A 72,089-nucleotide genomic window follows, 5' to 3' on the forward strand; every position below is an offset into this window, starting at 1 on the left:
GTATTGAACTGTGACAGAGGAGTTGTCAAAATATGAATAAAACCAATGATTAATCATCTTTGAGGTTTAAAAAATGACCAAGTTTAGTCCGTTTCCCTCACTGTTTTCACTTTACTTTTCAGTCCTTCATGGAGAATTATGGCTATGTTCCTATCTAGTTCAGAGGTGCCACCCAGAAGAGAAATATGAAGCAATTTAGGATACCTGAGAACAATTATTGCTTTAGATTTATGGATCCCTTGTTCACATGTATCACAAAAGTCTTTTCTGCCATCAAAATAAGCTGTGGTGGGCCCTCATCAAATGTGACAGGGTGTTTTTTTACACAAACACTGTATTTGGTAAATGTCACCCAAACAAATCTGCGTCCTGGTTTGAAGCTTGGGGATGAAAACTGAAAATCTATCAGGGGGAAAAAAATGACACATTCTAGGCTGATTGGTGTCAATCCATCAGCCTCCAGAAAGCACTGGGATGATTGAATGTTTCTAGAGAAACCTTATCATAATAGAATCAGAGTCATTGGTTTTCTTCAGGTTACAGAGGGGCAGTTACCATGCAGCTGTTCAAGGAGCAAAGCTTCTAAGATGGATGTTTTATTTTCTCACATCATCTTCCCTGACATTCTAGCTCCTAGACCCTTCAGGTCTAGGCCCTGCAGAGAACTTGACCCAGGGAACCTAGGGAACCTACTCAACTCTGGAAACCTTATGTTGGGGTCCCACCATCATCCCACCATATCACTCACCCAACCTAGCCTGACAAACATGCCTCCTAAACAATCCACCTGGACCTGGCCATTTTACCATCCATCCAGCCTACCATGTTTGAACATCCTACCCCAAACTTCCTGGTTCTAGTACTAGAATCAAATCAGTAAGTCTTACTGGTGGTACTAGTAAGTACCACCAGAAAAGTACTCTCTAAAGACTCCATTCATTTTTTAATTGTTGCTTAGCTGGATCTGACCCTTTGTGATGCTCATGGACTTTGCTATGAGATTTTCTTGGCAAAGATAATTCAATAGTAGGTTAAGGAAAAGAGGTTAAATGACCTACCCAGAATTACACAGCTATTGGTGCAGCTAGGTGGCACAGTAGATAGAGCACTAGTCCTGGAGTCAGGACTACCTGAGTTCAAATCCGGTCTCAGACACTTAATAATTACCTAGCTGTGTGGCCTTGGACAAGCTACTCAACCTCATTGCCTTGCAAAAACAAACAAAAAAAATTACACAGCTATTAAGTGTCTGATGTCGGATTTGAACTCAAATCTTTGACTTCAGGTCCAGGACTCTGTCCACTTCCTTAATATTCCACTTTGGCATCTTGCCATCAAACCAATCAAGGTTGACCATGCTCCCCAACCCTTTTCAGTTCTCCTGCTGTAACTCAATCAGCACCTCCACCATCCCTAGAAAGGGTCTTTCAAGCAGCTCACCTCCACATGTTTCCTGTGAATGATGAAAAAAAACCTTCCTGGGCTACCAGTCTCCTTCAGGTGTTGATATAAATAGAAGGTACAAGTTGCTTGAAAGCATAGATAGTCTTACTTTGTGTATGTTTCCCCAGAGCTCAGCATGAATATTAATTATTTAATACATCCTCTTTTCACTTAATTTTTCTTGCTGCAGTTGTTTAGGTGACTAAGGTGTTAAGTAGCCTCTGTAACCTAGCATTTCAGCAATTATTCCACCGCATCTATGTAGCCTTTGCTTGGTTAACTTTGTCCAGGCAGCTAAATTATACTGTGACTTTAGGGAGACATTTTGCAAATGTTTTTTCTCCTTTCTGTTTTAAATTATTCTTTTGTAGTGAAATCCTGTCCATTGCTATTATTGCAAGTACCCCCAAGAGGTAATGAATGCAAATGTGTATTTATTACTAGAGTATACTCTAAAGTTTTTGTTCTTTTTAAATAACCCATAGAGGGCACTTCAATAGATTTCATTCTAATCCTGTTTTGTGTATTGTGAGGTTCTCCCTACCCCTAGCCCAGAGCAGTAGATTTCCTGCAGTTTGCAATGAAAAGTGCCTTGTACTATCTGCTCCCTTTTGATACATTTTTCTCTTGTGGAGAACATTTCAAAACTGTTGGATAAAGGCAATAATGGAACCAGTGCAAATTTAGGTTTTAATAAAGAATTCAGTACAGAATGTTCTATAATGGCTCTTGCAAACCTAGTTTAAGAAGCTATCTTTGAGCAATAACTAGTTATGTGTTTCTTAAATGGTATGAAAATACCAAAGCAAACAGGTAATCAAAATGACAGGTTATCTACTGGTGGAAAGAGGGAGGACTGTATGTATTAAAAAGAAAAGTGTGACTTTTTTAATGTTTAAAATATATTACAAAAAAATAATCTGCTAGTGATAGAATTTGCTCATCTAACAGATTAAGAATCCCAACATCCACAATGTACAAGAGACATCAGAAGCAGGTACATTTGAACAAATGACCTCTCAGACTTTTGGGAAGTCTTTCATCAAGACTCAGGCTGAAGGAAATACCTCTTCCATGGAGGACTCTCATACCATAGTTCCCCATACCCTCCCTTGTTCAAATTTTCAATCACCTATGTACATTTTGATCCCTACACTAAACCCTCCATAGCCCAAGCTCTCAGTAGTAAATTTTCCCCCTTTCCATGCATACACACCAGCATATAATAAATGGACATTAGGTTGATATTTTTAATTTCCATTTGGAGGTCCAAGACTTATAAGGAGCATAACAATGTGTTATATTTAGCTGCCTTTTCCCTTTTCCTTGCCTGTGTGAGGCAGTCCTCCTAGCTCTCATTTAGCTAGATATGTGAGATCTTCTCAAGGAAGATCTAACCAACTCTCTCCCTTCCCCCGGTCCCCAACCTGCAGTGGTTTCCTTATTACTTCCTCAAATAGAACACCTGTTTGGCTTTTTAAGTTCTTCACTACATAGTTCTGTTCTACTCTTCCTGCCTTCTTAATCTTTATTCTCCTCCCTACCCACTTTTCACATAATATTCTAAGCCTTTTCTCACAAGAATCATTCCATTCCCCAACCCCACCAAATCTCCCCCCCCTCCACCCCCCTATAGTTAGGTGATTGGGGTGGGGTATACTACATTCAGATGCTTAACTAACCCTATGACTGGGGGTGAAACACTTAACCTGTTTGCCTCAGTTCCCTCAACTGTAACATGGGGAAACAGAGAGTTGTTGTTAGAATCAAATGAATTATTTGTAAAGCAATTATTTACAGAGCAACTGTCATATAGAGTACATACTAAACACTTGTTTATTAAATTGCACAATAAACATTTGTTATTTTCCCCAACTCTGCTTTTTCTGCTTATCCTTGTCACTTGTTTTTGGCTTCTCCCAGTTTCCGTTAAGTCAGCTCAAATTTTACCTTCTTTAGGAGGCTTTCCAAGTCACTCCCCATCTTCCTTTTGAAATGAACTTCTACTTACATCTTATCTATTTTTTTCCATGTGAGCTATTTGAGGGCAGGGATTTTGTTTTTACCTTTCCTTGTACCTCTAGAACTTGACGCGGATACCTTGAACATAGGAAACACTTTTTGAGTGTAGAGCTCATTTCCTTCCCTTCAAAACAGGAAAGCAGGCCTAAATTAACTCTCATGTTGTTATTCTACACAGTTACTAAATCTAGAAACCAAGGTGATTTATATTTGTGGCCACTCTTCTAAATCCAAGATTGGATGGTTTAATAAAATTCTTAGGAATAGAACATTTCTTACACTTAATTGAATAAAATTAAGTAGGCAATGTATTGTTAAAAATTATAAGTCAAAAGGATTTCTGGAATTATATATAGGAAAGATCCCACAGGAATCTCAGAACTACAGAAATCAATTTTATTAAATTTGGGAGCCACAGATTTTTTGTACAATGAGAAAATTGTAAAAGAAGCAGAATGCAGTGAGGAAAAAAAATGGGAAAAAAGTAACATTGGTATGCTAAAATTCAACTAAGGGTAATTGTAACATCGAAAACAAAGTTTCTGATGGTGTCTTCCTCATTAAAATGTAAGTTCCCGAAGGACATCTTTTCTATTGGTATTCTCAGTTTAATAAATGTGAAAAATGTGAAAGCACTAATGATCATTAGATAAAAAGCTGAAATAAATTACCTGGCTCAGAAATAAAAATTAAAACAAAGTAACACATATATTCTAAGGGTAAACAAAAGGAATTCAACCATAATTCACACATTATAATTAAAATAAAATCTCAAAAAAAGGCCACAAAAGAGCTAACATTAAAAAAACTCAGGTAGCTAAGAGGGCTATAGAAGTACAATAATTAAGATCAATTATAAATGACCAGTTCAGTTTTTCCTTTGAGAAATGAAAAATTTCTGACCAATTTTTCTCCTAATCAATGATACTGAAAAGAAAGATTCAAGTGTTGGGAACTTTAGTGCATTTAAGGCAGTTTATTAACATGGCAAATGTTGACAATGTTAAGCTCTTTATGTCTCTGAAATGCTTTTTTACGATGTCATATTCATTTTATTCAAAAAAATATATTAAATACTCCTTTGTCTAAGGCATTATAGCCTTATTTAACTCATAAAAATCTTGTTAATGCTTTCACCAGTATATATAAGAATGCATTAATCGAAGAGTATTTTACTGGTGATCCCAGAGACTATCTGCATTTTTCTAGAAACTTTGACAGGCATTTAGGGTAATGATAAACTACTCACATGTACATAGAGCTTTACAAAATACCTTTTTTACAATATTTCTACGAGATAGGAAGTAAAAGTATCATGGCTTAGGGAGGTTTAACTGACAACTCAATCAACATGTTAGGAAATGTGGAGTCAGGAATTGAAACTAGACCTTCTAGGTCCTGATACTTTACCAAACTTCATCTATTGATGATTCAATGAAAACTGATATGCAACATAGACATCTAACAAGCTGAAGGATCAAAGAGATCTTCCTAGAAATTTTGTTTCTTTTTTTTAAAAAAAATTTAATTTATTTATTTTGAATTTTATAATTTTTCCCCTAATCTCCATTCCTCCCCCCCCACCCCTACAGAAGGTAATCTGTTAGTCTTTACATTAGCAATGTTATTTCTGTGAGAAAGGGACAAGAATATGATTAAAAGCACCAGAGAATGAGAACAGTCATTAATATGAATCCTGTTGATGGCATGCAGGATAAAATGCCTTATTAAAATAAAATCATTTAAAAGAAATGCCTTATTAAAAAAAACACTTAAAATCATGTAAAGTTGAGGATACAAGAAATTTATTTTTTTTATTCAATTTTAAAGGTCCCTTTTTAAACAAACAAAAAAAGGATGGTAAAGTTCTCTTAGGACACTGGTTTATTCATTTAACATTTTCTCCATCACACCATTCTTCATTATGAAATCACTAAAGCAGAAAATCATTACAATACTTGCACAGTGTCACTACTAGCTGCATCAATGTTGACTTGTATAAAACTATAAACAATACAAATTCAATATAAGACTCCCTTCAAGGGTCTCTCAACTGGCTAGATATACAAAGCAGAAGAAGTCTAAAGCAGAATATACTCCCAAAGAGTGGAGGAGGAAGGGAAGAAAAATCCAACATGTATCAAAAACACTTAAATTGAAATACTCTGACCTAACAAATTCTACAAACAACAGTAATTTTCATTGTATATAAAGTAAACTGTGCTAACATCCCTTCAGTGGGTGATCTATGGTAAAGTATTATGCACATAAAATAAAAATGCAAGATAAAAATATTCTAAAACATAGGATTAACTCCAGGCTATATCTGTTTGAAACTGAACATGGGGCTGTGACCCACTCTACTTCATTCAAATCATATACCAAATATTTTATTTAGTAATTGACACCAAAGAGTGGACTATACATGTCCAATTAAATTTTATCATGTGAAAGGTGAAAAACTCATTTTCAAGTGTCACTAAACTCAAGACAAAAGTCCTTTCCTCCACATAAACAATGCAAATTGCTATGAGACATCTATTCTAAGCTTGAAATAGTTCAGACCTTTCAAAAGGAAAGAGTATGGGTCTTCTCTTACTATATGCTCAACTAGAAAAGTAAATGAAAGCTTTTTATAGCTATGCCCAAGCATAATTAACTAAAGAAAATAATTAGAACACTTATTTTTGGCCTCTCAATTTCTATCTCCATTGTATATAACTCAGTTTTTACAGGAAAAATATCAATTTGTGGTACTACTATTAGGCTTGGTGACCAGTAAAGGTTAAAAAGGAACTTAATTCTGAAAGAGCATCCCACTGTAATAATACTTAGTCACTAAGTCCCACTCATGCAACAAACTAAGACTTCATTTTAACTAGGAAACCGTCAAATAGAAGCTTTACTTTTCCCAATAAATCAAAGTGTAAAAGTGATAGTTGTAGCATTCCTTTCCAAATTAATGCTATATGGTTATTTCCTCTCAAAAAAGTCAGTCAACAACATGAATCAATGTGTTTCAAATGAAGAAAATACATTGATTTTTAAGAACCATGATAAAGGTGCATTGTGCCCAAGATAGTATTATCATATTTCTCCTCCACTTTAACAGAATTGGAATGCTCAACAACACTATTAAGTTCTGGGATGCTCTCAGCTGTGTCCCCAAACCCATGGTAATGTCCATAGTGCAAATTATCTCCAATATCATCTAACCAGGAAGGTCTATTAGCTACACAGCTACTTGGGCTCCCATTCAGGTGAAGAGAACCACACATATCAGGAGAAATGTTCATAGTCTTTTCTGATTCTTCAGCACCATTAACAGAGGGAGTTTTCTGGCTATTTGCAAAAGTCAGTCCTGGAATTAATCCACTGCTAATTCCATTAGGTGCTGTTAAGCATTCTCCATTCCTGTTTTCCATCCCATTGAGCTGTGTCGTGGAAGGGAAGTCCAACTGTCCATTGGTGGCATATCCACTTGTCAATGTATTCAAAACGGAGCTACTGCTATTCATATCTGCATTAAGAAATACACCTGTCACCAAAACTCAGAATCAATGGGGGGGAAAAACATAAATCTTGGCTATGCTTAAATAAAACCTTTTTATTTTTCAAAATCAGATATTTTGTAAGATACTGATAAATTTTCAAGATATCTTGCATAGGTATGTTTAAAAATAAATGACAAAATGGTATAGTTTTGACTGTAATGATTTGAAAAATAACTGCATTTAAAAGATGTGTGGTCAAATTAAACTTTAAGTCTATCATTTACTTACTCTACAAAGTAGTCTTAAAACCATTTTTAGTTTCTTAGAATAATTGGTTTTGGGGTCATTCTCTGCTTTACTTGAAAAATTCCTTGCAAAGTAAATTCTATCAAAGTAAAAAAAATCTGATAAAAAAAAAAACACTTCAGATTTTCACTAGAGAGATCTTTACCTGGGTTCAAGCCCAGTCTTAGAAAAGTAATGGTATTGTCCCTTAACTTCTTAGTGCCCCTGCCAACTTTAAGGCTACAATTCTGGCAGATCTGCATTGGTAAAGGGAGTTATCTCATCTACTGGTTCCCAAAGTCAATGAAATCACAAGGCCTAACCTTCCCCTTTTCAAGAAAAAAAAAATACAAAATGGTTTGCAGAAAGGATTAAAATGAAGTAACACTTCAAGGTAAGTTGAAACAAATTAATTACTAAAGCTTTCAATAAGAATGTAAGACAATGCAAAAGCAATGTAAAGTGAGTTCAGACTACTAATTTAGGAAAGAGGATATGCAATTTTTAAAGGAATAGTTTTAAGTAACACTCAAAATTGCCATAATCCATATGCAAAATGCCAGGTGACAACAGCATTGGCAGAATGCAAAGACCAGAATGCTTACGAAAGGAAAACATGGAGATATTAATGATATTCATGCAAAAGGTCATTTTGAATAACTAATTCTGATTTTTATTACATTTATCATATTGAGGATACATCAGCCATAGTTCAAAAAAAATAAGTAGGGGAAATACTGATTTTTGAAGTTTAAGACAAAAATTTATTCAGTAAAATATTGATATACTCTTTACAAGTACTGGAATAGACCAATACATATTACAATTCTGTATTTTCTTAGTCAAAAGTATATATGTAGACATGAATACAGAGAATAATTTAAAATTGCTTCCAAAGTGGGACTATTAAGGTTTGCTTCTTAAAGGCTGCTCTACTATCATAAAAGGGAGTCTTACAAGCCCGTTTCAGAGTCTGTTTCTATTAGTTTTTCCACATATTGATGCATTTGATGCATACTTTTACCCTTGCTTAACAGTGCCCTAACAAAGAGCATATTTTCAGTTTTTCCCAATCTAAATACTTTTCTACATTGCATATTAATGCTACATTTTCAATCTCTCTTCCCCTCATCATCAACAATGCCCCCCATCTTACCCCTTTCAAAAAAATAAAGGATGAAGAGGGAAAATTTGTAATATTCCAACAGTCTTCAATTTTTGTCTGTAACAAGTTTATAAGCTTTTTAAAGGTAAAAAATACATTAATCAAGAGCACTGTTTGCATGAAATTTGCTAAAATAGCTTAAATACAGGAAAATGGATACTTTCTCTGATCTTTCAAGCTGAACCTAGAGCATAGTGTCTTAGACTAGTGAAAAGAATTTGGATTTGGAGTTGGAAAATTTTGAGTCCCAGCTTTGTCATTCCTGTTGTTTGACAAGGATAAATGATATAATCACACTCATTCTTGGTCTTCTTATCTATAATATGGAGCTAATATTTTCATTCCATAACTCACAGCTAAGCATAATATAAATATAGCTGCTATTACTTAAATTTAATAGTAAATAGCGACCTATGCTAAGTAGTAGTAGTAATAATAGTAACAATAATATATAGAAGTATTAACAATATATGTAAGTATTAACAATAAGAAGTCCCCAAATACTAGGCCATTTTGTCTCAGGGTTGACAACTACATAATTTTCAAAAATAAAGCCACAACTTTTCCTTAAAGATAAAATCTGGCTATGAGACAGAAGTATCCACTTGAAAGATAAGAGAAAAAAAAAGAAAAAGCCTTAATTCAACTGTATTGTCCAATTAATTATCCAAATCTCTTTAACGAGATGGAAATAGTACACAGTGTAATTGGGTTCCCCAACATAATTAAAACAGCTAGACAACTGCTCAGAAAATTGGGTCTTTGCTTCAAATATAGTTACTTCAATCTGATGAACTTTTTAAAGAAGAAGAAAGGGGAAGGTGGGCAGCCAGTTTTCATAATTTACACAGAATTAAAAGTTGCTATAAAGGAAGTAATATTTTTCTCAAGCAGCTAGGTTAAAGCAAATTAGTTCCAGGGATCAACAATCTAAAAATGCCCAAGCCAAATAATACAAGCCTCTCAAAACACTATCATGAAGGAAAATAAAAATTGCAAACCCACCAGAATCTTGCTTTAACATAACAATAGGTAATATGACAAGACCATTTCAGATCCTGCTCAAAAGGGGTTTGGTTAGTACAGTCAATCCCAAATCTGCCACTTGACATTTTACCATTCTGCTCATTTAATGCTGCCTAATAAAGACCTATACTTCCCTTCTTGCTGCCTTTACCTGCTCATTCCACAGTTTCCACCGATGTCCGAACAGACGAAGGCAACAGCACATACACAGCCCGGATTTTGCCTTATGGCGGATCTGCTTTAAGATGCAGCCTCCAGGAATGCATGGCATCTAAAAGCGGGGCCCACCTGTACCAGAGTGATCTTGTTATAGCAGGGTCTCACCTATACAGGTGTACCTCGCTTTAAGCCAACCCAATATATGAAAATCCAGATTTACACAAAGAGATAAATTAGGGGGCACGTATTTGCTTTAAAAAGGATTCAATATTAGATTCCTTCAGATAGTCAGCCCCTCCCTGCAATTTAAAATATGCAAATTTGATTTATACACTTTTCAGGAATGCATCCATCTACTGCATAAAGTGAGGTAGATCTGTAACATTCCCAATGGCAGCATTCTAGCAAGGCTTCTGGATAGAAGTACAATATACTTATAAATATGAATACTAAAAAATACATTTCAAGTGGCTATTTTACTTAAAGAAGACTAGATAGAAGTTTAAATTAGGCCAAGAGGGCAGAATTTGGTTCTTTTTTCTAATTAGTAGGTCCCTGAAACTTTAAGGGAAATGGTAAAAAACTTATTATTGCTTTAAAAAAAAGTGAAAATCAAAACATATTCTTGGTTTTAGGATTTTTTTTAAAAGAGATGTCAAGGGCTAATAATTTTCTATAACTTGCTAAAAATAATGTGCCTTCTTGCAGAGAGATCTGAGCAGGGTTTGGGGGTTTTTTGGTCTCTACTCTAAACAGGGATTATTATGAAAATGATTTATAATATAAACAAAGTAAACTGCTGGGAAGTCCCATAGGAATAGTTGAAGGCCAATATATCTAACTTACAAAGTTATTTCATTGTTTTCCTTTCTTAAATTTGTTTTATGGAGTAGCTTTGGTATTTATCCAAGTGCATGGTTATATAGATTTTAACTGCCAGTAAACTTGGCTACTATTTAATTAAAGCATCATCCATTTTGGAGTCCCTATCTACTTAAAAAAAAAGATTCCTAGGATTTAGATAATTCCACCTATACAAACTCTGTTTACTAATATACTTATGACTTTCCTTCAGTGTTTTTTTTAATATACTAGAAATATATTCTATTTCCAAAAGGATATATATGTACATATATGTAAATACATACACATATATATATGCTTCTTTTTAAAGTTTACTTTTTTAAAAATGGCTTTCTTGTTAACTCAGAAAACATTTATTCTATTTTTCCAAAGATGCACTTGCTATCTTGAAAAATAACATTAATAAAAATTAGTTTCCATTTCTAAGCATTACACTACATTAATAAAACTGTTTCAATCTTTACCTTTCAAGTATATGGAAAGGCTGAGAAAAGAGCTTTTAATTAAACTAATGTAACAAGATATATTTGTGACAGATCATTTTTAAAATATTCTAGAATACTATTAAGAGATGAATCTGTTACTATTGAAAATTCAAAATGTGAAGTTAACCATTATGACAGTTCTAAGCTTACAAAATCAGACAAAATTTTATGTTTTGCAAATATTTCTTAAAATTCCCCCCCCTTCTTAACTTAGGTTTAAGATTTAACTAAATCAAAATATATTCATTTTTTATGTTTTAATTAATCAAACCTATGGTTATTTCTAGCTATTTTTTTAACACAACTATCTTCAGAGCTGTTTTTATTAAGGTACATATTACTCTGAAAGTAAATTACTACCATTACACTACACGTGTAATGCAAAAAATACTTCAATGTTAAAAAAACCTAAACTTTTTAAAAGATAAAGGCACATTTAGTTTAAGCCTCAAAGCAAAATAGGAAGTGACTTCATGATTATATATATATACATATGTGTATATATATGTGTGTGTATATATATATATACACACACACACACACACATACACACACTAAGTGCGTCAAGAAATGGTCTTTGTGTCTACAAATACCCAAAGGAAAGGGCATTAGAGTTATACAACTTTCCAAGACACAGGACAACAAAGTGCAAAAATTCAAAGAAACCTTTGTATCTCAGAAATAATATGCATACTGATTTTTACAACGACAAGGGGTTTGCATTGATGTAACTGTATAAATTTCTATCTCTTTTGGTCCAATAGAACCACTCTCCTGTTGTTTGATGTCTTCAACCATTTGAATGTTGTTGCAGTTAACAGGAAACTGTCCACTCCCACCTGATACAACAGCAAACTCTCTATCAATGTGCATACTGTCAGCATCATCATCAGCCCCTCCGTTCACTTGTGGTATGGAGCAAACAAAGCTCTGAGCTGTTGAAAAAAAAAACCAAAAAAGGACATGATTTTTGGTTATTCTGCACAAGGAATCAAGACAAATACTCTGATTCAATATTTTTAAAGCATACAGTAGTTTAATGCCTAACATAATTTAAAAAAATTATTACCCTTTAATATCTTGCACTTTACCCTCCTCCTGAACTGCTGGTTACATAGTAATCAACAAGCCATATCATAAGACTAGAAATTCTTTAATAATTTAACTGAAACTTAAACTTCTTGTTAAGTAGCAATACACAATTGGGTTCTACTTGATGGAGTATAATATTTGAAGCGTATCATATTGTGTTTTCATTCCAAGCATTTATTTCCAAAAAAAATACATAACTTTAAACATTCAATAGAAATGATATATGTAAACATTTTCCATTATTTTCTATGATGTTGAGAACCTAGTGACTAAGAATTACTTAAATGATAAAAAATGTTTTTGGGTTTCTGCATTTTTACTTTTATGTTGTAAGTCTGATAATTTTAGACAACTGAGAGATCCAGAAAGAGTTAAGCTAAAATTTCCAATTGAGTAAATGTTTAAGAGTGATTACTGAGTTTTAATTAAGGTTGTACAATGTGTGAACAGAAAGGCAGCATCTATGTGTCACTTTAACATTTGTATAGCACATCAGATACATTATTATTCCTTTTGATCCACATTAACACACATTGTGGGGTAAACATTACAGGTATTGTCATCTCCATTTTACAGATAAAGAACTGATAATAGAGATTGTAATTTTCCTTAGTTACAAAGGTATTAAATATAAGAGGGATCTGAAACCTCTTTCCTGACTCTCAGTCCAATGCTCTTTTATAACTAGTTTCTACCTTTCATCTAGTAGTGCCTTCCTTTTTTTGGTTAGATCTTAATCCATTCCTGAAAAATCACATGGAGTTCTCACATGTAAATAAATGAAAACTGTTGTGACCTAAAAAAAAGTTAACTGGAAGTGAGCAAAATATGGACAGACTATAAGAACAGAAAGGTAGAACTGTAATTTCTTGCCCCTAAAAAATAATTACTCAGTGTGAAACAGAATTTCTATAAAGCACAGTAACAAATGCTATGTAAACATAATGAGCAAACTGGACCCTGGAGAAATGAAGAAGGCACTTTGAAGAATTAGGAGAATACACTGTGGAAAATGATTTAAAGTTGGCTTGTTTTGCCAAATTCTTATCTTCACTTTCTTTTCTTAACCCTACTATACCAGATAGCTGGGGGGGGGGGGGGAAGAAAGGGAAATGCTGATAAATGTAAGTGATATGCATAAACAAAATTTAAAGTACAGGAATAAAACACAAGGTTCAAAAAAAGCACATAGGAGGGAAAAGATCCTATACATGCAATGCTATAATACTGGAGACGTGAATCAGTTAAGCAAAGCATAGAAAGGAGCATAATAGCAGTTTCTAATTATTCCCAAGTCTGTATTAAAATCAACAACAGTGAAGTTAATGTGCAAACAGTTTTAATGAATCAGAAACAAGATTTGTGGATGATTACACCAAAGGAAAAAGAGAAGAGATACAGAGGAATAAATACCAAAATGAAGTGCACAATACAGGAAGAGTAATATTCTTAATTTTGAAAACTGCTTAAAAACATAAAAATCTCAGTTATGTGGAATGGGAAATAGAACAATGTAATGATATAGAGCTAGCCCATTTTTTGTTTTTTTAGTTTTTGCAAGGCAATGGGGTTAAGTGGCTTGCCCAAGGCCACACAACTAGGTAATTAGCAAGTGTCTGACGCTGGATTTGAACTCAGGTACTCCTGACTCCAAGGTCAATGGCCCTATCCACTGCACCACCTAGTCGCCCCTGAGCTAGCCCATTCTTATAAGTTTTTAAAGACCCAAATTAATTATAGGCCGATGCTGTCTCCCACATTCCTCTTCCCTCCTCCCAACAGATGAACAGGTCTTAGGGAATAAAATATTCTAAGTATTTAACACAATATACTTTATGAACATGAGAGCTATTCATTCTTGAATAAAGCATTTGCATTACAATGAATCATATTGTAAATCCAAGCAACATACATACCAACATTTTATAAAGCTGTGTGTAATCTCAGAAAAATGCCATTTTTATTTCCATTTTACTGATGCTGAGGATTATCATTCCAAAGATAAAACTAAAAACATCAAAAAAGAATTCAGTTCATAGCCTAGACACAGCATTAATGCCACTGCTCATCTCTTTGAATTTCTAAATTGGGAATTCTTAACATCTAAACCTGGTGTATATCAGTTTTGCATGACAACCAAGAATTTTTTTTAAAAAAGCTACATTATCTTCTAGTTTCCAACCTTTCAAAAAGAAGGCAAAATATAAAATACCACATACAATATTGTCAAATACAATATAAAAAGTATAATGGGGAAAATGGCAAGTAACCATCCAATTAGCATTTATTTCTTTAAGACTGAAAAACTATTTCCTAAACAAGAATGAACAGATGTTGCAGAATAACTCAAAATAGAAGAAAAATAAGAAGACTCCACAACACTGATAGTAATGTGAAGGTATAAAACGGAATATAGGTATATGAAAGCACTTCTAACAATTGAAGCTAACAAAAGTTTTCCCTCATTTTTTTTAGGGTTTTTTATGGGGTTAAGTGGCTTGCCCAAGGACACACAACTAGAAGACTGGATTTGAACCCAGGTACTCATGACTCCAGGGCCGGTACTTTATCCACTGTGCCACCTAGCTGCCCCTCCCTCATTTTTATAAGTGAGAAACAAATGCTTAGGATCGAGCTCGAAAATAATAGGTGAGATAAAGATATTAAAAATACAAAGGACCACTGATACCATTTTAAGAACAATGGGTTATGCCAGTCTAGACTGACATTACAGTGACTAGATAAGCAATGGAATTACTTCTTAGGAGCTTGTTAAACATCCATACTAACAAAGAATGAAAATGAATTATGAGCCACCCTTTCAAATCCAGTCTAATCTCTCAAACTTTAGCAGTTTCTGGAGGTATACAAACTGGTTTAAAAACAACTTTGGACAAAGCTAAATGCTTAAGACTTTTGGGCTCGAGTACATACTGGGAGATTCCACTATTCAAAGCTTTCCGCCCCTTTTCAATACATGTATCAAGTACTTATTTCATTAAAAAAAAAAACCAGGCTTTTACTGTATATTCTTCTATTTCAAAAAAGTTCTTTATTTTTTTTTAAAAAAAATCATTTAAGCATAAAAATCATATATACTTAAATACCAAAGGGTAGGATCTGAACTAGTTTTTCATTAATGTTTTTCCCAGTCTTACTTTATAGATACCTACTCTGTTGCTGGGCTGCTAAATCTTTTCTAATTGAATGATGCTTTATATCATTTCATCCAAAAATGTATCTTAAATTTAGACTAATTCTCAAGAAATTTTGAGAAAGATCAAGATTTCCATTTCACTTTTCCCTCAGGACAGTCACATTAAATGTTTTGAGAAAGTAAATGTCATGCAAAAAACTAAGATTTTTCTCTCTAAATTTTTTAAAGCCCTAATAAGTTGATGCTATTTCATATAGGTTCTTTGAAAACAAACTTCCTTGTATTTTTTAACTGAACAAGCAATATTTGATGTGAAGTGGCAGAGTATACTGACTGCTAGATTTTAAAGTTGAGGGGACCTGGGTATTCCAATTACTAAGTAATACTCACTTGACTTTTCAGTCATTGCTTCCTGGACTACAAAATACAGAAAATAACAGCTATCTCACAGAATTGTTTTGGGCATCAAATATGTGAAGTATTATAAACCTTAAAAAAATGCTAGCTATTACTAGTGAAAAAGGAATATTTTGCATGCTCCATACAGTTGTTTGGATTGACAAGCACATAGAAAGAAATCCTCAAATATCTCAAAGTGATTTGGATATGTGAGTGGCAGATTGCAACACATCCATAACCACCCATTTTCCCAGAATTGAATCCATCCTATCTATCACACAATGTGTAAGAGGTTGTAGCTTCTAAAATTATGAAAATACAATGGAAGGGCAGATTCTCAATCTGCTCATTTTACTGTTTTCTATCCTAAATATTGAAAGGCATTTTTTACTCATTTCTGGACAATTTTCCCTTTCATTACATTGTAAGCCTGCTCATATCCACTATGTACCCTCCCATTGCCCTATGTGATATACAATTCCTTGGAGATATGCTGTTAAACATAGGCAGAAAATGTGTTGAAGTGATAGACCTTCATGCCTGTGTTAAGCTTGGGGTCATTAAAGGAGTTCTGTAATACTCATTATGTAATTCACCCTTTTTTATGGGGTTAATTGGAAATAACAGAGAAAGTAGATGCTCCGTTTCTGGGACCAATTTTCTTCTGCGGTCAACTCTGTCCATGATTTTATACACACCTACAAATAATTCTTGTAAATTGTTGAACTACATGTTGTAATTTGGGCAACAGACATTCCTGAGTTGTTACATATCTCTTCCAAAAGGTCAGGTAATTTTCCAGGACCTGATACAAAGAACATAGTCATTCGCGAACAGAACATTTATAGGACATCATCCATAGAACTGATCTTCCACTTGTACTCTGTGCTAGATCTCCATCAGAGTGGCAAACAGAATTTTTTTTAATACTTCAGGCCTGATGTGTATAACCAGTCAATTAACTTATTTGTTACATCTTAGGCAATCTTAAATCATTCAGATGTATCAATATTGCTTAGTTGAAAAATTTTGGTTCTACCAAATTAACATTTTCTAATAACAGTGAGATTGTACATTTTCCATATTTTAAACACTAAATGGTAGCACATTAATTGGGACATTCCCTATTAATAACTAAAAGATGCCATTAATACCTATTTCAAAAACCTTTTTTTGTATACAAATCAACGTCAACACTTGGTGGCATCTTTTTTCAGTTTGAATGCAATTTTCCACAATTTAATCTTCCTATTATTCAGATTCCTTAGTATAATCACTGCCAGTATGGGTTGCTAAAACGTCTTTGTTCCAATATATATGTGCTTCCCCCCCCATCTTCTTTCTCTAGTGCCATCTCTAAATATCCAAGAACATGTTGACTACATAGCTTTATCATGCTTAATTGAGAAAAATTATGTTTGCAGATCTTTTTCACTCTATTTGTTGGCCTTCATCTATTTCTATCTTTAAATGACCTTTGAATAACTTTGCTTAGCTGTCTCTTGCCTAACTTCAAATAAACAGAAAAAGCACTTAGGTATTTGGTATTGGTGGTGGTGGGGGCCTCAAAGAGGGTAAATTCTAGCAAAACACAAATAGCAAGAAACAAGTATACTTTTGGTTTGGAAAATTTTGGCTTCAGTGGATGGAAATATAGAATATATCACTTCTGCGAACAATGGCTGAAATGATTTGATTAATGCTACAAAAAGAAAAGGACTCCAGGTATGTACTAAGCAGCAAGAAACCTACTGATAAGATGACAGAATGACATAAGAGTTCTGGAGATGAAAAAGTTGAATCCTCCTTTAACTTGTTTTGCCTATTATTGCTTTCCCCCCCTGGTTTTAGTGGCAACACTGCTCACAGTATCTTATAGTATTGCCTTGGCCACCATTTCTTTGCTGAACAATTCATATAGAATTATGACTGTCAATTCCACTTCTGTTGTATATGATTAGAAATAGATAATGGACATTGTCTTTTTATGAGGCAACAAGACAAACTAAGCATGCATAAGTGGAAGATCATGACATCAGGAATTCCAAGGGACTGAATCAACAAACTATAGCTGCAGCAAATGTGCTTTTCAAGAAATATTTACAATTTACTATCCCTTCCTAATATAACCATTTAAAACATACCACTGATAGGCAAGTTTGAATACTTTGTGATTAAGAATGACAAAGCAACTTTTAATATAGGGAGTACTCAAACAAAAAAGCCTATCACTGAGTCACAGAACACAGCAGCCAGCAGTTAAAAAAAAAAAGCCTACTTTTGACATCCCATAGCCAAGTCCTGGACCATCTCTCTGCGTGATTTCACCAGAATCAAGGGTTCAACTATTTACTCTATGCAAGACTCCTAAACCTGCAAATCCAGTCTTTATCTTGTGAACAAGTCACATTCTACTACTATTGCCAGTTGTTCTTTAACATCCCAGTCATCTCAAACTCTGGACATCGGAAAACGGAACACTTTATCTTTCTTCCCAAAACTGACCCCTTACTTTTACTATTTCTTCTGAATAGACCAACTATTTTTCCTGCCACTAAATTTTGCAACCTAGAAATTCTTACCTTTTCAGTCACCAAACAAATCAGTTATGTCAACTTGATATCTCATCATTTCACATTTGATTTCTCTTTTGCTAACAAAACCATCCTTCTCTAGGCTTCTTATAGAATTACTTTCTTAGACTATTGCAACGGACTTAGTCTCCTGGTATTCTGACCCTCTCCTTTCCAATCCATTCTCCAGTTATATGCAATTGCTAGATACTGGTATATACCAAGACAAAATTTTAGAAATCCCTTCTCTTTAAAAACTGTATTCTTTCAGGAGTCAGGCATAAAAAATATATATATATAGGAATGAGAAAAGCGTTAATAGTTGAGAAAATCAGAAGCTTCATGCAGTAGTAATTCTGCTAAATTTTTCAGGAAGTTAATTCTAAGAGAGTGGAGTGCATTATAGGAAGAATTAGGCATTATAGGTAGGATTCTGCCAGGAGTTAGTTCTCAGATGCTACTTCCTTCAAGAACTCTTTCTTGATGCCCACAGTTGCTAATGCTATCTTATTATATCATCTTGTGTTCATTTAGTAATCTGTGGACATGTATGAATTCCTGGAAAGCAGGTACTTTTCCCACATTTGTATCCTTAGCTCCTAGAGCATAACACTTGACAGAACAGATACATAAAGAGAGATAATAATGGCAGCTCCAACATTTATAAACAATTAGTACAATACCGGGGTTACAAGTCAGACTATTATTTAACTAGCTCTTTGACCCTGAAGTCTGTATGTATGGCTCTGCACACTTTGAATTTTAGTTTTATAAGTTGAAGAGGTCCCAGAGGCCATCAGTTCCAGAACCCTCATTTTACAGATTAGCAAACTGAAGGGTCAAATGAATTTACCAGGTCACACAACTCCTAAGGTAGGGCTTGAACTCTTTTTCCTGATTTCAAGTCCAGTGTTCTATCCACCATATCAAGCTGCCTGTTTATCTCCAGCATGAGCAGATACCTAAAAAGCTTTCTAGTTCTATGAATCCAAGATTAGTCAAAAGAATTAGCTATAAAGGACACATTTTTTTTAAACTTCATGTCTATGAAAGGATTATTTTTAAGCTCAATGTGCCACTGAAGTCAAACTATAAAAGGAATCTGAGCATTATTTTTAAGAGATATAAACTTACCTATGCCAGAGAAGCAGAGTCAGGCTATTGATCTCAAAGTTCTTAAAACAATTGTCTATAATAAAAATTGTTTAGTACCTTTATAGGTAAGATTTACAATTCCTACATAAGTGCAAAACGTTCTAGACTTCCAAGACTTAAAAAATATATTGTATAGTTGTTCTTTCATGCCACAATAAAATCACAACATCTATAAAATCTGCTTGGGAAAGGAGCTTTTAGTCTTAAATGTTGACAAGGAAATAATCCTTCATGAAGCTTATAAAATTTATGCTTTAGTTGGGACATTAATATGACCATTTAATTTTATTGTAAATTGTTGCTATAGTTGTGAGGAAACATCAGTATGTTACATAAAGAGTGTCACACAACAGGATATAATCCATTAAATACTTTTACTGAAGTTAATGTTCCCGAATCACTCTGTATTGGAATACCCAATTCCTTGCTACTCTTTGTAAATAAACAAAAGTACACTTGTGTAGAATTAGATTCAAAGATTTAAGAGTTAGCCTTGTAACTTCTGAAATGTCTTTGCAAAGCCATAATATTTTTTATAGCATTAGATGCTAAATTTTTGTTACAAACTAAATTTATATCCATCTTTCTTGTTTCTATATTAAAATCACCTTGTCTAAGAAATATATGCTTCCTTTTCAATATACATTTGGGCTAATTTTTTCCATTGAATTTTTGATCAAGGGTGATTTTAACATAAATAGCAGTTCATTAAAATGGGACATAATTCTATAAGAAGAGAAATGAAAATTCTATAACCACTTAAGCCATTTCTTAAACAAACAAGTACACATTAAGCATAAACTACATGTCAAACACTTTTAGAGGCAGTAGATACAAAGACAAAAATGAAACTGCCATCAGGAAGGAAAAAAACGTTAGTTCATAAAGTCAATTTTATTATACAAGATTAGGTAGTTATGTTTTGATCCTTTTAAATTAAATCTGCCTCTGAAAAAAATCTAAAAGAAATCTTTTAAGGTTAGTGTTCTAGCTTATAACAATAATGAAAAAATCAGAAGAGTTAAGAGTATCATCAGTACTTAGTAAGCAGGCCCAACTTGGAAAATAAGATAAAATAACAAAAAAATCTGAAAAACATTAGTGATTTAGCATTTAAATAAAGTCCTTTATTCTGAGTATGCTGTCAGGTTAATAAACACCACTGTAGGGGCAGCTAAGTGGCACAGTGGATAGAGCACTGGCCTTGGAGTCAGGAGTACCTGAGTTCAAATCTGACCTCAGACACTTAACTACCTAGCTATGTGACCTTGGGCAAGTCACCTTAACCCCATTGCCTTGCAAAAACCAAAATAAATAAACAAACACCATTGTAACATTTTCAATTTTGTACAATTGAAATCCAGCTTTGGAATATTTTTATTAAAAACAAAGTTTGAAAGCAGAAGGAAAAGATAATTGTGAATTAAAGCTTTAACCAAAAAGTCATAGGTGACCATTAAACTCAAGAAAGGCAATCATTTGGAGAAAACTTTTTTTCCAAAGATATAAAAAGGTGACCAATTTCTTTCTAAAATATTTGTTAATTTTGGCAGCAGTTTCTTTGAAATCCATCTACTCAGTAGAATTAAAATTTGTTCTATCTTCTTTTTCCCAATTTTGTTTCAAGAGATATCAGTTTTCTTCCGGATATCCTAAGTTCTTGGTCAATAAGGAAATGTAACAAACAATGGAAAAGGTATTTTTATCTTCAAACCATTTGAAGCACACACAAAAAAGAAATCACATTTAAAATGAAAACATTTGTTGAAAATTAACTTCCAAAAGGCATTCCTCCACAAAAATCTCTGAATTTTATTTTTAATCTAGACAAACAGGATTGCATCTGTGAAAATGTAATCCACAACAGTTGGAGATTAAAAACTGAAACCCCTCAAAAGATAGTTTTAAGTCCAGAATCCTCTTTATTTACATCTTACAACCAAAATGCAAAGTATTTCCAAAACAGAGAAAGGGCGCACCCTTTCAGGTCATTTTAAGTAGAATTTCATTCTCATTCAGACGTATTAAAATAAGAAAGTTGTCTGAATATTTATTATACTTTAAGTACATTAATTTCTAAAGAACAGGCCTCTTGACTTTCCTGCGTCTTTTCAGAATTAAGATTGTAATATACTATGAATCCTAATTAGGAAAGAAATTTATTGTGATGGGGGGTGAGAAAAGTAAGAGTGGAGAAAAGAATTTCTCATTTCTGTAGGGTTTTTTAGGGTGGTCTTTGACTTGACAAAACACAAAAAATGTTCTTTCAGCATAAACTGATTTCATATTAAAATGCCTATTTATAAAACACTTTGGAGGAGAGAACAGAGAGTAACTTCGTTATAAACAAGTATAAATGTAGAAGTCTTATTTGAAATAAAAATAGAAACCTTTTATATGTAATAATAAATTATCAACTGGAGTAACTTTATCAACCTGGAGTACTAACAGCCAATTTGAATGAATAGCAATCTGAAAAAAAAAACAAACTTGAAAATGACTAAAAATACAGCCATGATAAAACTCCTTAGACATTCAAATGGCAAAATTTCAGTTAAATGACATTAGAAAAGACTTGAGGTAGCATACACATAAGCTTTTTTGAGTAAATTATTTAAGTTTCCAGATAAAATTCCATTCAAAGATTCAAAATTCCATTGAAAGATTTAGTCAACTAATTTTTTTTACTTTGCTAACTTCAAATCTCCATTTTGTATATCTGTACATATGCAATAAAGTACAAGTTCATTGTTTCCTTTTCCTTCTTCTATACCAACTTCTTTGAAAGAAAATTACAAAATGGCAGCAAATCTAGGAAATTTCAAATAAACGGAAAACTAAAGAACAGGTCTAAAGAAAACAAGCAATAACAATATTGCATAATATAAATTATACATGGATATTACATTATATAAATGAATATCACAAAAGAGCCCATTTACAGCAATCATTTGAACTCCATGCCTACACCTTTTAAAATTATTTGAGATGTGAAACTGAAATTCTACAGTATTTACAATGAAATATTAACTGTAACATCAGACATTTCTCAGATTCCTTGAGATGGTCTCAGATTCCTTGAGATGACAGGTCAAAATTCTTATCAAGCTGAACTTTGCTAAGGTACTATACAACCTTGGGTTTTAATTCATTTATAGTTTACATTTATCCAACAAGTTTTAAAAAATACTAAGAAATAGGGGCAGCTAGGTGGCACAGTGGATAACGCACTGGCCCTGGAGTCAGGAATACCTGGGTTCAAATCCAGTCTCAGTCACTCAATAATTACCTAGCTGTGTGGCCTTGGGCAAACCACTTAATCCCATTTGCCTTGCAAAAACCTAAAAAAAAAAAAATACTAAGAAATAAAGTATTATATTTAGCTTTTTAAATAGATGTTTTTAAAAAATGGATCAAATCATAATTTGTGTTAAAAACCCTCCAGTCAATCAGTAATCCATCATAGATCACATCACAAAAAGAAATACTTCAGTTAGGTTAATTAATTATATTTGAAAGATTTTACTCCCTGTCCCCTATTATTTGTACTCTTAGGCAAGTCACCTTACCTGTTTATCTAAAAAATGTGCTATTGGATTTAAAAGTGCCCTCCGAAGTATCTCATGTTTTTAAATTTTTTAATGCCACTAAACACCTGAATGTTTTAATAAATATTTTTATATGAACATTTTCTGAAGTCATTTTAAGGACCCCCAGAGAGACAAGGACATAAAGTATTAGATTCCAGAGTGAACAGGCCTAGATTCTATCTTTACCTTGCTTCTTAAACTGACCTAGGTGTTTAGGAGGAATCTTCTAATCTGTCTCCATCTGTAAAATGAGAGAATTGGAAGTAGATCTCTATCTAAGATCCTGTGATATATACTTTTTAAAAGTATGAATTCTGCTGACTGATAAAAATCCTGAAATGAATAGCATGTTTCCTGTGTAAATTAATTTCTCTTCTTCACAGGGAAGACTTCATGTATTCAACATGTATTTAAATTTTTTTTAAAATTAGTCCTTCTTGAAAGGTTTAGTCAACTAAACCACAAAAAAAAGAATTCTTAAAACCCATTTATAGGAATAGAGGGATCAGAATTAGAGAAAAAACTAAGATCTCAAAACATATCCCAACATTTAAGTGGCTAAATAGCTAAAAGAGAAATAAAACATTTAAATTGTCAGTTTCAAATCCAGTTTAAAACTAAGTTCTACTGCATTTGACATCTCTAAAACTTGATATTAAAGTGTTCAACTAAATTTTGTAATTTAAAATATTATGTCATGACAATATATATGAATAAAGGTATGAATATTTTACAAAAAAAAATTAATGGAGAATACATCCAAGTTACCATTGGAAAAGAGCTGCAGCTTAAGTTAACCAAAATGAAACATTTTACTGTGACTTTATCATGCTGACAGTCTTAGATGCTGACTGAAAAATAAGTCATTGTAATCAAAAACGTTCTTGGGATCAGACAGTGACAATAACAATAAGGATACTAGTACATTCTAGCTACATAAAGAATCTTAGAAACCACTAGAAAACAAAAATCAAATAGGCTTTCTCCTATTGAAAAATGTATCTGAGTACTTTAACCAAACAAGTTAGTTAAGGGGTCAAACCAGGAATGTTGCTGTTCTCTTTCATGTCTGATTTGTGACTGCTGACTATATGCATCAGAATATACATAACTACAGCTTACTATATTCTAAGTGTCATTCTTCTTTTGTGAATTTTGTCAACTGACACTGCTTGCTAGAAAACCTATCCATAGATACCCAGGATACTAAACAAGAAGTTCTAAAAGAATATTAACTCGTGTAAAAGAATTAATCAGAAATTTAGGCCATTAACAATTATAAAGGCACCATAATTTTAACACTGGATCTCCCTAGCATGAGTCAATATTCACCTGAAAGAACTCAATTTTTTTTTTAACATTCTAGTCAACAAGCTTAAGACCCGTATTTCTGAGTTCACTGAATCAGTCAAAAGAATTAATCAGCGTATAGTAGGAAATATCCTGCTTCTCCATCTTCTCCTAGAGTATCCAAGGAATTGAGAAAAACCAAACATTTCAGGAGATGGGTCCTTTTCAATGTAAAAGTGGAAGTTAGGAAACCATCTTTGGAACTATCACCCTACCTGTTGATCTGATGTAGATTCAACATCTAATATGCAAATTTTGTGCATGGGCTTGCTCTCCATTTCCTTGTCAAATTTAATACAGAAACGTTCATTTGGAGAGGCCTGAGTTGCTAAAGGTAAGAATTAAAATGCATAGCACTTAAGTCAACTCTTAGTTGTAGGGTGGGGAGGAAACCTCTATAATTCAGAAAAATAACTTCGATTTAGGATACTGATTTGAAAAGAATGCCAGGTAATCTCTCAAATACTAAAGGAAAATAAGGATTCTTATGTTTGCATCAGGTTCATTCTTTAAATAATTACAAATAATTACAAAAAGTACAAAACCTGTTTCCATGGCAATTTCCTTGTGTTAAAACAAATTAAATTATCTTTACTTATCTGCAACCTAACCTGCAATCTCCTCTATCCTCTGGCCTTAGTCTTAGAGGCAAGCAGTTAAAAAAAAAATCACATTAATTGGATTGCCATGCCATATTAAAAATAGGTTTTTAAGAATCATTAAGTTTTGGGGGAAAAGGACTCAAGAAGTCAGCTAATACAAACTTCTACTTGATGTAGAATTAAATCCATTGACAGGGAACTTGTTCAATTTCTTAGTTAATCACCAACTATGCTAAATGCTGGGAATATAAAGTCAAGATTGAAATAATTCTCAATTTCAAGATATTTACATTTTGTTGGATAGAAATATGTATACGATTAAGTAAATTTTTTTGTCACTTGAACCAATGAGTTCAGATTCATTGGTGTAGCAAACTGTTGGTGAGGGAAAATTCTCCTTGTGAAGGTAGATCATCAACTTCTCTGAAACTGATGGTTTTAGAGATTTACCTTGGTCAGAAGAAAGTTAATAGACTTGCCTAGGGTCACAAAAAAGCCATGTACTAGAGGCAGTATTTTAACCCAGATCTTCCCGGCTGAGGATGTATGCCTCTCTTCTATTCCATGTGGCAAAAACATAAATATTAGATACAAATCAGTCTAGAATGATGTGTTGGATTAAGATTATGAAGGGCTTATAATTACAAAGAAAAGTATATTTCCTGGAGGCAAGAAAAAAAATCAATGTAGCTTATCAAATAGGGAAGTGATATGGTCAGATAGATGCTCTAGGATATCAATTTGGAAACTCAAGTGTAGGATGAAACGATGAGGTAGGATGCAGAGAGATAAAATATTAATAGCACTGGTGAAAGGTGATGATGATCCTGTGGTTGGTTTAAGTTATAAAATTCTCTACAAACCTACATTATCTGATCCTGGTCCTGGCTCCCTAGAATTATACAAATGGGACTAAAGACAAGGAAGTTGCTGAAGAGCTACATTGAATGTTTTATCTGTAGTCACAGGACCAATAAGTTAGGGTGAGACTTGATAACAGGTCTATCCACTATACAGTAATAGATAAAGATCTAATTCCAACTGAAATAGATTATGTATATCCTCTCTACCCTATTAATGTCCCCTTCAAAATGTGGCACATGGAACAATACAAATATGCAGATTTGCTTCCCTGTGCCATTAAGTCTGAGATATTATTAACTTTTAAAGCAGTTATCATCCTGCTAGCCAATTCACTCTGCTTTTACATTGATATCTGAATTTTCCATTTATAAAACTAATTTGACAATTATGTGCAGAATTTTCTTAGTTTTAATTCCTCTAATTTTTCATAGTTCTCCTCTGAACAAAATTATTTTTGAGCTCTTACTCTATAATAGAATTATTATTTACTTCCTAATTGTGATGTTAATTAAAAAATGAGTTAGCTTGACTAATGAGTTTATGCTTAATTTATAATAAAAAATACCACTATCTAACCTATGAATACTATTTTATATAGACTAAAATACCTGAACTTAAGTCTTTCATCTCTGTCAAATTAAGAGAGCACATATAAAACTATTAAAGGCAAGGTTTACAAAGGAAAATTAAAGTAAGTAAACTGCTTGCACAGTATAATTATGATTAAAAGAACTGATTATTCATCAGAGAAAAAAGGCATTTACAATTGAAATAAGTTTACTTACCTTAATATTACTGTAATACTGTGTTAAAATGACACATGTGCCACGGAAAGATCAGGTCAATTTACATAAAGGTACACACTTTTGTCTAACCAAAGGTGAAAATGGTCAAATTATCATACTATCAGAAATTTTCCCAACAAACTCAGTAACAGTCAAAACAACAAATAAATCAGGCACAATGGCAGAATTTTTTAATAGTTATATTTCAAATACAAGTACAATGTAGAAAATATTTCTCTAATCTATGTTACAATGCCCAAGGTAAACTTGAGTGGTAGCAAGATTGCATTAACATTTGTTCTTCAACAAGTTTGAGCCTGTTAAAATTTCTTTCTTATCCCACCTTTTTAATAAGAGGCCAGTCTTCACAGCTACATAGAAGAAAACTTGAAGATAACCAAAAGAGTATTTCTCTTGGTGTGTGATCTCCTTTTCTGTGAAGCTCCCACTTAATCTAAAAGAAGCCTTCAGCCTTTATGGCTGAAATAAGTAAGATTTGGAAAAAAAGGAATGTGTTCATTAAGACTAGATTCTGCCCCACCTCTAAAGCAGTCTCACCTTCAGTTCTAGCCTTCTTTATTCCAGCAGACTCGACATCTTCAAAGGACCGCTTTCGATTTGTCCCACCACTAACATGATTAGGAAATGCATTCTGATGAACCCCATTTAAGGTGCCATTAGTATAGAAACGATTCAGGTGACAATTCTGGAGGTTTAAGAGAAACTGGGCACATTCTTGGAAACCCTGGGTTTGTGCAATATCTGCTGCTGTCAGGCCACTGGCATTTCTTAAGCTGCATGATACAAAGAAACTGAATTACATTCCATTAGCAGTTGAACTTGGCTGCTGCTCCTGTTGTTCTTACTGACTAACTATCTGAAGGTGATATGAGAGAGACAGAGAAAGACTATACAAATTTACAGCAAATTTTTGTTAAAGAATAAGTAAATTGTCTTAGTTCTTTAACTAACTTTTGCTCTTATACAGTTGGATTCTAAGCAAGATTTGGAAGACAGTGTATGAAGACAAAAATCAATATTCTAAACTCCCTTTAAAAAGTTATATTCCTATTTAACATAAATAGCATAATAAAATGCTTAATCTGAAGAATCAGAACTTTATACTAACTTCAGACTAAGCCTAATCCTGAATTCTATCATCTGCCTATGCTAATTTTAAAATCCAATATTCTATCTTGAGAAGAAAGTTAATTATATAATCAAAACAAACATGTACTAGTAATTGTCCATGGCATTCATATAACAATCACTATTCTGCCTAATGGGAAAAAAAATATTCCTGATAAAATTGAGGCCTGCTCAAAGCAGATTTTATTCAAATATGTGACACTATAAGTGGAAAGATGGGGATTACCTTGTCAGTGAAATTAAATATTCTAATAATTTTAAGAGAAGACCTTTTGTATTACTTGGAAACAAATCTTGCTTAGATGATTACTTGCTGATGGGCCAAGACTATCTGAATGTGAATTACCTTTGGAAAGTCTGCTTAATTACTTATAAATAATTAATTCTCTAAGACAGAATATGCACATATTACTTAAAAGAATCAAGACTTTGATTCCTTCTTCAAAACACTAAAAAGGCAAAACAAAATTATCTGGTGATTAAAATTATGACTGAAGCATTAATTAAAAACCCTAAAAATGAAGCCAGAATACGATGACTATTAATTTGTTTTTCAAGAACAAACTAATTTTAAAATAGCCTAGCATACAAAAATTTAAGAGACAAAGCTATATTCCATGTTGATGGGATCCCAAGTTTGCCTAGAAGACAAGATTACATAATGCTTGGGGGGGGGGGGGGGAGAAACTTGTAAAAACAAAAAAACAAAAAAACAAAAAAATTAGTTAGCTGAAGGGTCAATTAATTAGATAAGTATATAATAAAAAGTAAAAAACTAAAACATTCTCCATATTTACTCATTATATGATAGTGGCATGATTAAAAAGAATATTTAAAAATTAAGTGCCACAATGAAATATTTTAGATAAAGATTTAAAAGCCCTTAATCTAAAAATCATTTCCTAGAGTCACTAATAAGAAATAAAAATATCTTGAGTCCAGGTATTCCAAAGCCAAAGATATTATTTAATGTGCACAGGTGACCTCAAGATTTATTTTATTATTTTGTCAAACTTCTAAGAAAGTCTAGAGCTCAAATTAAAAAAAGCAATGGAATTATTTTCTTCAAATGTGAATTGGAGGAGAAAAACGAGATCAATTTAATTTCAAAGCTTCATAAATATCGAAAACCAAATGCTTGAATGGAATTTCACTTCTTCAGTTTTATTCAAGCATAAGGATGCTAAAGAAGACTTAAGAATTCTATAGTATAAAAATCAATTTACAAAAACCCTTCAATTTCATGGAAAGATTTACAAATGAAAACAAGTTAGACATGTCCATGATTCCTGAGGAGCATCACTGACAATTCACTAACAGTTCAATATTCTAAACTCCCTTTAAGAAGTTATATTCCTATTTAACATAAATAGCATAATAAAATGCTATTTTATGTTATTCTAGAAATTAACACCTGAATTTGAGGTATGAAGTAGATAAGCAAAAAACAAAAAAATTTAGATCAGAATATCCTAGTGGGCTCTTTGAACAAAGGAACTTGTAAAAATGAAATGCTTGGATCTAGGAAAGGCTGAAAAATGTGTAATATGGCCGGAGGGCATAAGAGTGCTAATAATGCATGAATGCAAAACAAAAATAGATTGACTTCAATTTGGAAAATTGTGTAAGAAGTCTAAAACTATTATGAACAATGGTTTGTTTTTCAGATCCAGGGATACAAGAATGAAGTGCCCTTCTATACTACCAATCTGAGGACATACAAATTTAGTAGAAAGAATCAAATATTACTATATGGCACAGGAAGTTTTGAGAACATATGGCCATAAGGTATAAATGTTGAAAATATAGACTGAAATGATTTAGCTAAGTTCATAGGTTAAAGAAAAGCTATTTAAGCAATGCCTAAATTCTGAAGTTGAACAAGGGAAACCATCTCTTCCTACAAAACATCCTTCAATGTTCATTAAACAGAATATTGGGATGGATGGTGATACATTCTTTTAAGTAAATTTAGTAACCTAAAGAAAATAAATAGTACCAGAATGTCTATGCCAGAAGAAAAAAAGTTACTAGGGATGAGAGAACTGAACAGTAAAGGTTGGTGGACTATTTTCCTATAGACCCTTTCTCCTTCAAAGTGAAAGGACACATCTTTACATAATTTTCATAAAAAAAAATGGCATTAGCCCTAAGACTAAATCACTTTAGTCCAAATGGTTTAAAATACATTCTGATTTCTCACAAAATTAACTTTAAAAAGATGAAAAAATTAAAAGAACTAATAAAATTAAACAGAATTCTGCTTGCTCCTAAACTATTTGTAGACTTGAAAGAAAATTAATCAAAAACACATAAGCCAAGAATTAGGAAACGAGTCAAAATTTTCTTTAGGATTTAAACTTCCTCAACCAAAGAATAAATATTATACTCTTTGTGGTAACACTACTCCCTAAGTACTGACTGGTGATAGTATAGTTTGCGTCTGTTATTTTTGATAAGAACTTCCAAAGTTCAATAAAAGCATATTGACTATAATAGTGTCAGTTTCATTGTTTTGTCCTCTTTCAGTTTGGGTGAAATGCAGTGTGGTAGAATAGAAAAGAGTACTGGACTTGGAGTCAAGAAAGACCTAGGTTTAGGTTCCATCTCTCACACTAGGCAACAAAACCTCTCCAAGCCTGTTTTCTTATCTATAAGATACTCCACCAAGTGGAATAACTACCTGTGATACCTTCCTCACTGGGGTGCTGAGTCTCAAATAAGAATAACATACAGAAAGTGATCTGTAAACTTTAAAATTTTAGCTAATACAAACTAATTTTTGTCATTTGGTGCACTCAACCTATAATATATTAGCTAGATATCCTATCCAACTTTTAAGCTCTTTGCCCTAAATCTGTACTGACAATAGTATCATACTATAATGTCCTGTTTTTAAATTGTCTTTCTTTCTGTCTAACTTAGTACTTTAGCATATCAGTATACAATAAATTGTGAATATTTTCTTGTTCACTGATTGCTTCATTTGTATGTATTGTCTCCTCAACTAGATTGTAAGCTCCTTTGGAAAAAGACCACACTTTTTATATTACATAGGATTGGGCACATAATTTAAGCACTTATTGAATGTGACGTTTTAAAAATCTGACTATATTAACTATATGTTTTGATAAAAATTATGTAGTGACTTTTGGGGTTAAATTAGATATAACGTATAATCTCCATTCTTAATCATGTTATAGAAGTTTTTAATCTTTAATACCACAAAAGTCTAGAAACAACAAAAATAATATTGTAGTACTAAGAATTCCTATTTCTTGGGGTTATTTCTTTTAAAAACTTTAAGTGATTTAATATATATTTTAAAAATCACTCTGAAATAAGTGATTTGTTTTAAACTGTCTTTAAATTGACTTAATTGCATCCCATTTCTTAAGCTATGTTACTTTCAAATATGCTGTTTTATGTAAGATTGAAAAAAAAGAATCTGAGAAGAGTAGCCAAAGTTGTAAAATGTTATACTTTTGCAATTACCTAATCCAATACTTCTCATTTTATAGGTGTGGCAACTGGTGCCCAAAGAAATAAAATGAAGTATCTAAGGTCATCAAGACATGTAGCAGTAGAACTGAAACCAGAACTTTGGCACAATCTTGACTCCAATCCAATGAGTTTTCTTCTACCCTCTTGTCTCTTCAAATGCTGTATTTTTTTCTTCACTTAAAACAGTCACAAAAATGAACCTATAACTTTTTTTGTTATTTAATGATCTATATCCAATTTTAATAACTTCTCTATTAAAAAAAGATATTACTTTTAAAAACAAACATTGTCATGAAAACATCACAACTTAAAACATCTTTACTCTTTAGACAATGCTGCAAGAAAATAAAGAGCACTTTTGGATCTGATGTCTGACAACAGAGAACAAATGGTAACTCAAGATTGACTCAAACTTAAACTTGATTCAACAAGATTCTTTTTGCCAAAATTTTTTAAAATTAAAGAATAAATGTATTATCAAAAAATTTATAATTTTTATAACTAACCCAAGATAGATATTGATGTCTATATACTTAAGAGTCTCAAGAAATGTCTACTAAATCATTATTGTTTCACAATGTATATTATGGGTACTCCAAAGCTAAGTTAAAAAGCAATTGGAGCCACATACTTTACAAAAGCTTTTTTAAAAAAAGTGTTCAACAACTATTTTTTTTGTCGTTCTTGTTGCAAGGCAATGGGATTAAATGACTTGCCCAAGGTCACACAGCTAGGTAATTATTAAGTGTCTGAGGCTGAAGTTGAACCCAGGTCCTTCACACTCCAGGGCCAGTGCTCCATTCACTGTGCCACCTAGCTGCCCTCCAACAACTATCTTTAATGACAACTGAAGTGATAATGAAATTAGACATACCATAATGTTCTGGTTCTAGATCTCTGAAGACAAAAAGTTTAAAGGAAAAAACATATAACAGACTTGAAATATCTTTTAAAAAGATGTAATTTGCCTTGGATCTACATAACCTTAAAATAAAAAATTAAAACTGTACTTAATAAGCTGCTTTGATTTTTGGATTATAATTGAAAGTATCACATCTAGTAGTCCTAAGGTTGTAACTTCTTACAGTATTTAAGATAAATTATAGGAATAGAACAATAGTTTTTAAATAACTGCTTAAGACATGAACAGAATGTATATATTTAACAGCCTATCCAGCCATATTTGTGAACATGAAGATGAGTGTACACTTTTACTAAAACTGATATGGATATAGATATATTGTGGACTATTTGAGGAAAACTCTTTAATCAAGGCCAACAACTTTCTCATTGCACTTAGCTTTCTTGAATTCTCTGAATTTTCTCTGTAAAGGAATGGGAAAACATGAACTAAGAACTACATGGGGATTAATTGCTCAATTTCAAAATCATAAAATATGTAATGACTGTATTCCTTTTACATATGTAGGCACAGATACTTATTTTCCCTTTGTTCGATTTATGTTATTTACACAGAAAACCCTGTATTGGACACAACACCTTAAAAGAATTAATCAAAGTTTTGTTTACTTAAAATTGGGAGTTAGGGCATGAATTTTATTTTTTAAAATCCCTTTTAAAGATATATTGCCAACACACTTTTTTTATATTTTCCACTTATAGTGTCACAGGAATAAAGGTGGTGTATGATAGGCTTTTAAAACCAAGTTCTTTTAAGCACTTTTTTAAACTCAGTATTTACAAGTAAATTACTAAAAAAAAATCTTTATTTTGGAAATCTGAGTTTCACATCACCTTCAGTCACATTTTTAAATTAATGCCATGCGACAATATAAAATAATAAACCACATCCTTTGAATATTTCTGTTAAAATACTGATCTCAACTTAACTATTGTTAGTTTAGTTTACATATAAAGGTAGATATCATAAATTAGGGTAAGCAAAGCATGCAAATCTAAAGATTCTATATCTGAATTCCTAGATTAGCATTAAAACCAATCACCGCAACAAATACCTCAACAGTATGCCTTGTGTGGAGAAAGGAAGCGATACTGAACATTCAATGCCACAACTGTAAGGTTTTCGGAGAAGCACCTGTGGCAGTTTCAGCAGTTTCTATATGGAATGCTCCCCCTTTCTAGGATTACTTGAAAAAATCAAGTCAATTCGAATTACGTAGCTGTAAAACATTGACATGTGTAGTTTTTACAGTTTCAGAATCTTCTGTTTGATTTAAAACGGGCAAGGGTTCATAAAACAGGAAACTTATATCATAAGGGATCACATATTTGCAGGCAACATTTAGATTAAAAAAATACATTATACATACAGAAGGTGCAGGAGCACATTATTCATTGCGTTTAAGCCATTGTCATGTGACCACCTTAACCATGAGATACTGTGACAGAACACTGCCTTCTAATAACGATATTTTTTAGCATGAAGCCAATTTAAGTCTGTCAATATTTCAATAAAAATTTAACAGTATGGACTAAAAACCATTAGTTAACTCACGATTCTGGTAACTTTATAATTTGGTTTGCTGTATCTCAAATACATTAGTAACTATTCCTAGACAAAAATAAGCAAATACATGGAATCATTAAAAAAAAGATCAAAACATTATATGTCTTTATGTACAGAGACAAACATTAACATACTAAACATCTTCAATAAAATAATTTGAAAAGTACATGTATAGAAATATATATATATTTTAACCCTTTGGTATCCAAATAAAAATTTTGAAATAAGTATGAAGACTTTCTTACATACATATTCTTTAGGTAAAAGTTTATAAGAAAAAAACCATACATTTACAAAGTTTCTACCTAAAAGACGCTTGGTGCCAAGTTTTCATTTCAAGTTTGAGATATCAAAGTTGATTTTGTAAAGAAGTTGTTTGAAGCCAAATTAGGTTCATTTCTATTAAAAATATCTGATGGATTTGAAATTCCATTTATGCAGAGGTTGTCTACCAACACAGTATACCTAAGTGCATAAAAATTATTAAAAATTTTTGCTTAATTAAAAACAATTAGATTCATTATTTCTACTTCAGTGGATACTTTCAGTGGTGACAGGTATAAAGTAGTATTTTCTATTTTTTAATTTGTTTAATTTTTTAAAATTAAGAATTTTTAAACACAAGAGAAAATATCTAGATCTGGAGCTTACTGGCTTCATTTAGAAGCAGTACATAGAAAAATATTTATCAGTCAAAGTGAAGTATGAAAACCTGTTTATTATTCCAGGAAATTATAAGTGAAAACTTCCACCTCAAGACAAATATCTAAACTGAATGATTAAGAATAGAATACTATCATCCTACTTTTCTTACAAGCTCCATGTAAATATTTCCTTAATAATTCCTTAATATGCCTACCTTCACACTGATAGCTAAATAAAATGTTTGAAAGAGTCTGGAAATCAGAAATGAGGAAATTGTAAAGCAAAGTTGGAAATAATCATTATTAACAATTGGATTTAATTTGACAGATATTTAAGCATTTATTATGTCTAAAAATCTTTCTAGGTGCCAGAGATACAGACATAAATGTCAGACTCCTAACTTTCAAGGAACTTACATTCTACTGGGGGGGGGGGATAGAGGGGGATAGAGGAAGTAAGGGAGAGACAAGAAACAAATTCAAGAACCTTGAAAAAGAGAACACAAAACTGGAGATTAGGAGGGACAGTTAAAGGAAGTGCTTTCTCTATAATGTGTCATTTAAATTGAGCCATTCATGAAGGAAGTTAGAGATTCTACAAGTAGAGGTGAAGATACAATTCAGGCATGTATAAGGTATTATATATAGGGTAATAATATTCAATAAGACTGGAAAGAGAAGCTAGAATAAAGACTTTAAATGACTAGTTCAGTTCCTAATTAACCTCCTTAAAAGTTATTAAACATTTTTAATAGGTCACACTGACCTGTGTTTTAAATTATTTCAGCAGAATATATATATATGTATACACACACACATATATGTATGTATATGTTGGATTAGAGAATTAAAAGACTGTTAAGTGGGGATCAGCTAGGTGGTACAGTGCATAGAGCACTGACCTTGGAGTCAAGAAGACCTGAGTTCAAATGTGACCTCAAACATTTAATACTTATTTAGCTGTATGACCTTGTGCAAGTCACTTAACCCCACTGCCTTTCAAAAATAAATAAAAGACTGTAAGCAGGGAAAAAACATTTAGGAAACTACCACAATCTAGTTTAGAGATGAATTACAACACTGGCTATGGGAGTAAAATGGGGACAGATAAATGAGATTTTGAGGTTGCAAATCTGAATGGAAAATTGGAACCTTCAACAGAAATAAGGATGGTTTGAGGAAGAGTGCATTTGTGGGGAGAAAAGAAAAGTTGTAGACAAGATAAATTTTATAGGGGGTATTGAAGTAAAAATCATCAGGAATATAGCTGGCTTATGCATCATTGAAATTCAGGGGAGAGATTATGCTTTTATATAATTTTATATACATACATATATATATACATATACATATATACATACACACATATATATGTGCAAGCACATTAAGTTTATGTATATATGCATACAAATGTCAACACGTAATATCTTAGACTTAATATAGGGAATTGTTTGCGGAAAAATTTCTACTTGAACCCAGGGAAGTTAATGAGACTACTAAGAGAATAGAAGAGAGGGCAGGACTCAGATGTTACAGTCAAAGAAACTAAAAAGGAATAGTTAGGCAAGGAAAGACTAATGTCACACTATCCAATGGAGAGAATAAACAAAAGTCAACAGTATCAAAAGCTGAGGAAAGATCAAGGAAAATTAGGACTGAAGGAAGGGTCATTGGATTTCAGTTAAGAGAAATGCTTAAGAGCAATTTTAGTTTAAGAGTAAAGTTAGAAAGTTAAACTGATGGTGGTGAAGAAAAAGGAGGCTTAGGGGGTTCATCAGGTAAAAAATCATGGGTTATAGAATGAAAACTTGAGAGGATAGCAAAGGTCAAGTGGAAATACATTTGATTTCTACCCCCCAAGGTTCTGGAAGCCCTAAGACATGCTTTTCAGCAGCAGCAATGAAGCTATTACTTAAAACAACAATAACATCTATATAATGCTTTAAAGTTCAAAAAGTACTTTACAATCATTATCTTATTTGGTCCTCAAAACAGCTCCCCGAGATAGGAGTACTAGCATAGTACTATTTCATAGATGAGGCTCAGACAAGAAAAATGACTTTTCCAGAATTCGAACTTAAGTATTATACCATACTGCCTTGAGAATAAAAGAACAGAGGAGATTGATGTGATTGACTGAGATAAGAACCTACAGGAGATCTGGTAAGAGGACAAGGACCCTAAGTAGAGGGGTTGACCTTAGCAAAGAGAAGGACCACCTCTTCATTAGAGACCAGAATAAAGAAATGGAAAACAGTGGATGATATATTATAAGCTTTGAAGTAAATAAGAAAAAATTGAAAACTCGGCTAATGACAACAATTATCTCTATAAAGTATAAGGCATGGACCTTTGCATGACTGTTAATAAACCAGTAATGCCTCCCCCCCCATAAATCTGATTTAATCAAGTAATAACTATAAAAATGTTCAAGTCACTTGTGTATCAATTACCCAACCTGCTAAAATTCTGACCCTAAAGGAATACAGGCAAAAGTTATCCAAGAGAAAATTACTTTTATTCAAAACCGTCAAGTTCCTTCACCGAAGGATTAAGAATTTAAAATAACAAAGACACATCTAATAAGCAGATGATCACTTTACAAAAAAAACTGCTATCCCTCATACACTCAAAACGATACTGTAGGCATCTAAGATTTTTTTGAATTGCCCAGCCCAGTTTGATAGAACCAGTAATTTTAATTGTGTTACATCGGGGTAGAAAAATTCTTAAATTTCAAACCTTTGCTTTCTATCACAGTATATACCTTCTCTATTAGTCAATTTAAAAAAACAGATTATGATCTGTTAGGAACTCATGTATCTGAAGTTATAAAATATTGTCTCAAGGTGAAGACTACAATTTTTCTATAATAATCTAAAATGCTAAGACCTTTCATTATTTAGTTTCTTTGGCTCCAACTTTCTTATAAACTACTCACAAGAAAAGAAATAAAGCTGACATAAATTGTATTCTAGTTTTAAATGAAAGCTGCTTTTATTTGCAACTACAGAATACAATCTTGGAACAGATTATGCCAAAAAATTTAAAAAGGGCATTTTATAAGACCTGAATGCAGATGGCCAGATTTTCGTGCTCTAACACAGGTCTCTCAAAGCTTGTGAAAACAAACACTGTGTTCTCCAACTCTAATTATTTTAAGTCAAGTAAGAATCAACAAAATTCTAAAGCAATAACTTTGACATTCCACTGAAGTTGATTAGGATTCTACCTATATTGTGTCACCTGGAAAAAATAATTCCAATGCAAAATGGTTTTTGCATATATTCCATTATTATTTTTAACATGGAACCAATCATCTGTAAGTGTCAAGTAAAATGCAATTTAGTTTTTTTGTAATCAAAGTTTAATTCTCTCCACTATAACAAGGGTACTTTATGGCTTAGCCAAAGTTAACAAACATAATTCACAAGACTCAGATGAGTCAAAATGTGCCTCATGGGGAAAGCTAGCTACAATGCAGAAGTTCAGCTGAATCCTACTTTTTTCCTATTCAGAAAATCAAAAAGAACAGAATCAGTGGTGTTACTGTGTTTCCTCCTGAAGAAGAGAAAAGGTAATGCAGATTTGTTTGTACTTTATTAACATTATGGATACTGAAAAAAAGTATTCTTTTCCCTCTTTATTACTAGAACTAAACTAAAAGTTGTTTGAAAAAGATATTTTTGAATTTTATCAATCTCCCTTTTACAGGATACTTTCCATTAAACAAGTAATCTTGAAATAGTCATGTATTGGAAAGTTTTAAGTGATTACATACAGAATTAAACAAATATAAAATCCTAAATAAAAAATATAAATTTAAATGTTACTTGCCAAGGTCATAAAAATATACAACTAGAACTATCATAATAAAATTACTTGATTTTTGAATTTTGAAAAATATAATCTTCAGAAAGGTGGGGAGGAGGTTGGTTCTGTGATTTCTTTGGTATTGGCAAGAGTAAATCCCTATGCCAAATTGGCAATGATAACTCCTTATGCTAAATATAAATTTCATATGACAGATCTATGTTAAGACCATTATCTTTTTTTTAGATTCAAAATAAGTTTATCTCAAAGAAAAAAAAACGTGGCACCAAAAGTTACAATTAACAAGCAAATAAAGAAAAATAAAGTCCAATTAACATACTCACGTGTGGTGCTAGAAAATTTAATACGCTGCACGGCAGATGATATGCGTTATCTTATAGTTGCAACCTACATTAACAGGTAAGTTATATAGCAACATTCTATCCACAAGCACTTGGTAGTTTCCTAATCACTCTCATGGGAATCTATCTGATGATGATCAGTAAAGCGGATATTTACAAGAAAGCAAAATTGAAATGACAAATACATAAGAAACTTACTTTTTCCATGAAAAATTAAGACCCCAATACTTCTCTAAATATTAGTAAAGGAAAAAGAGCAAATATGATTTAGCCCAATGTATACTGAAATATAAAATATGGAAATAAAGGCTTCCAAATTAATCCATTCTATTGTAATCTTTTAAAATTTAATTGAATTGCCCATTTTAATCCACATATGTTTAAGTAGCATTATATGTAAATATAATAGTAGACCCATAACAAATATTATGGGAGTTTCACTAGGTTAGCATGGTTTGGGAGATAAAAGTACAAAAAATGAACAAGATTTGAGGCACAAAAATCAATAAATAATTTCCTAATTATTTTTAGATTAGGGAATTTCAAGATTTTATTCCAAGGAATTATGTTGAATTAAAAACACAGAAATAGCATGTCATAAAACTTTTATAGGAAAAAAAACATGTTTGGATAGCCTTTCATTTAGATTAAATACTTTTCATGAGTTTAATCAAGGAAGTTATAATGAAGGCTCAATAGTGAGAAGCAAAAAATAGATTAGCAGTTGAAGCCATGTCTAATCAGACTACATTGATAGTGTAGGGGGAAAAAAAAAAAGACACCTGATGATCCTGGAATCAAGGACAAAAGTGCAAATAATCTATACATGAAAATAAATATTTGCTGAAAGTAAGAAAATAATGTTGTTTCTGGTTCAATTAAACTATTAAAATATGAGATGCCAAAAACTAGAGAATAAAAATATTCAAAGAAAAACTAAAGGCATCAAATTACAGGTATTATGGTTTTTAAAAGTTTCAATAATAATGACTATTTTAAATTACAGAAATGCTTGTTTCAGTAAATTTTATAATCATAATAAATTCCACATCTATTAACATTATTCCTAAACTGAGAAAGCAAATAATCTGTATTTAAACTGAGATATGTCCAATGAAAGGTAAATTTTAACCATAATAATCATAGCTTCAATCTTTTTAAATTGCTGATTTAAAGGGGGATTTTTAAATGGATTTCATGGGAATATGTTGTCTTAGGAAAATCAGACAACTATTTTATTAATAGCTAAGCTTTCTTTCAGTGTAGCATTGTATGCAACAAACAACTGCAGGTCAAATTTCAATATGATAAATAATAAAGTTTCTGAGATTTCCAAGTTCATAATAATGGTCTGATTTTATAAAACAGTATAAATTCCACATAATAGTCCTTGGTATCCTTAAATCATACTAGACTATGTAGTTTTGCTTTCCTGACAACATCCACAGCAAAATTTACTTTAAGGTAGATCTTTGTAACTGAGGCAGAGCCAACAGTAAAATGGAAACCAAAGGGTTAAACAAAGTTAGATATGTGTAACTTATTTCGCTCAAACACTAAATTTTAATGTCTCCAATTAGGAAAGTTTGAAACTAATTTTACAAAAAATATTTTTTAACTAATTCAGTAAAATATAGTAAGGAGAAGCCAAAACATTTATTTTGGTTATTTTAAGCTATATAGCTCACATTTGACTAAAGTTGACAGCTGTATCCATTTTGTTAATGCTGTAAACTGCAGAAGTACAAAATTTCAATTAAAAAAATTAACCTTCTAAAAAATTAACACAATGCAAATAAAATAGTAGTCAACACTTGAAATACATGACTAATGCAAGGCTATCCAATAGTACTTGAGTACAAAACATATGCTCTCAGTGTATTTTTAAGATACACTAAAGCATCAAAATTTTTCTCCCAAGACCGGTAAGATAGTTTATGCTGAAATTTAAAATCATAATGCTACCACTGTGTCAAAACCCCAGTAAGTTCTTTTAAGAGTATCTTTCTATAAATGTAAATATACATATGCATACAGCTCCTCTAAGGAGCTAAAAAAAAAAAAAAGAAAATTAAGACTCTCACAACAGTCTTTTTTGAAGGCTGAGGTAGAACTCATCCTCATTCCATATGAAGACACAGACAGAAAGGTTTTGTTACTCAAAATCTAGAGTCTCGAGATGGAAGGGCCTTAGATCAGCCTCTTCATCTTATAGACAAAGAAACTAAAAGGTCACTATAAGGACTCTTTAACCCAGTGAATATTCCACTGTACTACACTGCCTTTCACCCTAATTGTATGTGAAGTTAAAACAAAGACAAACTTTTTGTTTGCTAGTGATTAATAGAAAATTTTGCTTCTGTGTCAGAAGTTAATTGAGGGAAAAAAACAATCTAACTGTTAAAGAAAAACTTTTTAAAAAATAGTGTCTACTTTAATGTTCTTTAATAAAGTCTACTCTGAATCATATTCCATTTCACAGTTAAAAAACAAAAAACACACTTACTCGATTTGAGCTCCATTAGCCACAAGAGCTCTTATAGAATCCATACTACCAGAACGTGCTGCTTTGTGAATGGGAGTTTCACCCTCACAATCCTGTAAATAAAAATAATATTTGAAGGAATTGTTTTTCTCATATTCATTCAAAAAGCAGTAGGATTTCACAATGAGAATGCTGTTAGCCAAATTTTAAAGATAAAAATATAGTCTGAGGAAGAAAGAGCAGTATTTTATTGTTGGAATACAAAACTCACCTGCTGAATATATTTTAAAAAAAAAGGAAGAAAAATTAACTTAGGAGCAGAGGGAAAATGTCTTTCTAAAAATTAACAAAAAACCCTCAAATTTACATTTTATCAGATGTTACTAATCCTTGGGGGAAAAAAAGGTTTGAGTAGCCAGTTAAGTGAAGGAAACAACAATAAATTTCCATCATTTCTTTAAGCCTGGTCTCATAGGAGGAAAAAAAAGACTTAGCAAAACAAGATTTTTCTTAACAAGAACAGGAACTAACCCCCCTTGTGATTTCCCTGGAATAGGGAATTCCCTCAACCAAGACAAGCCAGAACCTTCTCAAATTTACATGGAGAGTTGTCTAGAGGTCCAGATAAGTGACTAGCCCAGGATCATAAAGTCATGAGATGACAGAGACAGGAGTTGAATTTCTCTTCCTGGCTCTGAGGTGAACTCCCTCACCACTCTGTCATGCTGTCTCTCTGTGAGTTATTATCTCCTGAAATACATATTTTATGGCAACTAGAAGAATCATGTTACTGCTGTAAGCCTTCTATCAGAGCTTGGGGGATGCCATTTTAAAAATCTTGACATTCATTCTAATTGACAATGTCCTCCTCATAGTTCTTAATTCTCTGGATTGAAAATCCTGAAGGCAAAACATATAACCGAGGATCTACATACATATCAGAAATCAAGAAAAAAAGGAAGCAATCCTACTCCAAAAACATTCAAGATTTTAGCATGGACAACTTAAAATGGCTAACTAAAACCCTCTCTAAATCTTATCTGAGATATGTCTTTTACTTCTCAATGTTTATTCAATAGACAGAAGTCAATAATGGAAAAGTGAATCTTAATTAAGATCAGCAGTGAAAGACTGCCATATACATCACTTTCAAAAAAAATCCTTAGAAATATAAAGCACAGGTATGAGATTTTGTTTGTTTTTGTTGGGGTGGGGGTTAACACCAACTAACCCATAACAGAAAAATACAACTGATTCAACACAGAAATTAAAAAACAAAAACCTAGGGTTCTTCTAAAAAAAGGTGATAAGCATTTATCCAAATGTATATTTCTCTTTCTTTTGGCACTGGCATTTTGAAGCTTTGAAGCACTTCACAATCTATCCCCTTGATTTCCACCCTGATCTCCCTCCCTACTGTCCCTCCATTAGCTCTTGTGTCTTGGCCATGCTGTCCTACCTGCAAGGGATTCTCTCCTCACCTTGCCTTCTAAAACCTCCCAACTACTCTCTATATACCTCTTGTTCATATTGATTATGCACATTTTCTCCCTCCTCAGGGAGCATCCCCAGAGCTTCTTATCCCAGTGTCCAGCTTTGAGGAAATGTATCATTGGGAACTAGAAATTAAAGATGTATGTATGGAATGTATTCTAATTGGAAAGATCCAACATACCCACAGATAAGTAAATAGAAGCTTTACACAAAATACAATCACAAGAGATGTGCTGGGCATTTTTTATGAAGTTGGGTTTTTTTGGGATGGACTGTTAATTTTTTAAAAATTATGTATCTCACTAAGGAGGCTTAATGAAATCATTGTTAAGGACATCTAAAACAAGAATGATGCTATGTGGCTTCAAATCTTGAACACTATTAGTGAAGAAATCAAGTTTCAAGTGACTCAAGGATACCCATAATAGGCCAAGTAGGCAGCAGCTAATTCTCAACAATGACCTACCCACAAAAAATAGCTCTGATACTCACAAAATGTAAAAATACCTAGAGGAAGGTCTGCAGCACATTACTAGATCCTATGGAAAATTTACAGATGACTGTGGACAAGAATCAGAGGTAGGTCATATGAATGGGTTTTAACTTGCAATGCAATATGCATTTTGATGAAATCATGCATTCACTTAAGCACTGCAGAATTAAGTGTTGGATGCTTCTGGAGAAGAAAGGAGGAATGAGAGAAGCAAGGGAGGACAAATGTCCATATGTAGAGAAAAAAGAGGAACTGGAGAGAACAAAATGCAGAGACACTACTGAAGAAGGGACCTAAGGGGGAAAATAAGACAGGCTCAATACATTCTAAAGTGAATTTTAAGTATAAATTTGCATCTTACAGTTTGCTTATCCTAAGATATGCCATTTATATGACAAGTTTAAGTAATTTTATTTACATAAATTCAAATATAGATGGGGAAAGGGAGAAAAAGGAAGAAGTAATAATGGAGTACAAAGGGAGAAGGCAGAAAAAAAAGGAAAGCAGATTAGGTGAAGAATGGATATCAATAACTACTTTGGGTGCAGGTCAATTGCACCAAGTGACAGATTGTCCATTCCTTCCACTTGGCAGGTAATAGAGCTAACACTGGAGTCAAACCAGGGATTAAATTTCTCCAGATATAGGACAGCTTTACTTCCTACTAAGAAATAAGTCCAGGATACAAACTTTTAAATCACTAGCTTGAATATAATCCCTTCACTTATTTTCTTCCAAACATTCTTCCCTTTAATATTTTCTTTTCAGTTGGCTTTAAAGATTAAACATTAAAAGAGAAGAAAGGACTAACAGTAACAGGACATAGATATAAAAGTTTATATTTTCTATCTTGATGAAAGAAAGACCTTTAAGGACACAGGTTTTCACAATTTAGAGTTAGATATATAGATGGATGTGTGTAATTGTATGTGTGTGGATATATATATATATATATATATATATGCATGTACACACACACACACACACACACACACACAGCACACTATGGTAATTTTATCTTTTCTAGATTGAAATGAGTCACTGAATATTTCCAAATTTCTGCCATATTGTTTTGTAAATCTAGTTATGTTGGCTTACCTACAAAACTGGTTTCTTAGATGTGACATTTTCTAATCTAGATTTGTATTTATAAATAAATTCATCAATGGTACTCATCCAAAATAATTCCATTAAAATAATTCCAGTTAGCACTCTGAATAAAACTCAAAACTCTGGTTTGAATATCAATTCTGAATACCAGAGTGCAATTTGGTCACAACTGAAAAAAAAAATTAGTTAAGTCAAGTTATTTTCTATACCTGTTTGTTAATGTTGGCTCCAGCTTGGATCAACCAAATCAGGCACTCCGGATGTCCTCCAAAAGCAGCAATATGGGCAGGTGTTTGGGCAAATCGTGTTGTACAGACATTTGGAGTAGCACCAGCTCTCACCAGTTGTATTAAACATTCCAACTTTAAGAAAAGCAGCAGGAATAAGGGGAAAAAACATTTAGAAATGTTGATTGCATATTAAATATACCTATAAACATTTGCTTTAAATTTCAAATTCAGATGAGCCTCATTAAAAAAAAAACACTTGAATCAGATTAATCTACTTGAAAGAAATCTCTAAGATCACTGATCTAACCTATTCTGGAGCAACAGCTAAAAGCGCCCCCCCCCCCCAATCCTTAACAAAATCATCTCTGATGTAGAAACAATTTCCCCTCAGTCTAGCACCTTGTATACTCAAAGTAGAAATTTTGTGCACATACTCCAGAGTCTTCAACTATTATCACCGAAACCTCTCTAATCTATTTATCTCAACTGAGCTTTCTCAAGTTCTAAGCACACACATTTCCAACAGTCTACAGACTATCATCTTGCCCTGCTGCCACAACATACCCCAAATTCATATTTCATTGCCATTCCCGAAAATCTTTTTCTTTCTGACTGGCCACTAGTTCAAGTGGTATCCCCTTCTTGTCACTCTCCCACATATACACATCAAGTCTTATCCATTTTATTCTCAATCTCTTCAATATCACTTGGGCATATGAACCTTTTTTCCCCTCACTGGAACCATCTCAATCCTTCCTTCCTTACTATCTAGACCACACTAGCCTTCTAATTGGTCTTCCAGGTTCCAGTTGTTTTCCCCATTACAATTCACCCTTCCAATTACTTACCAGACAAATCTTCCTGAGACACAGATGTGCTCATGTCACTCTTGTTTCTCTCAATGTTTACAAAAGTAAATTCAGATCCCAGGTGTTCTCTTATCTAGCACCAATCAAAATGTCAGAATTTTGATAACTTTGGATTATGTTCCATATTTCAGCTCAACTGTGCTATTTCTTATCCTTACACCTCTAACTAGGTCTTTGATTAAAGTATTCCCTATTCCTAAACTGCCTTTTTCCTTTCTACCTTATATGGTGACACCCATCATCTTAAAGCCTATTTCAACTGTTTTAATTATGAAACCAATCTTCTTTTCCCCTAACCTCTCACTTGGTGATAACTCAACTGTGATAAAATGCTTTACAATTTACAAAGCACTTTCTTCAAGATTGGTAGTCTACCTTAATTTTAGAGAAAACTGAGGTTAAGAGAAATTAAGAATCTGATCCAAGATCAAAACAGTCTAATAAGTAATGGATGTGACACACCGTGCACAAATCCTAAATTATCTTGTATTATAGTTATTTGTATTTATGCAACTTAGAATATCAAAATCAGGGATTACCTCAACTAAATATTAATATTGTACCCAAGGCCCCTTGCACACAATACCTGACTATGATTTCAAGTGAATTTTTTTTTGTTTTTGCAAGGCAATGGGGTTAAGGGACTATTAAGTATCTGAGGCCAGATTTGAAGTCAGATCCTCCTGACTTCTGAGTCAGTGCTCTATTCACTGTGCCACTTAGCTGCACCTTAACTTAAATTTTTAAAAAATATTTTATTTTCTCCCTATTATATCTAAATACAATTTTAAAACATTTTTTAATTCGTATAGTTTCAATCTCTCTCTCTCTCTCTCATCATTCCTTCTTGGAGATGGTAATCAATTTGATACAGGTTATACCTATAGTAAACATGCAAAACATTACCATACAGTTGTGTTGAGAAAACATTTCCCAAAGGGGGAAAAAAACTGAAAAATACTATTTTTGATCTGCACTCATACTTCAACAGATCTTTCTCTGGAGAGAGATATTTTTTATCATAAATCTTTTGGAATTGTTTTGGGACACTATATTGCTTAAAGTAGCTAAGTCATTCAGTTGATCATTGTATAGTACTGTTGTTTCTTTGTACAAAGTTTTCCTGGTTTTCGCTTCACTTTGCATCAGTTTAACTGAATTTTTAAAAGAAAAAATTTTGTATGTGGGTGGTAGATAGAAGTTACTTCCCCTCTTAAATGGCACAGAAAAGCTTTACACAAATTTTAACATGACACCAGGGTTTGTTAAAAAGGAAACTTGGAACCCTTTGAATGTAAAATACCCTATTAATATTTCTGAATTAGTAGTTTTATCACATATCCCAATTATGAATTGTCCTTTATCATCTGTTCAGCACCATAGTGATTAGGATACTAGGGACACTGAACAATTCATTTCTGTGAATAAAAAATTATTGGCTTCATTCTATCTTTACAGGGAGAAGCCTCCTTTCTTCATATAAGGTTTCCTAAAGTTTTACTGCAGATGCAAGCTATTAAACTTCTAGTTATAGAACACGTCAGTTAATGGCTAAAATGAAGATATAGTTGGATTAAAACCTCTTAGCTACAGCAACCCTTCTTGCCCAAATTATCTGCTCTGTGATTCAGAGGTTCCTATAACACTTTCCTCTTTTCCTCCCCTTAAGAAAGGGCTCTGCCCGAGCAGTTCTTCCAGCCAAAAGAATAAACCCGGCTCAAGGTGGCTAATCTAAACTTGAGGTTGATAAAGAAACAGGACAAATACTCAAGGAATTCACGAAATGATAGGGGGAGGGAAGAAAGGAAACACAGAACAGGAAAATCATCAGGCACCAAACAAGGCAAGCTTGGGATAAATTAGAGATAATCAATAGAAGGGAAGGGACTAATATTAAGAACTGGCAATGGTTTCCTCATAGAAGGTGAGATTTCAGCTATGACATGAAGGAAGCCAGGAAGGGAAGGAGACAGATAGGAGAAAACAGTATTTTCACATGTTTTTAAAAGTCTAACTTTGCCACAGCGAACTGTTTGGGAGGAAAAAAAAAACCATGTCTTAAAATCAGTCAAATGGCATTATAGGGAAATACCCAACTCTTCCAAAGAAGGTGTATAATTAAAAAAAAAAACAGATCGTCACTTAATATATACAACAAATAAGTGAAGGGTAAAAAATTGTCTCCAAGAAGTCAACATGTTGTCTCCTGAACTCTTGCCATTTAAGTTCCACAAAAGTTGTCCATCATTAATATAGGAACCAAGGATCCACTCGCTTGGAGAGTGAGTTAGGGATTGCTAGTGGTTCAGGATAGAGCACTAGGCCAAAAGTCAAGAAGACCTGAATTCAAATCTAGCTTCAGACACTAGCTGTGTGACCCTGGGCAAATTACTTAAAAGTAAATGAAAAACCATTCCAAGAAAACCCCATGGCCATGGAGTCATAAAGAGACAGATATGCCAGATTGTGAGAAGATTGTTTGGTGAGGTCTTCACCATGCTTCAAAAATTAGTTTATGGGGTGGTTAGGTGGCACAGTGGATAGAGCACGGGCCCTGGAGTTAGGAGTACCCGAGTTCAAATCTGGCCTCAGACATTTAATATTTAATAATTACCTAGCTGTGTGGCCTTGGGCAAGCCACTTAAACCCACTGCCTTGCAAAAAAAAAAAAAAGAATTAGTTTATATAATATATTATACATTAAGTCAGGGTTATCCAATCTTACTTTTAAAAGTTTTTTTTTGAAACTATAAACAATATATTTGCCATTTTAGAGAGAGCTCTGTGGTAGCTCAGCTTCATTTAGGAAAGCATTTTAGTAAACCCACAGGAGCTGTTTGGACAATCCATAGTAAGTATAAAAATGGAATACTAAGTTTTAATGGTATTTACTTTATAAATTTATCAATTTTATATGTCTGCTTATATTTTCACAATATTTTTGTTGTTATTCAGTCATTATAATTGTGTCCAGCTCCAAGTGACTCCATGTGACGTTTTCTTGGCAAAGATACTGGAGTGGTTTGCCATTTACTTTTCAAGTTCATCTTTTAGATGAGGAAACTATGGCAAATTGAGTGAAGCGACTTGTCCAGGGTCATACAGCTAGGAAGTGTCTGAGGCCAAATTTGAACTAGCAAAATGAAACTTCCTGACCCTAGGTCTGGCACTGAATTCACTCCACCAACTAGTTGTCCCCTTTACAATAAGCATATTTAAAAAATCCCAGGGGTGCATGATAAAAAGATAAATTCTAAAAAGAACTTTTCAAATACTTATACAGAGGAACTGAGTCACAGAAGTATACAGAATTTTATATAATGAAGTACCAGTAATCTCCAATCTGAAAAAAATAATTGTGGTGATATATGGCAGCTTACATTTGATTGTTTTAAAATCCATTTTAATGATAAATTTGTTGTACATATTTCAGCTTTTATATCATACCTAGATAGCAGTACTTTTCTACATGTTCAAAATCTTGCATAATAGAATGTAATGTGTTCATGCTTTAAATACCCTGGACGAGAGTAAATTATGAATAAGAAGTCTATTAATGACTTGTACCACTCTTAACTCAAGAGTTATTGTGAAGACAACTTTTATTATTTCTTCTTTCTTTACCAATATAACAAAATTTAGAAAAGCCTTGTGAATGATTCAACATTCAAGTTATGCTGCAATCATAATGCATATTAAAAAACAAAATTGGCTCTGAAATCAACTAATTTGGTCTCTTGGTATAAGTTACCCTAGGCCTTTGAATCTGACACCAACACTCATTTTTAGTTCACCTCGACCCCAATCCTTCCCCCCCCCCCCCCCCCCCGGAGTCTTTCAGGATCAGCAATTTTTGTCAGCATGGGGATTCTTTCCACTGAGGCAGGCAGATGTTGTTTATAACATTATTAGACCAACTATAAAATAATACTGAAAGTTAGAATATGTATAATTAGTCACAGGAGATACTCTTTTTTTGGAGGGACTAATGATTTCAATGGCACTGGGAAATCCTAGAAACTTTCTCTCTCAATGAAAATCAGCATCTGCTCAACAAATCTTCATGGTTGTCTGAGGCATTGAAAGGTTAAATCTGACTTGCCCAGATGCATCTTCTGAGACCACTAGTTTTATTTCTACAAATACTCTACCTCTTCTAAAATGATAATAAAAAAAAAACAATTCAGTTTTCACAAGGGGCCATATAGAAACTTTAAACATTCTTAAAAACTGCTTAATGTGCCCTGCTAGCAGAGACTGTAGCACACCTCCAGTGATCAATGCCCACAGGGGTTTGACAAAGCAGCACAGTATTCTTCTTAAGAGACTAAATTGACTTTCTTCCCAATAGCAATCTCAACTCCCTTTGGTATCTTCTTTAAGTCATCTTTCACCTCATAAAAAAATGATAAGCCAATTGGTTACTCAAGTAGTGCTATCATAAAAAGTACTAAAGACATTACAAAAACAAGATAACCGAAGGCATTACAAAAAAAACAATGAAACAAATCCTTCAAAAATGGATTACACTATTTCATAGCAGATATTTAAAACAAATATTATCACCAAGGAAAACACTCCAGTTAAAAGTCTGTATCTCTTTTCACAACATATTTGTTTCAGAAAGTTTTAACTTGAATTTTTGTAAACAAAAATCGTTAAAGCATAATTCAGTTAGCTAAGTAGCACTCAAAATTAAGTACAGTTATGAGTCTAAATTCGTTTTTTGTACTAATTCATAAAAATGTATTATGCTACTCAGCAATGCAAGATTCTGTAAAGAAAATGTTGAATCAGAACAATCTAGAAAAACTCTTAGAAATCAATAATCTATGCTGCTACTCCCACACTCACTATATTCAGAGTTTAGATTTAAAGTGAAGCTTAGAGAATCTTATAATTTATCTTGTTCACAAACCTGAATAATCAAATTATCTGGTTGGCTTAAAGTGGAAACTGTATAAGAATTAAAACACTTAATTCTATCCCTTCTACATTTAATATTCAGTAAAAACTTGAGTCAGTTGTTTAGTCAGAAATACCTGGGTTCACAAGCTGCCACTAATTCTCTCTAGCTATGTAACCATTAGTAAACATGAGCAGGAGACAATTGACTACAGGTTCAAGTTAATGATCACCTTCAGAGAAGGGAGTTTCCTTTTCCAAGTCCTTCAAATAAATTAAATTCACCCAGACCAACTTCCAAGAATAGGTACATATTAACAATGCATACCATGGAAACAATGTAAAGACTAACAAAAACTGCCTTCTGTGGGGGGTGGGAAGCGAGATTAGGGGGAACATTATAAAACTCAAAATAAAATCTTTCTTTGTAAAAGCAATCTGAAAATATACCCTTAAAAGCCATAAAACTGCATACCCATTGATCCAGCAATACCACTAATAGGTCTATATCCCCCAAGAGATTTAAAAAAAAGGGGGGGACTCACAAGTACAAAAATATTTATAGCAGTTCTTTTCATAGTGGGTAAGAATTGGAAATTGAGAGGATGTCCATTAATTGGGGAATGGCTAAATGTGGTATATAAATGTAATGAAGTATAATGAAGTTCTGTAAGAAATTATGAGATGTATGTCAGAAAGATTTGTATGAATTAATGCTGAGGAAAATGAGCAGAACAATCAAAGAGAACATTGTACACATTAACAGCAACACTGTGTGATGATAAACTGATAAGATTTAACTCTTCTCAGCATTACACTAAAAATACTAAAAGACCTTGTGAGAGAAAAAGCTATCCACATCGAGAGAAAAAACCATGGATACAAACCAAAGGATATTATTTTCACTTTTTAAAATTGGGTTTTATGTTCTTTCATTTCTTATGGCTTTTTCCCTCTTTTGTTCTGATTCTTCTTTCACAACTTGACGAAAATGGCAGTAAGTTAAACACGATTGTGCACATATATCAGATTACTAGCTGCCATGGGGAGGAAGGCGGGAAAGGAATGCAGGGGAACAGAAAAATGTGAACTCAAAATCTTACAAAAAAATTGATGTTGAAATTACCTTTATATGTAATCAGAAACAAAATTAAATTTTAAAAATACAAAAAAAAAAGAAAAAGTTTCAGGGAGAGTAACTCAGATTAATTGTATTTGTGAATTCATTTTTGTTTGAATTCATTTTTACTTATGAAAGGAGTATACAGCGTTCCAAATCATTAAGCAATAAATATCAAACTAAAAATATAGATTTAAAAAAACTTTTATACTCTTGAGAGTATTAGGAATTTATAGTCTCCAATGACTTCTGAGGAGAGGAAAACAGCCATTATAAAATAAAAACTCATCTAATAATGATTTAAATTAGATTACATTCATGAAGGGGAATTTAATCATCTCCACAGCTAAACAAAAGGATACAATTTTTTAAAAAGCACAACACCAATATCTAAGATTTAACAGTCTAGTTTTAGATACAAACACCAACAGCTTCCGAGGCCACCCGTGTTGGGTCACACAGCACCATAAGATTTCTTGGCAGTGGCACATCTAGTTCAATTTCTTCTTTTCAAAAAGGTTAAATATATCCAAGGTCATATTGATAGGAAAAAACAGAATATTCATAAATAATGATCCTGAATTAGGCAGTCCTATGTAAGTTACATTTACTGTTTTGTTTAGTAAATTTTTATATTAAAAAATAAAACTAGTGAATGTTTCATTTTCTTCAAAAGCTTGTTTAAAGGTTATCATTTTGGTTGGAGGACAGGCCACGGGGCTGTGGAGGATCCGAATTCAAAGTGGACCTCAGAAACTTGACTGGTAGTTAGGCAAATCAATTAATTAAAATTACCTCTCCTTCCAAAAAAGAGTGTCTGTCACTTTTAAGAAATAATAGGTTTTTGGGGTAGCTAGGTGGTACAGTAGATAGAGCACCGGCCCTGGAGTCAGGAGTACCTGAGTTCAAATCTGGCCTCAGACAACCTAGCTGTGTGACCTTGGGCAAGTCACTTAACCCCATTGCCTTGCCCAAAAAAAATCTAAAAAAAAAAGAAATGATAGGTTTTAGTTGGCTATAAAAACTGAATTATATGGGATACCTTGCTAGCAGTATCCTAGATTGTTAAGAAAACTTTACCACAAACATGCCAACAAATTTTATCTGATTACTCTGAAGTTCAGGTATAGTGGATTTGAATCTTGACTGTTAATTCTTACCTGTGACCAAGGGCAAATCATTTAATTAATCTCTTTGGGCCTAGATTGATCTCCAAGGTCCCTTTCTTCTAAGATTCCCGTTAGGATCATAAATGTTATGATCTTGGTCCCTGCCAACAACCGAGTACAGCACAATAAAATAACATTCACTGAGAAAATTAAGTCTGCTGTAAATGGTTGCTACAATTTGAGTTTATTCATTTCTTATAGTACACCATTACCTTAATATCAAGAGTTTCAAGTTTTTCTTAAACAGGACTTGGTATCCAAGTCATTTATCAAAGGTTTCACATAAGAAATGAACTCAAAGGTTCCTCTAAATCTGTTAAAAGTTCTGCATCCATTCCTTCATTGATTCCACAACTGGACTATTATGACTCAGTAACTGGAAAAGTCTCATCACCTAGGTGCCATTAAAGACATGAGTCTTAGCCAACAATTTAGTAACTATAAACAATACATTTTATGTAGGAATGTTAGTATATTAAAAAGACTACATAACCTCGACCGTTAAACTCAATTTAGAAAACGACTTTCTAAGATTTCGGTATATGCAAACTTGTTTAGCCACAGGTGTCCCACTCCGAGTCCTGGGGGAAGGACCCACATCTGGGGCACACAATAGCCTCTTGTCTCCGTCGGCACAGAGCCACTTGGTTGCCATGGCAGCACAACAATCCATCTGCCAACGTCTTTTCCAGAGGAGGAGGGGGAGGGGGTCGGGCTGTAATTCTTACAGACAAAAGATGTTGCTAAAAAAAGTTGGCCTCCACTTTGGGCACCCCGGGCCTCCACGAGGCGCTTGTCGGGTGACTTCGTGAGCTGCAAATGGAGCGACTGCTTGGAGGGCTGGCCCGGGCGGCGGAGGCTCGGCCTGGGCTGCGTTACCGGGGGCCTGCCCGCCCCGCCCCCACCCCAAGGAGTTCAACTAGAACTTGGCCCAGGCCGCCCCCCCCCGCAATTGATGAGCTCCTTCCCCGCAGCGGGGTCAAGGGGAAGCCGAAAGGCCGGCCTCGGGGAGAGCCGCCCCCAAGCTTGGGGCTGGCCCCGGCTCTCACTCCAGGCCCGGCGCGCGCGGCCCGCCTCCTCCGGTCCTCTCCCGCCAGTCCCCTCCCACCAGGGGCTTCCCGGGCTGGGGGGAGGGGAGGCGCGCGTGGGGCCGCGCCATCCGCCCGCGCTCCGGGGCTCCGGCCCGCCCCACCATCCCTCACCCAAGGGCAATTAAGTAATTAAAAAAAAAAGCTCGGAACTGTAGAAAATGGCGCCTTAAAGCAGCCTCCCCCGCCCCCGGCCGCCCCGCGCCTTGCGGCGCGGCTCGCTGGAGGCCGAGGCCGAGGCCGGCGCCGGCCCTGCCCCCGGCCCCGGTCCCGGCCCCGGTCCCGGCCCCGGCCCCGGCCCTGCCCCTGGCCCCGGCCCCGGCCCGGCCCGCCCGGCCTCCCGCCCTCGCTCACCTTCCCGAAGTGCGCGGCCCAGTGCACGGGCGTCCAGCCGTAGAAGGAGTCCTCGGCTGCCAGGTGGGCGCTGGGCGTGTGCCGGAGCAGCGCGCACAGCGCCGCCAGGTCCCCGTCCCGGCAGGCGCGGTGCAGCGGGAAGCGGAGCGTCAGCAGCTCCTCGCTGGAGAAGCCCGCCTCCACGGCCGGGCCGGCTCCCGGGGCCAGGGCCATGGCCTTCCCCTCACGGGCGAGGCGGCGGGCAGCGCCGCCGAGCATCCGATGCGGGCCGCGCGGCCGAGGAGGCCTCCGGCCCGGGGGCTGGGGAGCGGGAGGCGGGACGGGCCGGCGCCGCCGGGGCACAAAGGAGGCGAGGCGAGGCGGGCCGAGGGGGCGCCGCTGCCGCTGCCGCCGCCGCCGCCCGGAGCCCAGCCGAGAGCGGGAGGAGGAGCGGCGGCTCGCGGAGGCCGAGAGCGGGGCCGGGGCGGGCCCTGGGCGGGGGGCGGGGCCGAGCTCCGGCGGCGCGGGCGAGGCGCCGCCGGGGGGCGCTCCCCAGCCCGGGCCCCTCCCCGGCCGGCTGCCCCCGGGCCGCGGTCCGAGCGGGAGCGGCGGCCCCGCCCCCCGGAGCAGCTGGCGGGCCCGCGTGGGCGAGGTCCGGGCCCGGCCGGGCGGGGCCCCCGGGAATTTCCTGGGCGCCTTCCGCCCGCACTCAGCGTTTTGGTTTTACGAGATGGTTTTGGAAAAGCACCGGTTCCCCCGAGCCCTCCCCTCCCCAGCTCCCGGGGGCTCGTTCTTTTCATTTTTTCGCATTTTATTGCTGCGTTTTATCCCCTTCCCTTGACGCTTCTGGGCGCCCGCAGCGCGCTCCGCAAATAGCAGCGGTAACACGAAGCCAGGAGCACGCGGGAGGCCGCGGCGCTCACAGGGCACCTGCCCAGGGAGGCGCTGGCCCGGAGCGGGCGTCCCAGGAAGGGCAGCCTCCCCGGGCCGCAGTTCCCCTCCTTTGTAACCTGAAGGAGTTGGACCGGATGATCCTAAAAGGCTCCCTCCAGCCCCAAACCTACAATTAATAACGATTTTAACGACCAACAGCGGCAAGCAAAGGGAAAGCCTAAAAGTGCTGAAGCCGGGCATTGAATGCTCCACATTTTTTAAATTATTTTTTTTTAATTTGCAAAGTGACCACATCAAGTCAGCTAGCGGAGTAATGTATAGATTTTTAACTCAAGTAATATTTCCTGTAATTATTCAAATAATACATTTCTGCATAGACGAAATAATAAACTTTAGGGGTGGAAACCGTCTGAAAAATGAGCCAAATGTTCTCCTTTAACAGATGAAGAAACTGAGTGAGATTGAATGACTTGCTCAGGATTTTAAAGGTGCTCTTTCATGGGCCAGATATCAAACTGTATTACAAAGTGATAATCATCAAGGTACCGGATATCAAACTGTGTGACAAAAGTGGTCACCTGGTACTGGTTGAGATATATGGTGATGGGGGCAGCTAGGAGTCAGGGGTACCTGGGTTCAAACCCAGCCTCAAATACTTAATGATTACCTAGCTGTGTGGCCTTGGACAAGCCACTTAACCCCATTGCCTTGCAAAAGCCAAACACACACACACACACACACACACACACACACACACACACACACACACACACACACACACACGGTGATGGTATTAAGTACATAATGCACAATTGTGAGTGATCATATTAATCCAGTGTTGTTCAGTGATACCTTGAATAATCGAGGATCCTCTAAGACTTACATATTTCCTGGGACTTAATATTTCCATGTCATTTTGGCACTGTTAGAGCAGGAAGGATAAACAACAATCTAGTGCTTGAGAAACCCAAAGATCCAAGCTATTGTGACAAAAACTCACTACTTGAAAAAACTGGGAAAACTGGAAAGTAGTTTGGAAGAAGGCATGGGCTAACAATTCAGCCCTACACCAAGATAACATCAAAATAGGTACATGATTTAGACATAAAGGATGATGCTAGAAGCAAATTAGGGGAGGATGGAATAGTTAACCAATTTATGGATAAGGGAAGAATTTATTACCAAATAAGAGAGAACACTAAGATGTAAAATGGATAATTTTGTTTACATTGAAAATAAATAGACTGTACAAACAAAACCAGTGAAGTCACAATTTAGAAGGAAAAACAGAAAACTGGGGAAAGGGGAAGATATACAGCAAGTTTCTCTTGCTCATTTCTCTCTATATATAAGGAACACAGTCAAATTTATAAGAATACAACATTCCCTAATTGATATTCAAAAGATAAGAATAGGTAGTTTTCAGAAGGAATCATATTAAGGAGTCATATTAAAACTACTCTAAATCATTGATTAGAGAAATGCAAATTAAAACAATTTTGAGGTACTACCTCACCTATCAGATTAGTTTACATGACAGAAAAAGAAAATGACAAATGTGGGAAAATTGGGATACTAATACACTGTTGGTAGAGTTGTTAATTGGTCCAACCTTTCTGAAGAGCATTATGCCCAAAGGGCTATACAAATTGCACAGTATACTACTAGGTCTATATCCCAAAGAGATTTTTTTTAAAGGGTGGATGGGTAGGGGAGAACTTAGTTGTTTAAAAATATTGCAGTTCTTTTTGTGGTGGCTACGAATTGGAAATTGAGGAAATGCTCCCAATATATGGTATATAATTGTGATAGAATACTATTGTACTGTAAGAAATGATGAATAGAATGCTTTCAAAAAATCTTGCAAAGACATATGAACTGATGAAAAGTGAAGTGAGCAGAACCAGGAACATTGTAAACAGCAACACCAATATTGTACAAAGATCAACAGCAATATAATGATCCAAGATAATTACAAAGGATGAAAAATGCTGTCCACTTCCCATGGTGGAGTCTGAATGTAGATCAAAACATACTTTTTTAGAAACATTTATTTTGGGGAGGGATTTTACACAACTATACATGTATAAGCAACATCAAATTGCTTACCTGGGGGGGGTGAACTGTATTTTTAAAGAAAATTAAAATTATGTTTACATGCAGTTGGAAAAATAAATTTTAAAAAATCTAAAGTGCCCTTTCTACCATAATGTTTGATCACTGTGTAAAATAAATTTTGCTCCAGAGAGCTAATTTTATCCAATTGAATTAGAAGTGAATTTATTTTTTAAGCAATACTCTCAAAAAATGATTTGTACTCTACAAATACATAAATACTGAGAGATGACTACTACAGATAATTCTCACTCTATATATGGTTTTTTAAAAACTCTGAAACAAGCTAAGAAATTTACCAGAGATCTACCAGTGATAAGCTAAGAAACATAGATTTGACTACTATTTTTACCTCATCCTTTTATTTTCATATATTGCAAAAATATAAACCTCAGGTTGTAATAGAATGAAACTTCTTTCAGGGCAGAGATTTTCCTCATCTTTTGCATTTTTTTTATCACCAGCTTGGGCAATTGACACATTGATGTTGTACTCTTATTATACTATGCCTTTTATCAATTGGAATACTTAGGAGACTCTTTGTAATAAGACATAATACATATATAAATATACAAACATAGATGTATCTATATAATTTATTCTTAAAATGCTACAGCTAACCCAGCCAACCACAAATATGGAAAACCACAGCTATAAAGAGTACATTAGCTTATTCTCTTTTAGCTATATTTTCTTTAAAGTGTACCTATTGTTCTACAAGTCTCATCTATGTTTCTAAATACTATTTTAGTCTTCTTTAGAGTTTTTGTTCTCCAGTTTCAACATAATCATAATTTAGAAGCAAATCTAACGTTATTTGAAAATGCAATCATGGGAGTTAACAAGCAGTTATTTTCAAATATTCAAGTACAAGGAAGAAATTAGGAAAGCCCCTCCAAGTGAGTTATTTAATAATCCACTCAGATGACTCATTGTTGCCCTGAGGTGACCCAAGGTCCTCAAAGAACTCAAGCTCTGGCAACAAGTTCAACAAAACTGAAAGTCTTCAAGATGAGACTGAGGACAGTTGGACTACAGTAGCAGAGGTTCATAATCTGAATACTGGCTGCAAAGGGATACTTCTCCCACCCCCAAACCCAACAATTCATAAAATTTCTCTCTAAAGCTTGAGAGCTTTGGAAAGACCTTAATCTGCAATTAGTGCACACTATTTGCATGGGCAGTTTGTTTTTGGTTTTTGTTTTTTTTCTAGGTACTGGCTTTACATCTTTAATTCAGATTTACATTATCTGTTTCAAAAACAATTTTATACCTTAACCTGTTTTTCAGTAACTAATAGAATTAAAACTTGAAGATAACTCAGGGAATCCTCTAGTTTAATTCTTATTTTACAGATAAAGAAACTGAGTCAAACACTTTTTTTTTTTTAGGTTTTTGCAAAGCAAATGGGGTTAAGTGGCTTGCCCAAGGCCACAAAGCTAGGTAATTATTAAGTGTCTGAGGTCAGATTTCAACTCAGGTACTCCTGACTCCAGAGCCAGTGCTCTAGCCACTGTGCCACCTAACAACCCCTAAACACATGTTTTAAATGGTTTAATATTTCATTATTATTGCCTCAGATGAATATTCTGTTACTGATACTTAACCCTCACCCTGTGAACTGAGATCTTGGTGATTTATTTCCAACCAAACTATATAATTAATTTTGAAATTATCAGATGCAGTTTATAGAAACTACTGCATGTTATTGCTATGATCCCTTCTCAACCGAAGCAAAAGTGCAGTTTATTCTATTGTTGGAAGCAATCAACTATAAAGGCATATGGAAGTATGGAAGTAGGCATCCCTCTCGTGTTCAGTGTGCCTTGGGAGATACTTTCAACAGTATACTATATTCTGCTTAATCATCCCTGTCTCCTTCCCTCCCCTCATGTTTAAAATTTCCATCACTAGACTTACTCCTTAACAACTTCTAGAAAAATTGGCTAATTGACTAAACTGTTTTGTTAAGGAGTAAGGTTAGCTATCTAACTCATTAGCAAAGATTAGTTTATCTACTCATTCATTATTAACCAGCCCTGGGGAAGTTTTAAAAAAATGGAAGACAAAACAGTTTTGATGGGGATGTGTCAGATAAGATCTTTCATGGTGGTTAGAAACTGCATAAATTTAGACTCTGGAATGTAATAAAACTGAAAGATAAAATGAATTTGGAAAATTAGATAGATCTGATAGCTGGGGATTGACTTTGGAAAGTCTGAAATGTTTATTTGACTAACCCACTGTAAGTTTCCACAAATCCACCAATAAACTGAGAATTAAAAACCTATCAAAATTGCCTGGGTGGCACAGTGGATAGGCCCTGGAGTCAGGAGTACCTGAGTTCAAATCCAGCCTCAGACACTTAATAATAATTACCTAGCTATGTGGCCTTGGGCAAGCTATTTAACCCCATTGCCTTGCAAAAAAAAAAAAAAAACCTAAAAAAAAATTGCCTTAAAGCCTAGAATTTAGTGGGAAGGAACTTCAGTTGTTCAAACTTTAAAAACCAAAAAAGAAATACATTTCAACCTGCTGACTTAAAGGTGACTTGTAACTATGTTCACAAAAATCATCTTGTAAGTTCAGGCCTTTATATTTGTCCCTAAAAATTTTCATCATACTTAATTTGCCATTCTATCCTTCAGAACATTTTTAGATGCTTTGTCCTCCAGTGTTGACTGTCCCTCCTAATTTTGCCATTTATAAATGTGACAAGCATGCCTTCATTCATGCCACTGACAAAAGCATTGACAAGTACAGAACCAAGTTTCTTTTAGTAGCACTTCACTATAGGCTTAACTGACATCAATATTGTAGAGCCTAGATTCAAAGCCAGGTCTTGTGATTCCAAATTGATTGCTCTTTTGACTAGGTCAAACTGCCCTCTTTTTAATGTTGGGTCCATGCTTCAGCTTGAGTGCCTTCAGTACTCTATGATTTGAGAATAAGCCCAGCAAAATCTGAAGAGACTCACTCATCTAGTTGTCTGCAAGTAGATGCAAGTAGATTTTGTTCACCCACAGCAACTCAGGAAGATGGACCTACTAAAGCTCAAACACGTTTCAATCATTGGGGGGGGGAAGCAAAAATCACTAAAAATCATGAATTTTTAAAATATCAAAGAAAATGCAATTTTGCAGATTTACAAAAAGTAAGTCTTTTTTCCTAATCACATCAAGATCTTATCAGCTACAAAATAGTCGTTTAAATAAATCATCAAAGAAGAAACTTTAGGGTAAAGATATTAAACTGTGTTGAACTCTAAAAGGCAATTCTGCTGAGTTCAGGAGATAAGGCTTAATTATAATAAGATGTATTAAAGAGCCATGAAACCAAAGAAAGAAGTTGAGAGCTAGGACAGAAGCAACTGGCTTAAAGAAGGAATCTGTTGGTTTCCTATATTGGTAGGAGGAGTATTGGAACAAAGGCTGTGTTGTTATATACCTTTTTACTTACAGATATTATAAGAATCATAAGATTTTAGGGCTGGAAGGGATCTTTGAGTTCATTTAGTCCAAGTTCTTCATTTTCCAGAGGCCCAGAGAGGTGGTAACCTATTCCTTAAAAATATATAATTAATAATTATCAAAACCAGGTCTGAAACCTGGGTTTTCTGACTCCTATTCTGAAGATTGTTACAAAATGTCTATTTATTTGTGATTTAGTGAATAGGATTCTGAATTTGGAGTTAGGAATACCTGAAGTCAAATACAGTATTTTGTTAGCCCCTTCCCAAATTTTTCTTTTTGACATCTCTAGTATATATTCTCTTATTTCCACTCATGTGGTCACCATTACAGTTCAGTTCTTTATCACCTGAATACCCCACACCTAGAACATCCTCCTTCCCCAACTCTACTTAGTTTCTTTGGATTGTTGCAAGACTCAACTAAAATCTTACCTCATGCAAGAGGCCTTTTCCTGACCCATCCTCAGTATTCCCCTTTCCCCTTGAAGCTACTTATTCATCCCTCTTTGAAATTGCCTTCTATGGACACAGTATTTTTACATGCATAGTTTGTTTCCACATTGTTTACCCCATTATAATGTAAACTCCCTGAGGGCAGGGACTAATTTTACTTTACTTCTCTGCACTTTGCATAGTGCCTACACAAAGTAAGTGCATTAATAAATCTCTATTGGTTGACAGAAAAACTTAACATGATCCTAAAAACTAAGTCAACATATACTTAAGAATTCAATGACTTCTGCAAATGAATACAGAGAAGTAGTGAAAACTTTGCTAAGAACAAAACAAAACAGCACAAATCATGGTTCAGGATCAAAGTAAATAAAGAATTCAAATAGTTTTCATAGTTTTACATTTTTATATCATGGCACTTTATTTAAGAAGAAAGTCTTGGGGCAGCTAGGTGGCATAGTGGATAGAGCACCGGCCTTGGAGTCAGGAGTACCTGGGTTCAAATCCGACCTCAGACACTTAATAATTACCTAGCCGTGTGGCCTTGGGCAAGCCACTTAACCCCACTGCCTTGAAAAAAAAAATCTTAAAAAAAAAAAGAAGAAAGTCTGAAGGTACCAAACATGAAGATCATAGAAGGGGCATCATATGAAGAGCCATAGAATGATGTCACAAATAAATTGACTGTATCTTAATGGGCTCAAAGATGTGGCTAATTTCAGAACCAGTCCCAGTGTGCAAGCAGATCAACATGAGCTTATAGTAAGTAAGCATCACAATAAAACTGGTTTTGAAGAAAGCAGAAAGATGAGAAGCCACTATAACAGCTCCAATCCATCCTAATATAATAGCCTATGGATTGTAAAATGGGTATTGCAAGAAATAAGGATATTGATTCTATAATCATTTCCTAGAGAAACAAACATCACAACTAGAATAATAAAATCTAGAAACCATGTTAGTTAGCAGTCACTCATTATTTATCCCAAATTCAGAAACATGTTAAGGCAGCACCAATTTATATTGCTAGTTTTATTTTCAAAATATTATGTAAAAGGATGATAGAAGATTTTGAATACTACTGTCCTTAAAAATATTATAGGAACTGAGAACAAAAACATTTATATGTTTTTCCAAAAGAAAAACAACAAATAGATGCAAAATGGAAGTGATTTGCCAATGTTTTTATAATAATCTATTCTAGTCAGCTTCATATATGATTGAGAATAAGAGAATCTCAAAAATACAAAGGACCACAGAGTTGACTACTCCAGTATGTGTTCATATAGGAATCTCCTCTATAAATATAGTCCTGTGGAGATTATAATTGCCCAGTCTGTAACAAAAACCCCTGAGGTAGACCTGTGAGTCAATGGAATTTTATTAAAAGGTCCAAATTCCCTTCTTAAAAGGTTGGCCTCAGATCTTCACCACCTGAGATGCTCCCTTCTTCTAGGACTTTATTTTTATGGGGTTTGATTTCTAAATATGCAAAGGAGATATGGTAAAATACAGAATCTTGTGGCTAGATCTTACTCTTGACAGTCAAAAATGACATATCGACTATGGAGTGAGCGCAGATTGGGTGAAGCATGGAGCATCTCCATTGATTAAGTGATCATAAGATGGTCACTTGTTCGGGTTGGACCAGAGAGAATAGTCTGGAGATACAAAAATAAATTGGAGGTCTTTCTAAAGTATCAAGACATTCCATCAATTCTAGGTGAGTTAAACAGGATAGAGATCTCTTTGTTAGTCTACTTAATGATTGTACAAATGAGCTTCATAAACAAATAATGAAAATTACATTAAAATTTGTGGGCTGTTATAAAGACCTACTAGAACAATCTATCTTACTTTAAAAGATTTATATAAAAATATCAAATTAATTACTATTGAGTAGAATAGAGTAAGGGTCCAAATGAATAATTTCTTATAGTCTTCAAAAATTCTTCTAGCTTCCACTTGAAGAGATCCAATGGAAGGTAGGTGGCACAGTGGATAGAGCACCAGCCTTGGAGTCAGGAACACTGGAGATTGAATCCAGCCACAGATACTTGATTCTTCCTAGCAGTGTGACCTTGGGCAAGTCACTTCACCCTGATTGCCTCACATCTAGGACCATCACCAGTCGCTCTAATTCATATCTGGCCACTGGACAATGGCTCTGGAGGAGAAAGGGAGGCTTGTGACTTAGCATAGCATACCCCTGCCCCTCACTCAAGTACAATTCATGTGTTTGTCATGTAGATTGAGGTGACCCTGAATCCTCAAAGGAGACAAAGCAGGACATGATGATGATGATGATGATGATGATGATGATGATGATGATGAAGAGATCTAGTAAGGGTGAATCCACTACTTCCTAAGGTAGCAGTTTTTTTTCTTACATCATTCAGAAATCTGTCTCTATTCACCTCTCACCCTAATCTTTAGTCTCACTCCAGTACTCCTCTTAATTTTTACCCTGCAAAGGACAATCAGACCAAGACAAATTCTACTTCTACTTGACAACCCTTCAGTACCCTAAAGACAGTCATCCTGCTACCTTTATGCCTTTTCTTAATTAAAGATGACTTTTCACTAAGTTTCTATGTATTAATACCTACTGCTACATGAACAGAATATGGTCCAATTGCTGCAATCCCCATATGGACTTTGAAATACAGGCAGAAATTTTTTAATTGACTCTGGCTCATTATCCTCATGGTGAAGGGGAGCCTTTTTTGATCATCTATGGCTCTAAAACTGAGCTTGTCTCTTGAAGTGATTTTTCTCTGTCTAGTGGGTTCAAAGTAAGAAAGCAAGGACTAAGTCCTAGGTGGGGAGAGGGGAGAGAGAGATAGGGAGAAGATCTTTATCTTCCCATCAAGACCATTTTGATATATCCTATGAATATATGGTCCCACTGTTGCTTCTGTTGATGTTATGTCTATTCTTTCTGTTTTTAGGTTGGATACAGCACTCAGTTTATAAACTTCAAAAGTACAGGATTGTGAGTTACCATATAGTCTAGGAGTGGAGTCCATGCTGAATCTTGTGGTCTTTAGTATCTTGGCTCCATAGAATGACCTTCATGACTCAGCCTAGTGGTAGTTGAGACTTGGACTAATTCAATGTCTATCCCACATTTTGAAATAAACTTACTGGGATCAATGCTATATGGAAATTGTGTTAAGATTGAGTACATTATTCTCAGAAATTGAGGAGGCATAGGAAAAGAGTCTCCAGATGATGGGGGTGGGTGGGGAACTTTTATGCCATTGGTTTTGCTTTATTTTTGTAGCAAATAATCCTTTTTAAAAGTTCATTATTCTTCATTGCCTATATGAAATGATGTTAATTATTGATAGCTAACATTTATAGGGAATTGATTGGAATGAAGGTTCAATCCAATAGCTTTAGAGAAAGACACCTCCAGAGCAGCTAAAGTGGCAAAGTGGATAGAGTACCAGCCCTGGAGTCAGGAGGACCTGAGAGCAAATCTGGTCAGAGACACTTAATAATTACCTAGCTGTGTGACCTTGGGCAAGTCACTAAACCCTTGTAAAAATAAAAAAATTTAAAAAAAAGAGAAAGACACTTCCAATTCCTCAGGTGTGTACCTTTAGAATCCTGGGGTGGACATGCAGCTTTTCATGCTCCAAAGCATAAACAGAACAAATACTACATTTCTGTAGATGTTCACTTTTCTTGAATTTGAATTTTAAACTACTGGTATTGTTTTGTATTTTTCAATTCTAGACTATTATCAGAGCAAACAAAAACAAGGTAATAGTTGAGTAGTTCTGTCTTCTCTCCATAGCCTAATATTAGACTCATCTTCTCTGTCTAACCTCTTCTCTTAGGTGCTTTTTTCCCAACCAAATCTCATACAAATTAGTGTAACCTATACCCAAGTATTCCTTAGTTCTAGCCTTACACGGACCACCAACATTGCTCTTGGTTGGTTTCCTCACAAACTGTATGCCTTTGGCTTTCCCCCACCAAGAGTTTCCTCTGGGAAATCTCAGAATATAGGCCATAACTAGGTCTCCACTATTGTGGATAAAAATGTCTTGGGTTCTCCTTCCCAGTACTCAAGGCAACACGGTATATTAGGTAGAGGGAAGACTAAATTTTACCTCTTAGACAGCATCCAGGAAACACCAAGACTCATCATAGCCCATAAGCAACCTATTCAATACACTTCCTATTTGTTTTTAGTCCCACTTTCACTCTATTTATTTCTTGGGCTCTCCCTAGAAAGGAATGAGTTGAGGGAAAAGCAAACTTCTTTCTCCATGAGACTTGCTCTTGGCTCAAACCCTTGCCCCTCTTTCAGCTCCAGGATCATGTAGTAAAATTTAAGTTGAGAAGCTCATAAGAGTCATAAGAAGGCACCTGTCTGCACTTAATTTATTAATGTTCTACTATTGTTCTATTAGAAACCAGGAGGGAGAAGAATTCAAGGAAGCCAGGAGGAATTTTCATGAACTGATGCTGAGCAAGATGAGCAAGATGAGCAAGAAAAACTTGTACATCCTAACAGCAACATGGTGCAACAATCAGGGACAATTGGGACTGTCTGTGATGGAGAATACCATCTGTATCCAGAGAAAGAATTGTGGAGTTTGAACAAAGACCAAGGACTATTACCTTTAATTTAGAAAAAAGAACCGATATCTTATGTAATCTTGCTATCTCTTATACTTTATTTTTCTTCCTTAAGGATATGATTTCTCTCTCATCACATTCAATTTGTTTTTTTATTTTTTAAAATTTATTTAATATTTATTCTCATTTTGTATAGTTTTTTATACATTAATAAAAATTCTTGTTTAAAGAGTAAACAAAATACCCCTCCCCCCAAAAATATAGACTCATTTGAGTGATAAAGTAAAGGGGAGAAAAAAAATTAAAATTAAAAGAAATAGTAATAATTGTAGGTATGGCCAGGTGGCACAGTAGACGGAGCACCAGCCCTGGAGTCAGGAGCACCCAAGTCCATATCCGGCCCTGTACACCCAACAATCACCCAGCTGTGTGACATGCAAGCGACCCCAACCCCACTGCCCTACATAAACCAAAAAAAAAGAAAAAAAAAAAGGCCTAAAATAAAATAAAATAGTAATAATAGTAGGGGCGGCTGGGTGGCAGACAGACTAGCCCTTGAGCCAGGAGCACCCGGGTCTGAATCCAGCCTCAGACACCCACCAATCACCCTGCTATGTGGCCCCAGGCAGGCCACCCAGTCCCATTTGCCATGCACCCCCCCAAAACAATAATAATAATAATAATAATAATAATAATAATAATAATAATAATAAATCTGCTTCAGTCTGTGTTCCAACACCACCAACTCTGTCATGGGTGGATCACATTCTTTATAAGTCCATCACAAAAGTTACTTCCATATTTTTCCACTGTTGACATTGCTGATCACAACTCCCTCCTTTCATATTTCTCCATTACCATGTACTATATTTTCTCTCTCCTTTCACTCTGACTCTGCTGTAGGGTAGGTGAGTGGCACAGCAGACAGATCCCTGGTCCTGGGGCCAAGAGGTCCTGAGCCCCCATACCACCCCTTAGGCTTAGCATCCACCTGGCCCTATGGTCCCAGACAAGCCATTCAATCCTAGCCCCTTGCAAGAAGTAAAAAAGAAAATGTGCTATATCTGACCACTCTCCCCCCATGGTCCATCCTCTCCTCCATCACTCACATCCCCACCCCTTTCCCCTGTCCACCCCCCTTCTTACTCTAGTTGTCTATACCCCATTGAGTATATATGCTGTTTCCTCTCCTAGCCGCCTCTGATGAGCAAAGGTTCCCTCATTCCCCCTTGCCTTCCCCCTTTCCACATCATTGCAATAGCTCACTGTAATAAAGAAAAAATCTTATTGTATGAAATATCTTGGCCTATTCCCCCTCTCCTTTTTCTTTCTCCCATTACATTTCCCTTTTTTCTATTGACTCCATTTTTACACCATATTTTATCTTCAAGTTCAACTTTCTCCTGTGCTTCATCTATAAAAGCTCCTTCTACCTGCTCTGTTTATTGAGAAGGTTCATATGAGTATTATCAGTGTCATTTTTCTATACAGGAATACATGCAGTTCATCATCAAGCCCCTCATATTTTCCCCTTCTCCTCCACTTTCTATGCTTCACCTGAGTCCTGTATTTGAAGATCAAACCTTCTGTTCAGCTCTGGCCATTCCAACAGGAACATTTGAAATTTCCCTGGTTCATTGAAAGTCCATCTTTTTCCCTGGAAGAGGACATTCAGTTTTGCTGGGTAGTTGATTCTCAGTTGCATTCTAAGCTCTTTTGCCTTCTGGTATATTATATTCCAAGCCTTACGAGCTTTTAATGTAGTTGCTGCTAAGTCCTGTGTGATCCTGACTGCAGCTCCACGATATTTGAATTGTGTCCTTCTGGCTGCTTGTAATATTTTCTCTTTGACTTGGGAGTTATGGAACTTGGCTAGAATATTCCTGGGCGTTGGTTTTTTTGGGATCTTTTTCTCGGGGGGGATCTGTGGATTCTCTCCATTTCTATTTTGCCATCTGCTTCTAGGATATCAGGGCAATTTTCCTGTAGTAATTCTTTGAAAATGATGTCAAGGCTCTTTTCCTGATCATGACTTTCAGGTATTCCAATAATTTTTAAATTATCTTTCCTAAGTCTGTTTTCCATATCAGTTGTTTTTTCAATGAGATGTTTCAGATTTTCTTCTAATTTTTCATTTTTTTTTGGTTTTGAAGAAGTGAATCCTGGTTTCTGTTAAATTCATCAGTCTCCCTGAGTTCTATTCTTTGTCTGAAGGATTTGTTTTCCTCAGAGTGTTTTCTTATCTCTTTTTTTCCATCTGGTCAATTTTGCTTTTTAAAGCATTCTTCTCCTCAATAACTTTTTGAACTGTTTTATCCATTTGACCTAAGCTAGTTTTTAGCATGCTATTTTCTTCAGCATTTTTTTGGATTTCCTTGACTAGGCTGCTGACTTCATTTTCATGTTTTTCCTGAATCTCTCTCCTTTCTTTTCCCAGTTTTTCTTTTAACTCCCTCATTTGATTTTCAGAGTCTTTTTTGAGCTCTGTCATAGCCTGAGCCCAATTTCTGTTTTTTCTTGGAGTCTTTAGAAGCAGGAGCTTGTGCTTCCTCATCTTCAGACTGAGTGTTTTGATCCTTCTTGGTCTCACAGGCAACATATTTCTCAATGGTATTTCTCTTGTTTCTCTGCTGGCTCATTTTCCCAGCCTTAGCCTGTTTTTAGGGTGCTTCCTGAGCTTTTGGGACACTCCCACAAGGGTCTCAGTGTGTGAGGCTCTGTCCTCCCTCCTGGTCTGTGAATGATCATATGCAACCCCCACTCTGCCATGGGGCTGAGGTGGGGGGGGGGGGGTCCCTGCTGTTCTATGGGGCAGCCTAGACTGTGATCAGGATCTGAATGTGGTCAGAACCCCAGAGTCCTGTTCCAGGGGCAGAGGACAGAGCTCTGCAGTCTCTCTCTCTTCACTTCCCTCCCTAGGTTGAATGGCTTCATGCCCTGGGGGCTCCTGCTTATTGGCTCCGCCTGCTTCTGTTTCCTGTTTCTGACTGCTTTGGCTAGTTGCTTGCTGTGTGCCCTGAGGGCTGGGCTTCATGTGCTAGCTCTGGCAGAGGTTCCCCCCTCCCTGCTGTTCCCCCAGTTTATGCCTGGTGCTCCCCATGTAGGTCAGGAAACTTCCCCGCTGCTGTGAGCTGGGCTCCTAGCTCCCTGGGACTGCCTCCGGGAGGCTGAGGTTCTTTTGCTCTGGTGGGCCGCCCCTCCAACCCCGGGGAGCAGAACCTTTCTGTTCTTTTCCAGGTTACCTTGAGTAGGAGAACTGCTTCACTGAGTCCCTCTGTGAGTTCTCTCAAAAATTTAGAGTCCTTAGTTTAGAAGTTTAATGAGAGAGCACCTAAGACATGATCCTCCCTTGTCCCCATCTTGGTTCCGCCCCCATCACATTCAATTTGGATCATTGTTAACCATGGAAACAATGTAAAGACCATCAAATTGCCTTCAGTGTGGGGGGTGGGGGAGGGAAATAAGATTAGGGGAAAAATTGTAAAACTCAAAATAAATAAAATTTTAAAAAAAAAAAGAAAAAATTAATCAATGTTCTAGGCAACTCTCTAAGGAGCTTCAAATAAGAGGAGCTTCTCACCAGAACTCTCTATATCAATGATATCATAGGTCTTATTTAGATTAAAAAAGAAGTCTGCTTATATGTGTTGTTAAATTGAATTCAACTCTCCATGATTCCATTTGGGGTTTTCTTGGCAAAGATACTGGAGTAATTTGCCATTCCTTCTACAATTCATTTTGCAAATGAGGAAACTGAGGAAAGTAGGATTAAGTGACTTGCCCAAGATTACACAACTAGTATCTGAAGTCAGATTTGAATTGAGGAAGATATGTCATCCTGACTCCACCTAGCTGCCCCACTCTTTGTGTGTGTGTGTGTGTGTGTGTGTGTGTGTGTGTGTGTGTAGGGGGGTGTATGTGCATATTTGTGTGTGTACTCATATCTGTACATATACACACATATTCATATGTACATATATGAATATATATGTATATAGACATTTGCATATATGTTAGGGGGAAAGTTCAGTGATTTGCCCAGGGTCACATCACCAGAATTTGACAGAAGCAGGACCTGAACCCAGGCTGTTCTTTCTTTTCATCAATCCTCTGGCTAATAATAGACAGACATACAACCTCACTGGGCTGTCAGTTCATCATCAACATGTCTGTGCAATATGTATTTTTCATCCAATTTGTTTTTAGGATATGGGTATCTAAACAAATTTCTTTCAAATAATTACCCATTTCACTGAGGAGGCTTTGTAGTTTCCTGGATGTTGAAAAAAACATTGTCTTCTGGGATTAGGGGCATTTGGAGGCCCCTAGTATCAGTATGCAAGCCTTCTAAATTTTGGATTTGTATAAAAATATTCTGTCATTCTCCTGATCACATTAAATGTATACATTTCCCAGTATTTGATGTTAATACCATTTTTTTAAATTTTTTTATTTTTTTAGGTTTTTTTTTTTTTGCAAGGCAAATGGGGTTAAGTAGCTTGCCCAAGGCCACACAGCTAGGTAATTATTAAGTGTCTGAGACCAGATTTGAACTCAGGTACTCCTGACTCCAAGGCGGGTGCTTTATCCACTGCGCCACCTAGCTTCCACTAGTACCATTTTTTAAAAATAAAGTTTCATCTGTAGTTGCATTTCCTAGAAAGTCCTGTATTATTTAAGTATTCACATAGAACTCATTTTGCTCGAAGAAAACCTTTAAAGCTGCATTTTTGTTCTATTAAGTTAAATGCTTCAAAAAAAAATCAACAAATAATAGAGCATGGTCTTACAGTCTCAGTATCCCACAGACAGCTGTATGAATATAAAGATATGTCCTATAGAAAATGCACTTCAAAAACCTGGATGTTTCATGGTAACTCAATGCTGTTGGTGATAAGAATTGATTTAATTGTTTTGGAAAACAATTTGTATTCATACATCAGAAGTGACCAAGTTGGACCAATGTGATTATAGGTTAAAGATCACTGCCATCAAGAAGATCCATAGGTACAAAAAATGTTCATAGAGGCATTACTTAAAATAAAAAAAAAAAGCTGAGAAATAAAAAAATAGGCCTCCAAATTGGGGAATGGCTAAACTTTAAACTGTAATTTCATGAGTTTTATGAATGTAGAGCAGACATCTTTGCAGGAGGTCTGGTATAATAAATTACAATGGAATGTATTTACAAGGCTACTATTACTAATGTAATGATATGTTAATTAACCAGGACAAAGCAAAACCATTAGATTATATTTGTTGACTGATAGAGCACTTTCTACTTTTAAGAGCAGTTTTACAATAAATTAAAATTATTTTTAGAAACAACTGTCAATTTCAAACTTTTTGCCCACCATAATGGGAATAGGAAACTTGAAAAAATGAGTCAAATTCTTCTTAGTGCCTAAGTCATTGCATGCTGATATTAGGTACTTGGAGAGTACATTGATCTTTTCAGTCTAATTGGGGACCTATTCAGTAAATTATACTGGAAGTGACTCAGGCAAAACTGACTAAAGTAATTTTTTTTTAAAAATTTAGGAGTGACAAGCAAAAAAGATTTAAACTTTTGGGAGATGGTGGAATCCGTATTTCCTGCTTCTTCCTGAAGTGACAATTATTGATTGACTCTCTTAATGTAATGTGCAATATTAAGGAGAAGTAAGGGATACTGGCAACTTTTTTGACCTATATTTGAAGGTACTTGAGGAGATTCAGAATTATTTACAATACAACTTACTAGAAGTAGATGTAAGGTGTGTGTATTGCTCATTTAAGTTACATCCACACAAATCTTTGGAATCACTCACCCTTCTCCAAGAGATTCTTCCAAGAAACTGAGGAAGATGTGTCATCCTGACTCCAGATCTCGTACTCTATGCATTATGCCACCTAACTGCCCCACTCTGTGGGGCTGTGTATGTGTATATTTGTGTGTGCATTCAGATGTGTGCATATATACATACACATATTCATATATACATATATGTGTATGATTGAAGCCACAAGGCTAGATTGAGGCTACAAGGCTGACCATTCTTCTCTCCTAGGTAAGGGATTCCATTCAATGTATCTATCTACTCCACCAAATTAGTGTTTTGATTTACTATCCCTTAATGATCTTAATGATATAGGAAAGGGTAGCAAGGCAGTAGGGGAATAGAGCACCAGTTTTGGAGTTAAGAAGACTCATCTTCAGTTCAAATCTGGTTCTTAGCTGTGTAACACCAGGCAATTCTCTAAAAAAAAAACCCTGTTTGCCTCAGTTTTCCCACATGTAAAATGAGCTAGAGAAAGAAATGGCAAACTACTCCAGTATTTTTGCCAAGAAAACCCCAAATAAGTCATGGAGACACACACTGAAAAATGACTAAATAATGGAGTGCTCCAAGCAATATCCAAAAACTTGACTTTCCACCCAATTCCATTGACACAGACCATCACAAAAAGTGAATAGTGAATAAATCCATTGAACTAAGCATATAGCAATCAGAAATGAGAGAAGATAGGCAGATAACAAAAAAATCTAATGTTCAGAATGAGAGATGAACAAAGTCCCTAATCCCAAAGTAACTAGGTAGAGCTATGGATAGGATCTATTATCTGAGCATAGGAAGACTTGAGTTCATGTCTTTCCTCAGACTACTAGTTTTATGACCTTGGGCAAGTAATTTGTTTGTCTCAATTTCCCCATCTGTAAAAAGGAGATTAATGAACCTACTTCCCTGGGTTACTGTAAAGATCAAATGAAATAATAATTATAAAGTGCTTAGCATAGTGCTTGGTTCACAGT

General features: G+C 34.9%; 1 protein-coding gene across 1 annotated transcript; it reads right to left on the minus strand.

The window, feature by feature from the left end:
* Window positions 1–5,253: 5,253 nt before the first annotated feature.
* Window positions 5,254–54,060, minus strand: ANKRD10 (ankyrin repeat domain 10). The gene is made up of 6 exons (XM_074192041.1): window positions 53,788–54,060; window positions 44,262–44,414; window positions 40,977–41,068; window positions 27,069–27,304; window positions 11,783–11,878; window positions 5,254–6,985 (listed from the first exon to the last, which is right to left on the minus strand). Exons 1-6 carry the CDS (start codon window positions 54,043–54,045, stop codon window positions 6,510–6,512), a joined length of 1,311 nt encoding a protein of 436 aa, XP_074048142.1. The 5' UTR covers window positions 54,046–54,060; the 3' UTR covers window positions 5,254–6,509.
* Window positions 54,061–72,089: the final 18,029 nt, after the last annotated feature.

This window comes from Macrotis lagotis, chromosome 6 (genome assembly GCF_037893015.1).
Source record: "Macrotis lagotis isolate mMagLag1 chromosome 6, bilby.v1.9.chrom.fasta, whole genome shotgun sequence".
In the NCBI taxonomy this organism is placed as follows: domain Eukaryota; kingdom Metazoa; phylum Chordata; class Mammalia; order Peramelemorphia; family Peramelidae; genus Macrotis; species Macrotis lagotis.

Bases quoted from the DNA above. Each gene is read 5' to 3' on its own strand.
- ANKRD10 (XM_074192041.1), bottom strand. From the start codon at position 54,045: ATGCTCGGCGGCGCTGCCCGCCGCCTCGCCCGTGAGGGGAAGGCCATG. The intron at 41,069-44,261 runs GTATAGAAAATA...TTTTATTTACAG, and splicing joins GAGCCAACATTAACAAACAG to GATTGTGAGGGTGAAACTCC. The intron at 27,305-40,976 runs GTAAGTGTGTTT...TGTATCATGCAG, and splicing joins GCTAATGGAGCTCAAATCGA to CTTAAGAAATGCCAGTGGCC.